The sequence below is a fragment of the Erinaceus europaeus genome, chromosome 8 (genome assembly GCF_950295315.1).
Source record: "Erinaceus europaeus chromosome 8, mEriEur2.1, whole genome shotgun sequence".
Taxonomy (NCBI): Eukaryota; Metazoa; Chordata; class Mammalia; order Eulipotyphla; family Erinaceidae; genus Erinaceus; species Erinaceus europaeus.
Window position 1 is genome coordinate 14522409 of NC_080169.1, and position 72089 is coordinate 14594497.

At 41.4% G+C, this 72089-nt stretch overlaps 1 protein-coding gene across 1 annotated transcript; it reads left to right on the forward strand.

Moving 5' to 3' along the window:
• Positions 1-8042: 8042 nt before the first annotated feature.
• Positions 8043-30483, forward strand: LOC103122018 (smad nuclear-interacting protein 1-like). Its single transcript, XM_007532588.1, is given in 8 exon segments — positions 8043-8092; positions 8411-8562; positions 8603-8985; positions 8987-9037; positions 18796-18975; positions 23009-23113; positions 25200-25331; positions 30436-30483. Coding segments are annotated over 8 exon segments (1101 nt in total).
• Positions 30484-72089: the final 41606 nt, after the last annotated feature.

Consider the following 72089-nt stretch of genomic DNA (forward strand, 5'->3'; position numbering starts at 1 on the left):
AATTTCTCTCTATTTATATCCAATAAATGAATAAATAAAATATAAAAATTACTTTTTTTAAAAAAGGCTCTGGGGTGGGAGTGGAGGAGGGTTCAGGGCCTGGATCATGATGGCAGAGGAAGACTTAGTGGGGGATTGAACTGTTATGTGGAAAACTGGGAAATGTTAAGCATGTACAAACGATTGTAATTTATTGTCAACCATAAACAGCTAATACCTCAATAAATTAAGAAAAGGAATGAAAGAATATAATGATATCTAGGTACATACAAGGAAGAGAGAATGATAATTTCATGATACTTCTAAAGAGTTTTAGCTCATCTGCACTATTCCAGCCTTTAGGTCCATGATTGTTCAACAATTTGTTTGGCTTTGTATGTTAACTCTCTTTTCATCCGCCAGGTTCCAGATATCAGCATGATGCCGACCAGAGTTCCCTGGACTGACGACCCCACCAATGTGTCCTGGAGCTCCGCTTCCCCAGAGACCCACCCTACTAGGGAAAGAGAGAGGCAGACTGGGAGTATGGATCAACCAGACAACTCCCATGTTCAGCAGGGAAGCAATTACAGAAGCCAGACCTTCCACATTCAGCAACCCACAATGACCCTGGGCCCATACTCCCAGAGAGATAGAGAATGGGAAAGCTATCAGGGGAGGGGATGGGATATGGAGATAGGGTTGTGGGAAGTGAGTGGAGCTATATGTACCCTTCTCATCCTACGGTTTTGTTAATGTTTCCTTTCTTAAATAAATAAAAAATACTAAAGAAATCAAATTGCATATTATTATTATTATGAGGCAAACTCAGTTGTGTCCTTTTTACTTGTCTCTCCAAGTCTATTTCTCACCTTTGCACTCTGTGTTGGGGTTGTCAGGCTAAGCTCATTAGGTTCCCTTGAATTTTCCTCCAGTTATATTCAGCTAAGGCAAGTACTGGCAGGATATTAGAAGAGAGAGGAAGGAGGTCAGGCTATCTGTTAACAAGATTCTTTCTCACTTGGACCATTTTCAGGTGTCACTGAGTTCCTCTGCCCAAGCTATAGCTCCTGCTGGGTAACCTTATTCTACAACTTCAATTCTTTTCTTTTCTTTTATTATCTTTATTTGTTCAATAGAGACAGCCAGAAATCAAGAGGGAAGAGGGAGATGGATAGGGAAAGAGACAGAAAGACACCTGCAGCCCTGCTTCACTACTTGTGAAGCTTTCCCTCTGCATGTGGGGTCTGGGGTCTTGGTTTCTTGAACACTGTAACATGTGCACTCAACCAGGTGCACCACCACCTGTCTGCTGAGCTTCAATTCTTGTTGGCTTTCCGCATCAGCTTCTTTCAAAACTTCTTGCTTTCTTGCTATTGTTTGTTGCATCAGAATATCACCCCATGTTGACTTTCCTTAATGCTTCCCTCACCTTTGTTAATAGGCTATTTGCTCTATTGTTTTCAGTTGTTTTTTTTAGCTTGCTATTTATTTCCTATTTCACCTTGATTGACACAGTGATCTATAAGCATAAAATTCCTCTATTGATTAACATTTTTTATTTCCCTGAAAACACATTAAAGCTTTGAGAACCAGATGTCTGGGAGAAAAAAAAAATCCTAGTTTTGTTTATTTGTTTTCTGTCTGTATTTTTGCTACTTTTCCATTTCAGTAGCATGGCTGAAAAGCTCATGTGCCATTTCTTTCCATTTTGAACATCTCTAGATGACTCAGCTCTTTCTGTTTCCTTGGATATAGTGAGAAGGGCTTCCTGACTCACTGCTCATATGTGAGGAAACACTTTCTTTTTCTTAAGTTTTATTAGTGACTTAATATTGATTTACAGAATTATAAGATAAATATAATTTTGCACCATTCCTACCATCAGAGTTCTGTGTCCCCATTCCCTTCATTGGAAACTGCAGTAGTTATCCCAGGGTTGAGGCAACACTTTCTAATAGCTACAGTTGGCAGAAGATAGTTTATCTACTCTTCTCACTTAGGGAATTGCTAGAAATTACCTGGAAAGATATTAAGTCATCTGAGATGTATTTGGGGTCAGTGTTAGAAAAAATCAACAAGTTGAATATTTTCATTTTGGGTTTAATTAAATACCTGCTATCAGGTTTCACTCTAGATGGCTCAGATAGTAACTAATTCTTTACAGAATATCTTTGGGAATCATTTTTTTTTGGGGGGGAGGGCATCACTTTGCTACTCTCATTTCCATGGAGGCACAATGTTGAATGTCCCCTCTGTGCAGATTAATAATAGACATGCCATTCTTCCCAAATGGTCCTCTCTCTCTCTCTCTCTCTCTCTCTTTCTCTCTCAGATGTTTTTTTATTTTTATTTATTTTTTGCCTCCAGGGCTATTGCTAGGGCTCAGTGCCTGCACTACAAATCCACTGCTCCTGGAGGCCATTTATCCCACATTTGTTGCCCTTGTTGTTGTTGTTATTTTTGTTGTTACCATTGCTGAATAGGACAGAGAGAAATTTAAAGAGGAGGGGAGACAGAAAGGGGGAGAGAAAGACACCTGCAGACCTGCTTCACCGCTTGTGAAGCGACCCCAGTGCAGATGGGGAACTGGGAACTTGAACTGGGATACTCACGACAGTCCTTGTGCATTGTGCCATGTGCTCTTAACCTGCTGCACTACCACCAGACCCCCTTTTTTTTTCTCTTTAAGTCTGCATTGAGATTGCTTTTACTAGTGGAGTAGCTCTGGGTGCTACCCTATAAGAAGATTGTCAGTTTCTACCTTGTTATCCTCAAATATGGTCACCATGTAAGGACAAGTTTCTTGAGAACACAGGCTGTGTAAAGCTACATGGAAAAGGCCTGATGGGAAATAACACATGGAAACAGAAAAGCTAGAGAACACATACTGATGAGCCTGTGAGCTGAGAAACCATCTTGGAGGAGGGTCTTCTGACCCCTGCTACCTTATGGGTGAGAAACGAAATGTCCATCCCAGGAACTATAAGCCTTGCAATCCTACAATCATTCAAACTCCTATTAATCACAAATAAAGCATGGCTTAAAAAACAACATTGCCCCTGTATTTTTCTTTTAGTACTTCCCAGTCAGATAGGAAGAAAGATAAGAATTCCTACTGAATTTGGGGTTGGTTCATGAGTTCTTTTCTATCATTCAGGGTGAGATTAGAAATTCTGATATGGGGGCCAGGTTATAGTGCAGTGGGTTAAGCGTACATGGCACAAAGCACAAGGACCAGTGTAAGGAACCTGGTTTGAGCCCCTGGCTCCCCACCAGCAGGGGAGTCATTTCATGGGCAGTGAAGCAGGTCTGCAGGTGTCTATCTTTCTCTCCCCCCTCTGTCTCCCTGTTCTCTCTCAATTTCTTTCTGCCCTATCCAAGAACAACAATGAGAACAATAATAATAATTATGACAACAACAAGGGCAACAAGATGGGAAAAACGGCATCGAGGAGCAGTGGAGTTGTAGTGTAAGCACCAAGCCCCAGTGATAACACTGGGGGAAATATATATAACAGAAACTCTGATTTGTTATAGTTTTAATTTATGACAATCAGAGTTATCACTAGAGCTCAGTGCATGTACAACTCCACTGCTCCTGGTGGCCATTTTTCCCCTTTTGATTGAAAGGAAGAGACAGAGATTAACAGGGAGAGAAAGAGACAGAGACAGAGGAAAGAAGAGACACCTGCAGCCCTGTGCCATCATTTTTGAAACTTATGCCTTGCCTGCAGGTAGGAAATGGAAACTTGAATCCTTATTCTTGCACATGGTCATATATGCAGCCTACTGGGTGAGTGAGCATCTGGCCCTCCAATAGTTCTTCTTACAGGATAGGCCTGCGGGAGATGTCAGGATGTTAAGACTTTAAAAGGCAAGAGTGCATCAAAGAGACATTGGTGCCGGCACTATGGGTCCACTGCTCCTGGGGGTTATTTCTGCTCTCCCCCCATTTTTTATTCCTTTTTCTTCCTTTGATAAGACAGAGAGAAATTGAGAGATGAGGGGAAAATAAAAAGGAAGAAAGAGAAAGATACCTGCTTCACCACTCATGAGGCTTCTTCCACCTAAGATGAGGAATCGGGGCTCAAACTCGGTTCCTCACACATGGTAATATGAGTACTCTACCAGATGTGTCACTGCCTGGCCTCCAGGAGACACATACTCTAAGAAGTTGGGGATGTCTTTACTCCTTTCTTTGTTGGTTAACATTTATGTATCATTTGTACTATGACAGTGTACTAATCATGGAAGATAAATAGAAAGTCTATACCTGGTAATAACTAGAAAATAAAGAGGTACACAGACCTCAAATCCCAGGACTAGGTAACCATCTGATAAGTGTTTTTGTTGAGGTATGGGAGTAAAAGATGCTGTGTTTCCTTAGGAGATATGCATTGATCTGACTCTAGGAGGAGGTATATTTAAGCGATGGAATAGAAATGCATTATACTCAGAAGGAAGGTAGTAAAAAAAAAAAATAGAGTGGGTAAGCTCTGGGAATCCTAGGTTTGATTAGAGTACAAGGAAGAAAAAAACTGACTATGTCCTTCATTTTACAGATAAAAGAGTGTATTTGTAATGGGCAAGAATACCAGCTTTCAGAAAAACCTGCTATTTGTAAAATGTGCCAATTTCTTCTAGGGTAAATAGTCCCACCATAGCAATTCCAAGCTAACAATAGTTCAACAATTGTCCTGTGAAATTTCTGAGTATTAACTGTTGAGTCTTAAATAGATATGAGCAAACAACTGGTCCAAAGGATTTTGGAGTGTAAACCAATTTGTGTTTTATAGTTTCACACTGGGTAACTCTTTAGGAGCCCATTGCAACAATTGGAATGAGAGACGACTCTTGGGATTAAATTTTATAGATACATAATTATTTTGAGAGGAAAGATAACAGGCTTTAGGTTAGATGCAACAAGAAAAGGGGGGGGTCAGAGAGATAAACAAGGAATTTGAAGATGCAATTTGAGGATTAAATCTATAAAAAACATTGTATGCATATTAAGGTTGTTTTTTTTTTAAATCTTTAGGATGTAAAGAGTCACTGAAATATTCTAACAAAGGAACAAGAAGAATGAGTGTTTGGATTTATCCTGAAGACAAATAACATGTTAGAAAAGTTGATTTTTACAAGCTTGACATCTTATTTTATTATAGTTTAGGATAATTGTTTTTACTATTTTAATTAGTTAATTTTTATTTTTAGGATAGTTTTCAATTTAAAAATAAATTTAAGATAGCATCTTATCCCAGATACAAAAAACCTCTTTTCTTTAATACCATGACTTTCATTAAAGTAATTTAACACCTTGACACATTTAGGCAGTAAAGATATTTCATTTTACTATTTGGCATAAAACATAGATGATAGATAGATATAAATATATAGTCAGTCAACTCATGTTTGTGACCTTGGGAAAACTATTGTAGTTCCCACTAGAGGGGGGATAGGGACAGAGAACTCTGGTGGTGAGAATGATGTGGAATTACACCCCCTATTATCTTATAATTTTGCAAATCACTAATAAAACTTTTAAAAAAGAAATGATGAATAAAGTTCAAGACTTATTCCTAATAAAATTAGAGAATGTTGTTTTAGGGACACTGGACTCTGGAAGCTTCCTTACATGGAAAAGCTCTCCCTTCCAGCTCAGTAGGCCAGATTCCAAATCTTATCTCCTCTCTAGGCAAGTTCATGCAGCTATTCTTTCTTCCTAAAGTCTGAGTACTTCTGAGTACTTGATTCTGGACTTACCTGCAATCTCAGTGACTTCAGATTGAGAAAGCCTGCCTGACTCCCTGGAAAGCTGTGGAAACATGATTTTTGAGCCCTAATAATGTGTCTTCCTTGTAATTTCAAGGGTCATTGCTATGAGCCCCAGTTTCATCATGTGTGAAATGGGAGTCACTGGCTTCTTGGTGAAGGACTGGGAAAGAGTCCCCAAAGAAGGCAACAGGAGTTTTGAATTTCAAAGCAGAATCACCACTTAAGAGAAAAGTAGAGGAACAGAGGGAGTAAAGCTGTGTCTGTTGGTTACCATCCATGATGCCATTTCCTTTTCTTCTTTGACTTCATGTTTCCATATATAAACTGAATAACAGCATGTGCACAGTGTGGCATCCTGAAAATAAGGTATTTTTTATGTTTTCACAAAAAATAGAGTTTGTAAGCAGCATTGTGAATGTTGACAAAGCACCCATCCCTTAGGGACTAAACATTTCCTCATGTCTGTCAGGGTTCGACTACTGCAACAAACAAACACCAGAATAACTTTTTCCTAGATTATTGAGAACGTAACAAGACAAAACAAAGATTACTTGGGAACCCACCATGTCAAGGTTAAAAAGCCCTCAGGCTCCCATAGCCTTCAGGGAAGATAAAGAACACAAGAGGGATTAATAGCCACTGTGCTTCACCTCAGGCATTGAGACAACTTTGAAACAACCATTCATTTTGCATAACTGTGTGCTGGGAAATTGTGCCAATGCAGTTACATCTGTCATGTTGCCCCCTCAGGCTACTGCTAGTTCCCGCGAGAGTTGGGACATTCTCGGAGTGCCTGTTCAGCCATGTTGTGCCCTCAGGACATTGTCTATATCCCCGTGATATCTGGAGTGCTCTGGTTACTCCTCCCCCCTCCCATTCTCACGAGAGTTATCATCCTATCCTGGAGTGCTATGGTTACTCCTCCCCCTTCCCATTCTCATGAAAGCTACTCCTATAAAAACCCTTCGTTTTCCGCACCTCGCTCTCTTGCCGGCGTTCCATTCTGGTGTTCAGACGCAGGAAAGGTTACTGCGTGAGGCGGCCATTTTCTCTACCTCCACGTGGCCTAACCTGCTTCTCTAACACCCAACTCTGAGGTGCCAGTGCGAATAAAGATTTGTGTTTCCTCTTCACTCCGGACCCTCTCTCTCTCTTCTCTGCGGCCCGCGCACTACAACATCTGGCTCTACAACAACTGTGAACTCTTTAAGTACTGTACTTAGACACAAGTCAATGTAGGCAAGTGTGATTAGTACTGAGAGAGGGACCTCATAACATACAATATACAATGGTTAAACGAAGAAGAAACATTGGAAAAATGAACAAACAAAAACCCAGATAAAAGCCCACAAAAGGTAGGAGCACATAAGAATGAGGACTTGAGCCAAAAACTAATCGAGGTATTAGTCATAGGAGTGAGGAAAACTTTTGAAAAGTAGTATCACCAGAAATGGAGAAAGAGCAAATGAAGTTTACTTAGGAGGCTTCAAAGTTCTTGCCACCAGAGCTGTTAGAGGATGGCCCCACCCACTGGGAGTTGTGGACTGGTGGGTGGAGTCTCAGCTGAGGGACTTTTCCAGGGAAGCCTCCAACCTGGAAGTCAAGTACAGTGGTGGGACCCATCATTTCCTTCATCTAGAAGGACTAAACAGACTTGTTTTTGCTTGGAGGTGAAAAACAAGTGGAAGTGGGGGAGCCAGCGAAGGCCCCAGGATGGGGACTTGGTGGTGGCAGTGGAGGAGACAGTGGTGGTGTTACGGAAACCTGCCTTGGAATCCTACCAGAAAATTGAAGAGACTGAAGACAGGATTAGATGAAAGAGAAAGGGTTTTATTGTGTAAGCCAGAAAGCCAGATTGTTCTGCAAGCTTTGGGCAGCTGAGTTCAAGTCTGAATTCATTATATAACCCTTCAGCAAAGTGAAAGCAAGTTTACAGAAGCTGGGGTTGCTAGATATTATTTTTTTCTAACTCTCCCCATATATTCAGCACTTAATCTGCTAACTACAGGGAAAGCCCCCTTTGATTCTCAGAAGGCTTCATCTAAGTGTGACAGTTGCTGTGACTTTGTGGTTAGCTAATCCTAGTTTCTTCATGCCTTCTTGCTCCCTTTCTGTTCAGCTTTCCTTATCTCATTTTCTCTTTCTGTTCAACTTAACACATCCATCTTGTTTGACTTTTCCTAACAGTGGTAAAGTAAGAGCACCTCAGTCTAGAAAACATGCCTCCCATTTAGTAATGGAGTAATTCCTCAGGGTGGGGGGCACCCTGTCCCCACCAGGTCCCCATGGGAGCTGAGCCAAAGGAGAGAAACAAGTCATCAGGGAGGAGAAGCAAGTCTCCTTGAAGTAAGAAAAACCAGACTCCTGACTATTGAACTATCAAAGTGAAGCAGGGACATGAGGATCATCCCTGGAGAGGGTGGGAAGAGAGGCAGCATTGAGAACCATCAGTACAGGAACATAGGTGAACCAGAACTAGTGACCGAGATGGGTCCCCAGGCCATGCTCACCAGAGCATACCCTCTTATTAGAGGCCTGGAAATGGATAGGCTCAGGCATGGGACAGAGACTTTCAGAACCTGCAGACTCAGGAAGCAGTGTGGGAATTCTATAATGCCTGGCAAAGGAAGCATGGCCAAAAGAACGACATTAGTGCTGGGCATCGTGAGTCTCAGGAGTTGGCTGCTAGACCTAGAGGCAGTGATAAAGACAAAGAAATGCCAGTTAAAGAAAATCTAAGCTTTGAAATTTCTGGAGCACTTCTGGAGGACACCAACACCTTCCAGGGTATAGTCCTTAAATACAGTGAGCCTTTAAAAAAAATTTCTAAAAATTAAAAATAAAGAAAAAAAATACAATGAGCCTTCAGAAGCATGAGCTCCACCCCCCAAAAAATGGCAGCATATTTACCCTTTTAAAAACCGTGAGGTTCTTCCAATCACGTGCATCCATCGTCAAAGTGCTTACCTTCTGGGTCAACCCTGCTGCATTGCGGATATTCCAATTGATTATCCATCTTGCTCCAAGCAGCATGCAGTGTTTCAGTATCAGTTTGTGGAATATACAGGTACAGATGGAACAATTGGCTGCAGAATGAAGCCCTACATCATTGACTTTAGCTCAGACAATGGGACATTTTACAACAAATGCATTGAACCACAGAGATACTATGGACTGAAGGAAAAGGATGCTCTTAAATTTGGGTTCAGCAACAGAGAGTATGTTCTGTTTTTACGAGTTCTCTGACACCTCTGAAGTAGATAGGAAAGATGAGGAGGAAGTATCTGACAGCTAGCTAGATAGCTACCAATCTACAAAACAGTCCAAATTCTTGAGAGACCTTTTTCTAAGAAGGCATTGGGTTTCACTCAATGTACACCATGATACCCTTTGAAATGCCTTTCTTTCTGCCTTAAGTTTTTCTTCTATTGCTGATGAGCTCCTGTTACAATGTGGAAAAGTTGGGCTGGTGGAGACAGGAGCCTGCCAGCTCTGGGCTGAGACTCCTCTGAGCCCATGTGGAGTGTCAAATCCAGAAAGAGAACCCTACAGGCCTGTCACCTGGGAAATCAACAAGACACCTAGAACTGTGACCCACTGTCTGTGGAAGAAGCCACTCCACTTTCCTGAGCCTGGGCCAGGGCTGCAGACAGGAATCAGACCTTGCAAAGATAAAACCTGAACAATTACAGATGATGTGGGAGGGCTTGGGGAAAGGGAGTTTTCCTCTCTAGACCTGCCTCCTTTGTTTAGCCCAGGCCAAGCTTTGCATACCGTTCCTGACTTGAATCATGAGCCCATACAACCATCAACGGCTGTCCATCAGCACAAGTCTGTGTAAAGAAGTCATGGGACACACATGCCATGGAATGTACTCTTCAGTGAGAGAAAAGATACTATTTCCTTTAGGAGTTATGGATGGGACCCAAGAGAAACCAGTGCAGCAAGTAGGGAGTTGAAAGACAACTGCCAGATGGTGTCACTCACATGTGGAATATAAATAACTAAAACTCAAACTGAGAAGAAAAAAAAGGGGAAACATCCAAATTGTTTCTGGGTCTCCATGAATACTGAATGTTTTCTAAGTGGGCCCCTAGTGGTACAGGACTCTGGTAGTGGGTGGGAAATGAACTACAACCCCATAATCCTATAAACCATAATGAACTCACATTAAATATTTTAGAGAAAAATAGAGATTTGTGATAAAAGAAAATCCCTTTAAATAGTTAATTTAAAAAAAAATTATACTAGGCAGGATTCTTTTTTTTATTATTTATTTATAAAAAGGAAACACTGACAAAACCATAAGATAAGAGGGGTACAACTCCACACAATTCCCACCATCAGATCTCTGTATCACATCCCCTCCCCTGATAGCTTTCCTATTCTTTAACCCTCTGGGAGTATGGGCCCAAGGTCATTGTGGGATGCAGAAGGTGAAAGGTCTGATATCTGTAATTGCTTCCCCACTGAATATGGGCGTTGACAGGTCGGTCCATGATCCATACTCCCAGCCTACTAGGCAGTGTTCTTATGGTGAACTGTTAGAAGTATCTTTATTTATATCTTCTCCCCACTTTTGAATTGGGTCATTTCCTTTTTTGTTGCTACGTTCTGTGAGCTCTTTATGTATTTTGGTTATTAGCCTCTTGTCTGATGAATGGCATGTGAAAATCCTCTCCTATTCTGTGAGGAGTCTCTTTCTTTGGGTAATGGTTTCTTTTGCTCTGCAGACGCTTTTCAATTTTTCTGTTTCCTTGAATAGTGACTCATTGTTTTCAGTATACAAGTATATCACATCTTTGGCTAGGTTAATTCCTAGATATTTTATTGATCTTGCTGCTATAGTGAATGGGAGCGATTTCTGGATATCCCCTTCTACTGACTTAATGTTTTCATAAAGTCATACCACTAATTTTTGTGTGTTAACTTTGCAGGCTGACACTTTACTATATTGCCTAATAATCTCCAGAAGATTTCGGCTGAATTCTTTAGGTTTTTCCATGTATACTATCATATCATCTGAAAATAGTGAGAGTTTGACTTCTTCCCTTCCAATCTGTTTTCCTTTTATTCCTCTTGCATGATATTCACTACAGAAGAGATACAAAAGGCCAACAGACATATGAAAATTTGCTCCAAGTCACTGTTGTCAGAGAAATACAAATAAAGACAATAATGAGATACTGCCTCACCCCTGTTAAGATTGGCATACATCAGAAATGACAGTAACAACAAATGCTGGAGAGGTTGTGTGGACAAAGGAACCCTCCTGCACTACTGGTGGGAATATAAATTGGTCCAACCTCTGTGGAGAGCAGTCTGGAGAACTCTCACAAGGCTAGAAATGGACCTTCCTTATGATCCAGATATTCCTCTCCTAGGGATAGATCCTAAGGAGTCATACACACCAATCCAAAAAGATATGTGTACATCTATGTTCCTAGCAGCACAGTTAATAAGGCCAAAACCTGGGGAAAAAAAACCCACCAAACCAGATGCCCAGCAACAGATGAATGACTGAGAAAGTTGTTTTGTATATGTGAATACTACTCAGCTATTAAGAATAATGAACCCACCTTCTCTGACCCATCTTGGATGGAGCTAGAAGGAATTATATTGAGTGAGATAAGCCAGCAAGAGAAAGATTAGTATGGGATGATCCTACTCATAAACAGAAATTGAGAAAGATGAACAGAAATGGAAACTCAAAGCAGAATCTGACTGAGTTTGGAGTATTGCACCAGAGTGAAAATCTCTGAGTGGAAGGTGAGGGTAGATTTTTCAGCTTCACTGGGGGGGGGGGGGGCTGGAGGTAGGGACACAGTGTTAATATATACTATTAACATATTGTTAATATATACTCCTATTAACTTACAGTCACATAAATCACTGTGCAATCAGTATGAGAGGGGGAAAGTAGAGTGAATGTCTTAAGCTTTTTAATGTATAGACTTTATTATGAGTATATGTTCCTCCAACCTAAGCACTTAAGGTTGCAAATTAGTAAAATGATTGAATTTTAACACTGGGGTTAAATTGTTAATGCATTTCTAATAATGTCTTTTTTTTTCAGAAATATTAAATCACCTATAATCTTAGACTGGGAGATCAGAAACAACCAGTCTTGGTAGTATATAAGATATAGTTATTTGTAAATGGCATTAAATGACATAAATTATGGTAAGGTCTTATGTGATACAGTAAATAAATCCTAACCATGGGATTTTCAAAATAAATTAAAGTCCCAAATAACTTGGGAGTAATAATTATCTTTTGCCTTCTTAAACTCTAAGACAACAAGGGACCTCCCTCATTCTCTATAAAACCCACATTAATCCCAGTCCTGGAATATCTGGGGTTTTACTCTTTTTCCTTCATGTTTCTCTTGATCCATAACATATGATACCAATCTGCTGATCTCAACCAAATCAAGGCAATCAGTCTCACCTCTACATGTTTCACTTTGGACTGTATCCAGAGACATCAGGTCTGGGATGTCAAACTTACAGCTCCAATATTTGGGAGAGAACATTCCTAGCTCATGGACTCCTCAATTCCATATGGGGTGGTGCACTTCCTAACAAAATTACAGAACCTAGATATGAACCAGGGCCCATGAGCTAGAGCCCAGGAGATAGTGTTTGTTAGCCTTTTGGATCTCTTCTATAGTGAATGTTCTGTTCATATCCTCTGCCCATTTTTTGGATGGGGTCACTTGCTTTTTTGTTGCTAAGTTTGATGAGCTCTTTGTATATTTTGATTAGTCTCCCGTCTGATGTATGGCATGTGGGAAGATCTTTTCCCATTCTGTGAGAGGTATCTTTGTTTGTGTGATAGTTTCTTTGGCTGTGCAGAAGCTTTTCAATTTGATGTAGTCCCATTGATTTGTTTTTGTTTTAGTCTTCCTTGAAATCGAGTTTGAATCATCAAAGATGTCCTTGAGGTTTAGGTAAGAAAGTGTTCCACCAATGTTTTCCTCTAAGTGTTTGATAATTTCTGGTCTACCATCCAGGTCCTTGATCCATTTATGCAGGGCTGCCTTCACAGGAGAGAGACCAAGAACTCATGGTGGCATGGTAATACAATTCTTTATTCATGTGGGAGCTCCAGAGTCAGGTGTGAGCACAGTGGGTTAAACTGCGTGGCACCAAACCACAATGGCCGCCTCCTGCTCTGCATGCCAGCCCTTCTCCAGGGTGGGACATGGGGGAGAAAAGAGAATAGGAGGAGAGAGCAAAACCAGGAACAGAAGTGGGCTTTATAGGGTACAACCAGAATTGGCAAATTGGAATGGAGATGGCTCTGGAAAGGGGGTGGAAGGTAGAAAGCTTCCATAGCAACTGTTGCTAGGGTTTTAACTGGAGGGATTAATGTACCCTGCAGGCAGGGTGGGTCTTGAGGTAGAAAGAAGATAGATCAAGCAAAACAATGATTATGTAAATAGGCCATAATATCAGCAATGAAGGATGGACCAGGGCCCAACACATTTAGAGTTGACTTTTGTTTCTGGTGAGATAAAGTGGTTCAGTTTCATTTTTCTACATGTTTCAACCCAGTTTTCCTGGCACCATTTATTAAAGAGAGTATCCTTTTTCTATTTAATACTTTGGGCCCCCTTATCAAAGATTAAATGTCCATAGATGTGGGGGTTTAGTTCTGGGCTTTAAATTCTGTTCCACTGCTCTGTGTGTCTATTTTTGTTTCAGTACCAGGCTGTTTTGATGATGATGGCCTTATAATATAGTTCGAGATCTGGGAGTGTGATGCCTCCATTATGTTTCTTTTCCCCAAGATTGTTTTGGCAATTTTAGGTGTTTTCTGGTTCCAGATAAATGATTGTAATTTTTGTCCTGTTCTCTTAAAGAAGCCTGGTGGAACTTTGATGGTATCACATTAAATTTGTATGTGGAACTGGGGAGAATATTAATTTTGATGATATTAATTATTCAAATCCATGAGCATGAGATGTGTTTCCATTTCTTGGTATAGTCTGCAGTGAGTCAGTATACACAGCAAGCAAGTAGAAAGACCCAAAAAGAGACTATAAATTTCATAAAGAAATAGTGTCTACTTAGACTTAGATACCCTCCTCAACTACTTCTTATTATACTGCCCTCAGTCACTCCAAAGCCAACCTTATCAAAGCAAGGACTGCAAAAGCTGAATAAGGGCAAGAGACTGGCATACATTAACAATGACTCTTTAGTCACTATCAGGCCACCCCATCAGCTGGGGCCCTTCGAGGAGTCCTGAGATTCCCAAACAGACATGATGGGCATAGATCTCAAATAAATCCCTCTCTCCATTGTTACTGGTCATCTCTATCAGGAACAACACAATAGACCCCTTTGTGTGCCCCCATAGGACTTTTCCCTCAATGTAGATCAACAACGGTAGAGAATGTTCCATCCTCCAAAGGGAAGATGGACAACATACTTTATGTTCCACTTGAGGAAGATGGGTTCTGATATTGGGTCAGCTTGGAATGTTCCTACTCATGACCACAGAATTTGAGCTCAGATCTACAGGGATGCAGAGGTCTCTTAGGCTCCTAAGCTGAATATGGGCCCCAGATCAGATCAAATTGATGGGATTTAGTCAACAATGTTGACGCATCTTTCTCATATTTGGGAGCTACTCTCTTCCCTGAACCAGCATTCTGGTCCTTTATGCAGCCATAACATCATCTCCCTAGACAATAAATTGGTTCCATCTGCATATCAGATGTCAGGCTCAGGAAAAAAAAAAAAAAAAAAAACAAAACTAGTGTAGTCACGAGTTCTTTGGAATATAACTAAATAGGACTACTAACTATCTACAAAACAGAGACACCCCCCCTCCCCCAAACTCTTCATCTGACCTATTCCAGCCTTTGGGTTCGTGATTAGTCAACAACTTTTTTGGCTCAGTATGTTAACTCTTTTTTCAGCCACCAGGTTCCAGATGCTAACATGATGCCAACCGGACTTCCCTGGGCAGATGACCCCACCAATGTGTCCTGGAGCTCTGCTTCCCCAAAGCCCAACCCACTAGGGAAAGAGAGAGACAGGTTAGGAGTATGTATCCACTTGCCAATGCCCATGTTCAGAGGGGATGCAACTACAGAAGTCAGACCTTCTACCTTCTGCAACCCATAATGACCCTCTTGTGGACTTTTATAGGACCTTGCCCTCAATGTGGAAAAACAGTGGTAGAAACTGTCCCACTCTCTGAAGTGGGGCTGGGTCAACATATTCTGCCACTAGAGGAAGATTAAAATGAGTGCAGCCTAGAATGTTCTCCTAAGCCCATGGAATATGAGCTCAGACAGACAGGGATGATGAGGTTATACAGGCTCCTGTGCTAAATATGAATAGACATGGGCCCTAGGTCAGATTGATGGGGTTTATAGTTAGCAGTATTTATATACTTTTCCTATATTATGGAACTACTCTCTGCTATGATCCAGCTTTTTGGTCCTATTACCAACTCTGACAACATTTTCCCAGACAATACTTTTAGACCACCTGCATGTTATCTGTGGGGCTCAGTCAAAAATTAGTAAAGTTTTGGGTCCCTTAGAATATATCTAAAATAGACTTTCTAGCTTTTTCCAACATAAAGATCTCAAATCTCATCTGCTATACTCTTATCTTTAGGTTCCTGATTACTGAGCAATTTGTTCTGCTTTAATACTTTTCAGCCACCAAGCTGCAGATGCTACCATGATGCCAACCTGACTTCCCTGGGCAGATGACCTCACAAGTGTGTCCTGGAACCCCACTTCACTGGAGGAAAAGTATAAACCCCATCCGGGAAATATATAAATAGGCTGAAGGTATGGATCCGCCTGCCAATGACAATGTCCAGTGGACAAGCAATTACAAAAGCAAGACCTTCCACCTTCTGCACCCCATCAATATCTTTGGTCCATACTCCTAGAGGGATAAAGACTAGGGACCCTTTTAGTGGAGGGGAGAGTGTATGAAATTCTGGTGGTGGGAGCTGTTTGGAACTGTATCTCTCTATCCCACAATCTTGTAAATCACTATTAAATCACTAATAAAAACAATAAAAGACAAATGAAAGTAGTTTTATTATATCAAAAACAGAGCCAAATACTTCTTACCAGTTTGTCTACTTAACATTTTAATGGAGATCCTACTTAACACAGCAGCATTGAAAATGAGAAGCATAAAGAAAAAGGGAAAACTTTCCTTAATTCTAAGTAAGTGAAGGTTTTCTACGTGGAGTCTAAACAGAATATACAGAAAAAGAGAACTAATCAATGAGATGGTGGACCAAGGTCACTGAACCAAGGTTGCTGGATACAACATGAACCCATTTAAATCAATGACAGAGCTATGCTCTAATAATAACTACTTAGCAACTGTAATGGCAAAAAGGACTTAGTAATTTGATTAGTTACCTTGGGAAAAACTAAGAAAGTATACAAGGTCATCACAGAAAACATTCTGATATATTATTAGAGGGCATAACAGAGGGCATAATAAATGTTGATGGACATTACATATGAAACTATGTAGAGTAGATTAAGTATATTATTCTGGTCATGCCTGATTTAATCTAGAAAAATTCCATAAAATCAGATGACCTACTCCAAATAGCTACTCTTTTCCCTCTTGGGACCTGCTTATTCTAAAATATACAGGAAAGAGAAAAGGGCCAAAAATATTAGATGTTCAATCTTATTACAAATATAGGTTGGGATGCATTGGATCGACCTTCTCGTGGTGCATCCCGTGAGTACCCATTCATTGGGGAAACTGACGATCCTTCCTAGCCGACTGAATCCACATGGATCCCAGTCACTTTCAAAGCCAGCAACAAGCAGCTCCTGACAGCTTTCAACCTGACCTGTTGACTGGCTACGGAAGAAGGGCAAACGCTAGAAGAAGAAGAAGAAGAACAAATATAGGTTGTGTCCAGCTGGTGGTGCACTTGGTTGAACACACATGTTACAGTGTGCAAGGACCCAGGTTCAAGTCCCCCAATCCCCACCAGTTGAGGGAAAGCTTTACAAGTGGTAAAGAGAGGCTGCAGGTGTCTCTCTGTCCCTTTCTCTTTCTATTACCCCTTTCCCTCTCAATTTCTGGCTGTCTCTATCCAATAAATAAACAAAGATAATAAAAACAATTTAAAAATGATTCATTTATTTAAAAAAGGGGGGACAGGCAGTGGAGCATCTGGTGTGCTAGGACAGAGTTTCAGGCTCCTGGCCCCTACCTGTAGAGGGAAAGCTTTGTGAGTGTTGAAACAGGGCAGCAGATGTCTCTTTGTCTCCCTCTCTATCTCACACTCCCCTCTTGATTTCTGTCTGTATCTATGCAATAAACAAAGATAATAACAATATATTTTTTAAAATAAAAAATTGGACAGTGAGGACCATGTTATTAGCACAGGTTTAAGAAAACAGACTAATATGAATGTTCAACAATTCAAGAGATAATATGGGGAAGTACTTAGAAGAGTATCTTGACACATGGGGGACAGACTATTAGTTTATAATCTACTACAGTTCAGCTCTCTGTTTATGTATATATCTGTCCACCCTCATTGCCTTTTTTTTTTTTTTTTTTGTCACCAGGGTCACTGCTGGTGCAGGCACTACAAATCACTGCTCCTGGCAGCCATTTTTATTTTTCATCAGATAGGACAGAGAGGAATTGATAGGGGAGGGGGTGTTAGACAGGGAGAGAGAAAGGCACCTGCAGACCTGCTTCATCGCTTGTGATCCTCCTCACAGGTGGGGTGTAGGGGCTGAAACCCAGGTCCTTTCACTTGGTATGTATGCTCTCAGCTGGATGTGACATTGCCCAGTCTAATACACACTTTTAGAATAACTGGTATTCCTACCTACAAGTCTCTCTTGCTTTTGTCCTCAGCCTGACCCCTGGGAGCTCCCAGGTTTGCTGTACCTGGACTTTCGCACTTGATGCAGTTTTTCTGAGGGAAGTTTCCCATCACATTCCCTCCTAAACTGTCCATACCCCATACTGTCTAACACTGGTACAGTATTTTACTTAGCTAGTGACTTTCTTCGTGAAAACTCACCTCATCTTGTTCCTGGACAGCTCCCCTCACTTGCCCAACCCTCTCCTGTTCTGTTAACTCCTGCCCATTTTCCTCTCCATTCTTTACTATAGAATTCTCTCTGCCCTGTTGTCCGGAAGGTGGAGCAGTGGATAAAGCATTAGGCTCTCAAGCATGAGGTCCCAAGTTCAATCTCCAGCAGCACATGTACCAGATTGATGTCTGGTCTTTTCTCTCTCTCCTCCTATCTTTCTCATAAATAAATAAATTCTTAAAAAAAAATTCTGTCCACCTGAAATCAATGCTCTTAAATTCTCAGTGACCGCAAGATTCCTTCTGCAGTCCTTCTCCCTTCTGAAATGCTCTATTTTGGTATTTTGAGTTAAGTATCTCTCTGGGAAGCCGACAGCTCTTCTGGGACCACTTCTGAGAATACACCATTAACTCTCAGATCCCTAATAACTCCATCTCATTCTGCACAGTGGGTCCCAGGCCTTTTTGTTTCTTTGGGGGTTGGGGAGAACCTTGTTTCTCTGCTTACCTGTCCTTCCATTCTCCTGTCTAGTTTCTATACCCTCACCATGTGTACAACTTATTAACATAGCCTCTTGATAACATTGAAAATGTCTGTAAAAATAATAAAAATAATAAGCCTACTGAGGTTTATGAGTAGAAATGTGTTATCATACATTGTACTAAGCACTGCACTTGACTTCTCTCCCTTGCTATAGTCCCTCCCTCTAAGTTGAATGCTATCATCTCCCATTTCTTCAGATATAAATAATAAACTTCTATAACTTGTTGCATGACTACAAAGAGGTGGAGCCTTTACTATGACACCCTCTTCTCAGTAGTCCTATTGTCTGTACCCCTACATTGTTAAGAAACTTTCCTAAAGCCCATCATGGCCTCACTTCCTGGACTTTAAACATTTCAGGAGTTCCCCATCACCTACAAGGTAACACCCAACTCCTTTGTGTAACATACATTCCTTTCCTTTAGATCCGGATCCCACCCATCTCTCCTCATAATTCTTTATCAATCCCCCTGAATTTCCTGCATTCAGCAAATCCTACCCGGGAAATGTCAGTCTTCTACCTCACTTCTATAGGCCCCAGCAGTACCCGAAAAGCTCTTTGCTGCCCCCTACTGATCCTTAGAACTATTTCTGGAGACAAGAAGGTAAAACTTGATCAATGTTAGCCTTGGGACTTGCTGTTTTCCTTGGATTTTATTCAACAGTACCCGTTGTGGTTATTGTGTTATGCTACTCGGATTTCCCTGTGACACTAAAAGATTTCTGTCACCAGCTGTTGGGAAGCCTGTTTGGATAATGCTGTTTCGCTCTAGACTTTGTTTTCTGAAAAGTCAGTAGTCCTGGGCTCATTTCTCTCATCTTTGGGGCCACTTCATACTCTATGGTTGTTCACCCAGTGGAGTGAGTATCTGGCCCCCTTCTTACCCCCCCAAAAACAAACAAATAAACAAGGAAGTTCTGCAGGGTTATCCCAGCTTCAGCTTCTGGAAGATTCACTTCTGAAAGATTAAGTTCCCAGAGCCCCCCCCAAATAAGCATCCTACCTGTTAAGTGTAAGTACTTTTTTTTCATCTCAAAGCTTACTTCTGAGAAACTAGGACAAGGAAAACAGCAAGTGTTCATTCTTCCCAGACTTGAATCTGATGTGCTAGAACATTCAGGATGATCAAAATCAGATGAGCCCTTCATCCAGGAAAGTTGGTGAAAGAAAGCATAATCAGAAGACAGCATTAGACGGATGTCAGCTAGAACTTAGGTCCCAATGGCAATTTTGCCACCCCTAGTACTTCCCTGCCAATGCTCTCTCCTTATTTGACCATCTCTCCCCAAGGAGATTCCTCATGTCTTGTCTGAGAGGATGGCAATAAACTTTGCATAAGACAATGCTTACTAATCAAGTATGTTTAAAAGCCTAGCAAGGTGTCTCCCACAGTGGGCATTCAGTGAGAGCCGGCCTCATGTCCTTCCAAGGGCTAGAGAGACACTGCTGAATACAGAGTAGGGGATCTGTGCTACAGAACAGACCACAACAAAGCCCTCTTGTCCCACAAGATCTGGATTCAGACTGCTTGAAATTCCTTTCTTTGACTTAAGGCATTAGCTTTCACCCTTGTTAATACATATATACCTTCTGGGGAAGCTCAATTGTCACTCAAAAATTTCCCAAAATATTAGAGTCTTCACACTACAGCCAGAGCTGGATTTATGAGATTCTCTCTTTCTCCAGGGCTGGTTTTGAAAGGAACTAAGATCTGACTGTGCTAAATATTTGGGGAGAGGGGAGGGATGGGAGTCCTGAACTTTCAAGGGATCTTGTAAGATGTGAAAGGGAAGGAGACAAGACAATTACTTATAATCAAGATTCTATACGTATATATTGGTCATGAGCCCCAGAAGCATTTGGAAGCTACTTCTTGGAGCTCTTCCCCACCTGCCACTTCTTTGCAACTCCCAACCAAGTCAGTCCTAAGGATTCTGCCCTTGAGATTACATTCTGTGAAAGTAACTTCTGCACCCTGGCATCATCACCACCTTGTAATGAAAAGGAAGTTGGCAAAAGTGATGTGACAGCAACCTCCAGCTGCTATGTGACACTACCCCCTAGCTCTCATTTTCAGGCCTGAGATTACATCTCTACACTTGCTTCCCTCAGCAGGACAGGTAACTAATCAGCCTGCTGACATGCCCAGCCCCCAGGGACTCTCCCCTTCCCCATGCTTTCTGCCTTTGGCAATAAAATGAAGATTCAGGGAGGGGTGTGGTTTTCTGCAGTGATCAGGCCAGTTCATTTGCTATACTCCCAAGGAGTAAGAAGGATATTTCGGTGCTTGATTCCTGGCAAACTGAAGCTGCAATGGACAACCCAGAGGGGAGCCTTGTATGTCCCTGTAATATTTAAGTATCTGCCCCAGATTGCATCCAATAAAATTATCTTGGCATGATTAGTCGACAACTTTTTCTGCCTTATATCTTAACTCTTTTTCAGCAACCAGGTTCCAAATGCTATCATGATGCCAACCTGACTTCCCTGGGCAGACGACCCCACCAAGGTGTCTTGGAGCCCCATCTCCCCAGATCCCTACCCCACTGGGGAAAGAGAGAGACAGGCTGGGAGTATTGATTGACCTGTTAACACCCATGTTCAGAGGGGAAGAAATTACAGAAGTCAGACATTCCACCTTCTGCACCTCACAATGGTCCTGAGTCCATAATCCCAGAGGGATAAAGAATAGGAAAGCTATCAGGGGAGTGGGATGGGATACGGAGTTCTGGTGGTGGGAATTGTGTGGAATTGTACCCCTCTTATCCTATGATCTTGTCAATACTTCCATTTTATAAACAAATAAATATTAAAAAAGAAGCCATAAAAGGAAAAAAAAATTGATCTTGGCATTGCTTTTATAATAGTCACCATGGTTATCACCTTTCATGACAAATTCACCACTCCCAATGGCTTTTTTTTTCTTCTTCTTACTAGAGGTAGAGAGAAATAAAGAGGGCACAGTGAGGTAAAGCAATAGAAAGACACCTGCAGCACTGCTTCACTGCTTGTGAAACTCCCCCTGCAGGTGGGCGACCCAAAACTTGAACCTGGATCTTTACATTTGGTTATGTGTTTGCCCAATAGCATGTATCACTGCCTGGCCTCCAATCTGGGCATCCTTGGTCTGGGTCCTTTGTCTCTTCAATCTCTAGAAGCAAGAGTATCTCTAGCACAAGTATACCTACCCTGTACCTTTAACATTTACCCTTGGTGGTTCTTTAGAAATAAATTAATTTCGGAGTTGGGCTGTAGCGCAGTGGGTTAAGCGCAGGTGGCGCAAAGCACAAGGACCGGCATAAGGATCCCGGTTGGAACCCAGGCTCCCCACCAGCAGGGGAGTCGCTTCACAGGCCGTGAAGCAGGTCTGCAGGTGTCTATCTTTCTCTCCTCCTCTCTGTCTTCCCCTCCTCTCTCCATTTCTCTCTGTCCTATCCAACAACGACAACAACAATAATAATAACTACAACAATAAAACAACAAGGGCAACAAAAAATAAGAAGAAATAAATGAATTCATCAAAATGAGAGCAAGCAGAGGTGGTCAACCCAAAGCTACTATATATATATATAGAGAGAGTCAACCATTACTGCTGCCTTTGGTTGGCAGAGGAACAAGATGCTTTAGAGTGGAACATTTTGAACATTCCACCTTTGTTCTGATTGACCCAGAGAAGTAGGAGTTTAACTAACTGGGAGTGGTTTAGGAGCATAGCTATACTGTTGGTTTAGGAACATAGCTGTCTTTCTCTGGTCAGTTCTGAGTTGGAAGAGGTACAAAAGTGAAGAAATCGCAAGAGTCATCTTGCAGGCATTGGTTCTTTGAGGATGACCGTTTCAGAGGCCATGGCTTCCTTCTCAGAGCGATAGCTGGAGAGGTTTGCAGATCAGAGCTGGTTGATTATAGACTGGTTAGGCATTGCCCTTCATACACTCAATTTCCTAGTTCCCAACCTTTGTGATCTACTGGAATAACTTGGAATCTAAGAAAAATTCATTCCTGGGTTGATTGATACCTATGTGACAATACAGAGAGGCAGCTTTCATTGTCTGGGATACTTCTATGCCCAGGGAATTTAGAATGTTCTCTTAGTCAAGGGTGGGGAACATTGGACCAATAGTCCAGATATGAGGCCTGTAAAATCATTTGCCAAAGCAACCACAGGAGGGACTTGAGATTCAGTAAATCTAGGAACTTTTTCAACAGCTAACTAGGCATGTTTAGGACTGCAGATGAATGATAGTTAGGGGGAGAAAAACTAGGTTAAAGATAGAGAGTTGCAGATCAATAGAGTATAAAAGCCACTGACATAAATCGAACTCGGCTGTATATCCAGATCAGATCAATATCCTGAAACTGTGATCTGTAGCCCTCTTACTTTTTTAAGTTTTAATTTTAATTCATTTATTTTGCTTTCAGGGTTATTGCTGGGGCTTTATGATGGCACTAAAAATCCACTGCTCCTGATGGCCATTTCCCCCCATATTTATTGGTTAGGAAAGAGAAATTGAGAGAGGAAGGGAAATATAGATAAGGGAAAGAAAGAAAGATAGACACCTGCAGACCTGCATCACCACTTGTAAAGTGTCCCCCAACCCCAGTACCTGTTTGTGAAAGCTTTCTCTTGACTTCATCAGCAATTTTCATCAAGACCTTCGAAAGTAGTCCATGATTCCAAAATGAGAGATAAGAACTCAAAACCTGAGAGTCTTCAAGTAGTCAGCATTAGAGGATCTGATAGAGTCAGGATAATTTGTGCACCAGACAGAAAATTTTAGTTTGACCCCCAAAGAAGCTATTTCTAAGTGCATAAGAGCTAGAGGGCACATGGAAACTCCAATTTCTCTGTCTCTAAATCCTTTCTAATGGAGCTTAGGTGAGTGACACCAAGGTTCTCTCTTTTCACCCTTTTCTTTTCTTTATCTCCCTTCAATCATCCATTATAAGAGGTAGAATTCAAGTCACCTTTAAGAGAGTCTGGAAGATTGTTCACCTAGCAGAGTGCATGTTTTGCTGCCTGTGAGGACCTGAATGTTAGTTCCTTGCTACCATATGGGAGCACCATTCATATACATCATCAGATAAACCCCATGAATGGTAAAACAATTCTCTCTTTCTCTCCAAAATTAGAAAGGAATAAATGCCCTCCAGGAGCAATAGACTCAAGTAGACATAAGAAGCTGACAGGCAATGAATAAATGAGTGAATGAGTGAGTGATAAGTGATACATAATTGCCTCTAAGAAACAACTCAGAAGAAAATCCTTGTCATCACTGAGAATGTCTGGTTCAGGAAGATGGAAACTTTTTCTTTCCACCCCCTGGCAGCTGATCTCTGACACATGCCCCTTCCTTATGCACTGGGCAGGAGATTGGATTCTATTCCATCATCTTTGTTCTTCACCTCGAGTGGCTTGGCACAGGCATTTTCAGGGGAAATGAAACAGCTTCTGAAGTAGCACTTTATTCCAGCTCCATTTTTAATATTGGTGTGCACGTCTGAGGAAGCATTTACACCTGCTGGGTCAGGCTGCTTTTGTGTCTTGTCCGATACTGACTTTCTTCACAGTGTTGTATGAGTTCTTAGAATTTTAGAGTCCAAAGTCTCCTGGAATCAGCAAGTAAGACCCTCTTCAGAATCTACCATCCTCTACTCTAAGTTCAAAAAGTTAGGTATGTGTCTCCTAAGTTTTCTTCTGGATCTTTGGTGCTATCTATTCTGGCCACATCATTTTCAAAATGAAACAAAACAAGAGAGGGTGAGCACTTAGCCCAAAGTCATATAGTGACTTAGTATCCAAGGCTGGTGTATTAATGACAATTTTTATGTCTACAAAGAAAGGTACCAAGAATTTTTTTTTTACTGCTTGTGACCTCATTTGTGTGATTCCATTTTAGTCCTCTCATCTTTCCATGTTGATGGCACTGCAAGAAAAGTACAAATGGGCTCCAAATGTTGGCAAAAATGGAACCATTCATGCAACTAAACTAGTGGAAAAAGTTTTATTCATTTGAGCTTGCCTTTTTTTTTTATTGATTTGAAAATGATCGACAAGACCATAGGATAAGAGGGGTACAATTCCACACAATCCCCACCACCAGAGTTCTGTATCCCATCCCATCCCTTGAAAGTTTTCCTATTCTTTATCCCACTGGGAGTATGGACCCAGGATCATTATGAGGTGCAGAAGATGAGAGGTTTGGCTTCTGTAATTGCTTCTCCACTGGACATGGGTATTGACAGGTCAATCCATACCCCCAGCCTGTCTCACTGATTCCCTAGTGGGGCAGGACTCTGGAAAGGTGGGGTTCTAGGACATGTTGGTGAAGTTGTCTGCCCAGAAAAGTCACATTGGTGTCATGGTAGCATCTGCAACTTGATGTCTGAAAAGCATTAAGATATAAAGCAGAACAAACTGTTTAATAATGAGGAACCTAAAGGCAAGAAAAAGCAGATGATATTTGGGGTCTTCATTTTGGATAAAGCTAGTATGTATATTTTAGGTTTATTCCAAGGGGCCCATGACCTTACTCAATTTTGCCTGAGCCTCACAACTAACATGCAGGTGGACCAAAGATATTGTCTGAGGAGATAGTATAAAGTTGGAAACAGGACTAGAAAGCTGGATCAGGGTAGAGAGTAGCTCCCAAATATGGGAAAATTATATAAGTATCTTTAACTGTAAACCCCTTCAGTTTGATCTGGAGTCCATATTCAGCACAAGAGTCTGTAAAACTTCTGTATCCCTGTAGGTCTGAACTTGCATTCTGTAGTCACAGCTAGAGGTAACTTCTTCCCACTCACCTATCTCTAACTCTGTTATTAAAGGGAAATCCCTTCAATACCCAAGTGAAAGCCTTTCTCAACATCAGTTGTCAAAGTATACTCATCCCCACTAAGTGCAGTGATGTGAACTACCCACACTCAGTACTTTCTTTTCCAGAAAATCACATTGATCCGGTGAGTCTGACAGAATCTATCATACAGGTTCCCTGTTTATGGCTCTACTTTCTCCACAAAACAACTTCCAGATATGCTCTTCAACATTCAGAACCACCCATATAATTCCCCACAAGACAATCAGGAATAGATGCGAGTACAAGCAACCATCACAGGAACAGGATCAATACTAGGATTGTCATCTCTACATTTTAGATGAGTTGACAGGACCAGAGAGAAGGGAAAACTGTACAATCTCACATGGAGAGGCTGTCTATGTCCCTACCTGCCTTCAAGAACAGGAAGCCAACATCTGTTCAACTTCTGCTTTGGACCAGGCTATGCTTTATGGTGGTTTCAGAGTTGGGGGTCAGTTTACACACAACCTCCTTAGTTGCTGTTCAACATCTCATCCTGATACTATTTTGTCTCAGTAACTGGGAGTTATTTCAAGCAGTGCCTGCTGTGGGCCAGGAAGTGATATAGTGGACAAATAAACTCACTGGCAAGCTTGAGGTTCCCAGTTCAATCCTTATCGTGACATATACCAGAATATTGCTCTGGCCCACTCTATCTTCCTTTCTCTACTGTTAATAAATGCATCAATAAATATTTTTTCAAAGAAACTTTTTGAGTGGGAAAAAAAATGAAACTTTTAAGTGCCTGCCTAAGTAGCTGAGGAGCTGGTGACTGGCAGAAGTGCAGCATTTGCATGTGTGAGGGCCTTGATTTGATCCCCAATATTGTACATGCCAGGATTATGCTATGGTTTTACACACACACACACACACACACACACACACACACACACACACACCTTAATAAGTACCTTTTTTTTTAAAAATTTTTTATTTAAGAAAGGATTAGTGAACAAAAGCATAAGGTAGGAGGGGTACAACTCCACACAATTCCCAACACCCAATCCCCATAACCCACCCCCTCCCATGGTAGCTTTCCCACTCTCTATCCCTCTGGGAGCATGGACCCAGGGTCGTTGAGGGTTGCAGAAGGTAGAAGGTCTGGCTTCTGTAATTGCTTCCCCGCTGAACAAGGGCGTTGACTGGTCGGTCTATACCCCCAGTCTGCCTCTCTCTTTCCCTAGTAGGGTGTGACTCTGGGGAAGCTGAGCTCCAGGACACATTGGTGGGGTCTTCAATCCAGGGAAGCCTAGCCAGCATCCTGGTGGCATCTGGAACCTGGTGATTGAAAAGAGAGTTAACATATGAAGCCAAACAATTTGTTGAGCAATCATGGATCCCAAGCTTGGAATAGTGGAGAGGAAGTGTTAGGGAGGTACTCACTGCAAACTCTAGTGTAGTCCTGCTTTCAGGTATATATTTTATAGTTTATGGATACGTGTGCACATAAGCTCTCTCTCACAGAAACTGGTGTATATCTAGGTTATGGGACTTTGTTAGAAAGTGAACTACCTGAGATGAAATTAGAGTGTACTATTAAAGGAAAGGTCTCACCCGAGTAATGAAGCTGAAGGGTTGTCATTCCACACGTGAAGTCTCTGGATACATTCTGAGGTAAAGCATGTTGAGGTAGCAATCGTTGCTTTGGTTAGGTTGTAATCGGCAGATGCAATGTTATTTGGTTTGGATTGGGAGATGCATACGGGAAAGTGGGCCCTATCCAAGGGTTCCAGGACTGGGGGAAGTAGGGGCTCTATAGTGAAGATGTGAGGTTCCTGCTGTCTTAGGGTTCAAAAAGACAATCAATAGTTAATGTTATCATCACATTATTTGTTAATTGGGTTAACTTTGAAAAGTCCCTTTGTTATGGTTTGCTGTACAGTACCCAATATCTTGTATATAGCTGTGCTATTGGAAGCTTCTAAACTACTTGGTCTAGGCTTTTGAGAGAGTCCGCATATCAAATACGTAGCCTATATATTAAAAAGATTCAGTTTGTCTTTTGAGAAACTTTGAGACATACAATTGATTTCCCCCTCTCATATTAATTAGCTACTGATTTATATGTCTACATTTTGCTAGGAGTGTACATAAACACCATTCCCACCACCAAAGGACTGTGACCCATCCCTCCCGCCCACTCCCACCCCCCACTGGCCCAGGAAGCTACATGCCTACCCCTCACCACTGGGTTTTTACTTTGGTGCCCTACTTACAATTTGATCAGGTCCTGCTTTTAGTTTCCCTTTCAGATCTTCTTAGTCAGCTTCTGTTGATGAGTGGGATCATCCCATACTCATCTTTATCTTTCTGACTTAGTTCACTTAACATAATTCCTTCTAGCTCTGTCCAAGATGGGTCAGAGAAGGTGGGTTCATTGTTCTTGATAGCTGCATAGTATTCCATTGTGTATATATACCACAGCTTTCTCAGCCACTCATCTGGTGTTGGGCACCTGGGTTGCTTCCAGGTTTTAGCTATTATGAATTGTGCTGCTATGAACATAGGAGTACACACCTCTTTTTGATTGGGTGTTATGGAGTCCTTGGGGTATAACCCCAGGAGAGGAATTATTGGGTCATATGGAAGGTCCATGTCTAGCCTTCTGAGAGTTTTCCAGACTGCTCTCCACAGAGGCTGTACCAATTTACATTCCCACCAGCAATGTAAAAGGGTTCCTCTGTCACCACAGCCTCTCCAGCATTTGTTGCTGCTGTCCTTTTTGATGTATGCCATTCTTACAGGAGTGAGGTGGTATCTTAGTGTTGTCTTGATTTGCATTTCTCTGACAATCAGTGACCTAGAGCAGTTTTTCATATGTTTGTTAGCCTTTTGGATCTCCTCTGTGGTGAATGTTTTGTTCATTTCCTCTGCCCATTTTTGGATGGGGTCATTTGCTTTTTTGCGGCTAAGTTTGCTGAGCTCTTTATATATTTTGGTGATTAGTTTCTTGTCTGATGTCTGGCATGTGAAGATCTTCTCCCATTCTGTGAGGGGTCTCTCTGTTTGTTTAATAGTTTCTTTGGATGTGCAGAAGCTTTTCAATTTGATGTAGTCCCATTGGTTTGTTTCTGCTTTGGTCTTCCTTGCAATTGGGTTTGATTCATCAAAGATGTCCTTGAGGTGTAGGTGGGAAAGTGTTTTACCAATGTTTTCCTCTAAGTATTTGATTGTTTCTGGTCTGACATCTAGGTCTTTGATCCATTTGGAGTTGATTTTTGTTTCTGGTGAGATAAAGTGGTTCAATTTCATTCTTCTGCATGTTTCAACCCAGTTTTCCCAGCACCATTTATTGAAGAGAGCCTCCTTTTTCCATTTAATCCTTTGGGCCCCCTTATCAAAGATTAGATGCCCATAGGTGTTGGGATTTACTTCTGGGCTTTCAATTCTGTTCCACTGGTCTGTATGCCTATTTTTGTTCCAGTACCATGCTGTTTTGATGATGATGGCTTTATAATATAGTTTAAGGTCTGGGAGTGTGATGCCTCCATTTCTGTTTCTTTTCCTTAAGATGGTTTTGGCAATTCTAGGTGTTTTCAGGTTCCAGGTAAATGATTGTAGTGTTTGTTCTATTCTCTTAAAGAAGCCTGGTGGAACTTTGATGGGTATTGCATTAAATTTGTATATGGCTCTGGGGAGAATATTCATTTTGATGATATTTATTCTTCCAATCCATGATCATGGGATATCTTTCCATTTCTTGGTATCAGTTTCTATCTCAATAAGTACCTTTTAAATATATATATTTTTAAAGAAACTTCCATCTGATTAAACATCCAATGAAAGCAAGAGCAGAGATATATTTCCTGAAGGAAAGCATATGAGGATCAAGGGAACAGGGCAAGAGCTGAGCATGAGGAGGGTATCCTATTGCCATGGGGGATGTTGCAGTGGCCTGACAGAGGAGGAGTGGGCAGAGCAGTAGAGAAGGAGTGTAGGGTAGAGAGGCAATTGGCAGAAGCATGTGTGTGAACAGGGTGGGCTTTGCTTCTAGAGGAAAGAAAAACCACTGGAGGGGCTGTAAGCTGTGGTTCTATGATACAAAGGGGTTGCTCTGGTTGTAGGACTAAGAACACCCTATAATGATCCTGCGTTCATTCTCCCAGAGGCATAAAGAATAGGGAAACTTCCAATGGAGGGTATGGTATAAGGAACTCTGGTGGTGAGAATTGTATGGAATTGTACCCCGTTTAATCCTACAGTCTTGTTAATCACTATTAAATCAGTAAGTTTTAGAAAGGAATGTTCTGCTGGGGTCAGTTTTGACTTGAGCTGGAAGGGCAGCTGCGAAATTATCAATGAATAGATAAACCCTGAAATTTCCATGGACAACCAGGAGAGTCAGGAGGAATGTAGACCTTCTGGTGTCTGTTAGCTATGATTTGAGTCATGCTTTCCTTCTTTGTCTCACAGACTGGGTGTTTGTAACACCTGTTCTTGAAGGTCTCTCTGGAAGGGAAAGAGAAGCAGGTGATGGTGGGACCCAAACCTTCTTCTCAGTGCTGCCACTTACAAGTGACCTACAACTTTTCTCTCAGACTATTAGAATATATGGGAACATGTGCAACTCTTCCAGTGGCCAGGAAAGAGCAGACACTAGAACCCAGGCAACTCTAGCATGACAGTGCTATGAAGGAGTATGGAATGCCGGCCATAGTAAGTCTTTTTCTCCTTCTTGCTCCTTGGACATCTCCTGACATCTGACCTCTCTCCACCATCTACTCTGTGCAGATCAGCTCACTATCCACTCTCCTATCTCTCAAGTATCTGGGCGGTCTCTTCTACCTGGCACCGCCAGGAGAACCTGTTTAGGCTGCTGCAAACAGGTTGGCTGCACTCTTTCAAAAATGAAATCAGCAACTCTTAAAACTTGCACAGCAGTTTCCAGTTCAGCACCCACCTATTTATTTAATCATCACAGCTAGCCTTTAAAGAAGGCTGGGATGACGTTACCCCCTTCTGTTCACAGCGTGGTCTCTGTGCTCACTCTACACAACACACTTAATGCATTTGCTGGTGGGATATTTCCAAGAAGGAATCAGAAGGTGAGAATATTGTAGTGATTGATCCACGGACCTGTAGCATTAGATGAAATGTCGAGACAGGAATACAAATGTTTAAAAAAAAAAAAAAAAAACCCAAACTCTGCAGTGCTAAGTGCCAGACAAGCTTCTAAGCCTTGGAAATATTTGCTGTTTATTCCTTAGGCGATCAATGAGGTGAATTTGAAGAACATCTTTCCTGTTGGGAGATGAAAAAGGCACAGAGAGGGCACTCAGGTGCCAAAGGTCACAGAGCAAGGGAGTGAGTAGCAGAACTCAGATCTGACTCAGGGTTCCTGCTCTAGACTATGCCTGGGCTGTGGTCACTATAGTCCATGGCAATCAGTGGGCACCAGAGGCTCGGCTTGGCCACGCCCTGGAACTGCTTCTCATAACAGCTGTTCTCCCCCTGTGCAAATCAACAGTGTGGGCAGCACTGGTGGGGTAGGGTAGTTCATGCACCTTTTCCAGGAACACAGAGTGGGCTAGTGCGTTCTGGTCCTGGAGGGTGCAGTCCTGTCTTCTACCATCTACTTAGAGATTTGCTTAGACATAGTCTCACCTCTGAGGGCCACATACTCCTTCTCACCTCCACACCCACTCCACCCCACCTGAAGGGCTATATCTGCGGCCCTTTCCCAAGCCTGCACCTCACAGGAATGTCTTCCTGTCCCTGAAGTCCTGGACCCAACAGCTCCTCCACTACCTACAATAAACTTGTTTATATAATGCAACACGAAACAACCAGAGTAGTAGCTTACAGGGAATGCCACCGTGGGTGATGAATAGAGCTCTTCCCCACCCCAAGTTGTTTTTCAGTTGAATCCTAAGCCTCCATGTTCAGAACGTACCAGTATAACTGAGAAAATTAACTTTCATGGATGAAGCCCTCCTCCCCACCCCCAGTCTGCATCATATTATGATGATGACAAGAGGGTGATGATGGGGAGCTCTAGAGTGGGGTTGGGGGAGTACAGCTGCTTAAACAAATGCAGGCTGTTCTATTTCTTTCCACTTAGCTGCCTCACCACCACCCAGTTTCTCCCTAGGGCTTGGTGCCTGCATGACTTTGCTATTTCTAGCAGTCAATTATCCCCCTTTCTTTTCTTTTGGATAGAGGGTAAAAAAAAAACAGAGATAGAGATAGAGACAGAGAGTGAAGAGACACCTATAGTATTGGTTCACTGCTCATAAAGTTTCCCCACCCCTGCAGGTGGAGACCAGGAACTTGAATCCCGTTCATCACACATGGTAACATCTACAGGATGCACTGTCATTTATCCCTTCTTTTATAAACTTGATTTTTATAATGAAAGAGATACCAGAAGTCCACTCAACTCTGGCAAGTGTAATGGCAAGCTCTGCTGGCTCCCCAAACTCTATAACTTTGATTCTTATGATGGCAGGATTGTTTCTGCTTTCCCAGTAGTTTGAGTGGGGAAAAGGCAGAGGAGAAAGGATTGCTCCTGTTGCAATGTTATCCATTTTGTTAAAGAAAGTTCTGTTATAATCATGCTAGGTGAGTAAAGTCAGAAACAAATGGATGAGTATGGGGTTATCTCACTCACAGACAGAGGTTGAAATATAAGACCAGAAGAGAAAACACAAAGCAGAACTTGGACTGGAGTTGGTGTATTGCACCAAAGTAAAAGCCTATGTGGTGGTTGGAGGGGAAGAGTTCAGGTCCTGGAACATGATGGCAGAGGAGGACGTAGTGGGGGTTGTACTGTTATGTGGAAAACTGAGAAACGTTATGTATGTACAAACTATTGTATTTACTGTCGACTGTAAAACATTAATTTCCCAATTAAAAAAAAAAGACTCTGGAGTGGGAGGGAGGATTCAAGTCCTGGAAGATGATAGCAGAGGAGGACCTAGGTGTGTGTGTTTTTTTTTTTTTTGGGGGGGGGACGGGGTCAGATTGTTATGTGGAAAACTGATGTTACACATGTACCAACTACTTTCTTGTATTTTCTTGTTGATTATAAAGCATTAAGGGGGACAAAAGTTTTGTTACAGTAAAGACTTCCAAGTTCATCGAGCAGAAGTAAATCACATGCCCATGCCTGATACAAGCCTGGAAAAGTAACTTCAGCTATATTCACACCCTTCCCAAATAACAAAGGGCTTCTGCATATAGGTAGGAGTGGGTGAACGACTATTAAGTAGACAAATTACAGGTTCTGCAGCTTAAGTTAAGGGCACTTGTTAAAGATGCAAACCACATGTTCATATACCAAGTTCTCAGCTGGGAGTTAGTTCTTGTGCCCATCTAACAGGTTCATCTCCCTTGAATTGAATTCAAGTGTTTGCTTGGCAGGGCTTTGGAATTATTTAGCATAGTTGTCAGTCTATTGCCAGAACTTTCTTCTCTGCCAATGAATACCTTTGGTTTTGCCAGTTAATAGACCACTTTCATTTGTTTATATTATGTGGAGTCTCCCAGACTTGAAGTGATGAGGTGAGCTATTCAACCTACTCTTTAAGAAATGCCTAGTTCTTTCCAATACTCAGCCACCAAGTTCCAGATGCTACCATGACACCAACCTGACTTCCAGGGCAGATGACCTGACCAATGTGTCCTGGAACTTCACCTCTCCAGAGCCCTGCCCCACTAGGGAAAGATAGAAACAAGTTGGTATGGATCCACCTGTCAATACCCATGTCCAGCAGAGAAGCAATCATAGAAGCCAGATTTTCCACCTTCTGCACCCCATCAAGATCTTTGGTCCATACTCCCAGAAGGAATGAAAAGTAGGGAAACTTTCAATGTAGGGAATGGGATACAGAACCCTGGTGGTGGGAACTATATGGAATTTTACCCCTTCTTATCCCACAACATTGTCAATCATTTTTAAATCACTAAAAAAAAAAAAAAAAAAAAAAGGAAAAAGAAAAGAAATGGCTAGTTCTTCAGGTATGTTGGTTCTTTATCCTTAAGATGCATAGCCAATCATACCCTGGAAGTGTGTGCCCAGTCATAAAGATGATTTCTCAATAAGTAGGCACTATTCCTATACCTCTGCATTTATACCCAAACCCAATGTGTACCTACCACTGGAAGGATCTCTTCCCTAATCTCTATTATCCTTTATGGGAGATGAAAAGAGACAATCAGCAGAGAAAGACCCCTCGGGGTCCTGTCCAGCCTGTCATCACATATCCCTGGTTGTCTTACTCTTTTCTGTCATGACTATCTTCCTTCTTAGACCAGGGTTCATTACGGCAACTGGAAGACCATGGTCACATTCTTTCACCTTGCTGGACACCAGCTCCTTCCTCTGGGAAATGGAAACCATAGTAACCTTGTTCATCCTCCTCCTCTTGCAGAATTAATCCTTGAGGGTTAAGTGAGATCGTGTTGATAACATTAAGTATCAAATGAAGTAGAAAGAGAAGATAGATTTCTAGTTTCTAGGCTTTGGATCTACTCTGTGGTTCCCAATTCTCTAGTGATTCATGGCTGAGCTCTAAGAAGTGTTTGAAGCTATGGGTAGAAAGATGTGTGGAATTATGCTTGGATCCTCCATCCTAAGCACAGATTTAGAGAAAAAAATTATGCATAAGTCTCATGTGAAAATATACTTTTGATGTAATAAATGGGGACTAAACTTTTTGGAGTGAAATATAAAACATGCTTGCAATTTTTTCAAATATTAACAGTGTATTCTATTTAGAAATAGTGTGTTTATTGGGTGGTCATCTTAGTGTCACTTATCTAGACAAAAGGAGTGTGTGGTCACTTTCTCCTGCTGTGCTTAGGAGGCATTGTGGGCCAGGGGCACATGAGAAAGGAGGGTGTGAGAGCACTGTGATTCCTTCCAACTCTTCCCTTTCAGGATTCTCCAGGATGTCTTTCCCATCTGTCTCTGATTGCTCCCAACTCAGCCTCATGTCTCTCACCCCAGCAAAAGGCAGCCTCCTATGAACATGACAGAGTGAGAGGAGATAAAAATAGAGACAGGCGAAGGGAGTTGAGGTGTTGAAATTTTGTACCAATTTAAGGTTGCCATAAAGACCTGTCTTGGGAGAGAAATAGTGTTCTTTTTTTCTTGGCATAGAAATGGTGCCGTGCAGTCCTACAACCCTTAATGTCCAGACAATACACATGAATCTGTGAGAATTCCCATATGCTCTTGGGATACCCAGTATTTCTGGGCCACAGTGGACGGCATATGGTCTTTTGAGCATCTGTTGTGTTCAGTGCTGGGATATTGCTATTCATTGTATCATACTCATCACACAATTCCTAAATAAGCAGTGCTGCATATCCTGGGTGTGTGAAGAGAAAGAGGATATTGGAAATGCAATAAATCTCTCCAGGTCATGTCCTCACAGGTGTGTATTGCTTTAGGCAGTAAGTGGTCATGCGAGATAGGCTGGGATTAAAGCATATGGTGGTCTGAACCCAGAGCCCACCCATTTCCCTATTGTACTGGGGGTCCGGTGTTTCATACCATCTGTGCTAATTACCAGAGAAGGTGTTCAGCATATGCATGGTCTTCATTCAGCATTTGTGTGTGTGTGTGTTTTTAAATCATTTAGAGAAATTTGGATGTCCCTGTCAATTTCTTGTATTTTCTTTGTTCTGTGTTTTTGCTTACTTCCCTCTAGACCTTCAATATCTTTTCTCTCCAGTATCTGAAGTCCTCTCCTTCCTTCTTTCCATATTCTTCCTAATTACTTCCTTCATTACAAAACTTTACCAGTTTCCCTGCTCATTATTTTTTAAAATCTTTTTTAAAAATTATTTTATTATCTTTATTTACTGGATAGAGAAAGCCAGAAATCAAGAGGAAAGGGGAAGATAGGGAGAGAGACAGAGAGACATCTGCAGCACTGCCTCACCACTTGCTAAGCTTTCCCCTTGCAGGTCTGGACTGCAGACTCAAACCCAGGTTCTTGTGCATTGTAATGTGCACTCTGTCCCTTTTCTTATATCTCTCTCTTCTTCTTACCTTTTCTTGGCTATGTAGGACTGGAACCTTCAAGTGAGAGGGATATTATGGGCTGAATGATATCTCACCAAATTAATATGCCTGAGCCTAACCTCCAATGTGATGGTATTTGAAGGACCTTTAAGGAGTTAATCAAGGTTTTGTGGCATCATAAAGGAGAAATCCAATAGGATTGATGATTTTTTAAAAAGAGGAAAAGAAACTAGACATGTCTATACACAGACAAAAGACTTTTTAGGACCAATGGAAAGATGAGCATCTTCAAGACAAGAAGACAGATCACAGAAAACACCAAGTATACTGATTTCTGGTTCTTGGACTTTCAGCCTCCAAAATGTGAGAAGTATATATCTATTATTTAAGCTACCCAGTCTATGATAATTTTTCTATGGCAACCCCACTAGACTAATACAGAGGACAAATTGATCTTTTTCCTGAGTTCATGGAATACTATCTTCAATCATTTCCACTGCCACTGTGTACAAGAATTCTCTCTTTTTTTATGGATTGATAATTCATTTATAATTCACACCTCATTCTCTTCCCCACCACAATAAAGGTGTTTCATTTATATCCTTTAAGAGGTCATTAATATACCAAACTCTATCTTTTTAAAAATATTAATCAGAAGTAGGATCAGATTGCCGTCAAGGTAGCATCTACAACTCGGTGGCTGAAAAATTATTAAGATATAAAGCAGAACAAAATGATTAATTATCAGGAACCTAAAGATAAGTGTGGGGAAAGGCCCACTGTCTGGGATATCCAGGCCATTATCTCTATGAGAGTCTGAGAGGGTTGACACTGAGTCCCCTCTCAGAGGAGGGGTGGTATACAGGTCCTCACTCAACCTCATGACCTCATGATGGATGGATTTTTTTCAGACTGGGAACTTCCTTGCACATGCTTCTTCATTCCCTTTGAACAAAAGCCATAAATTACAGTAACTGAAACCCACTGCAAATATCCTGGTCTTGCTTAACTGCCCCCTTCCCCCTTTCCCTGAGGTGCTCATAATTTACCTTTAGAGATAAGCCTACCTATGCATGGTGAGCACATGACTAGACCTTATATGGTAACTTCCCAGTAAGGATCAAATACCTGATAGGTCATGATTTGACACTGCATTGTGTGTGTGGCTTAATGATTACCTTAACCTTATCCTGAATTACAGTAGCAACTGAAGTAAGTATTGAAGTAGTTTAATCGCTACCAGTTAGCTAAACAATTTCTCCAGTCCGTGAAAAAATAGTAACCAAATCCCAGTGAAGAAAGAGAAAAGAAAGAGAGGATAGCAAGAATAGACAGTTATGCAAATCTACTATCCACCGTATATTCTAGGGGTAACAAGAGGGGAAAGGGAACTAGAGCAGAGATACACACATAGAGAGTCCACTCTGAGTCAGATTTCGTTTCCAGAAGATGTGATCAGAGCTCACAGCTGCTAGCAGCTTCTTAGTCAGCCATCTTCCTGCTCTTTTAGGTTTTTTTAATACCATGGGAAATGTAGTCTTTTAACACTGAAAAAAGTGTCCATGCTCCTTGGACCAACAACCTCTTTCACTGTCCCTAAAGTAGGCACCTTCAGTTCCTGAGAGGCAGAGCTTGTCACAGAGGGTCTTTGCAGGAGATCTTAATGACCTTCGGAGAGTCCAGGAGCCTTCAGAGAGTCTTGTATCCGAAAGGACTTGGTTTCAGAAAAACAGGCCTTTCTTTATGTGAGCAACTTGCAACTGGCCCGGCCCCTGGGCGGCTCCCACTTCGCGCTCACAGTCCCGGGACTTCTGGACAGCGGCCGCAAAGCCGCAAAGCCCTTAACCTTTTCCTAACCCTTGAGTATATCTACCTGCTTGTATCCCCAAGTAAATGAGATGTCTCTCTGAAGCTTCTCCCAGGGTGGTCGTGGTTTTTGCTCTGTGCACTCGTCCTCATCAGCAGGGTCCTCAGGACCCCTGGGGTGGCCCATCTTCCCCCCCCTTCCAAGGTCACTAGCCAATGCACAGAGGAGAACCAGCCCCCACAGATAAGACTATAACAAATAAGATTTGGGGGTCTCCATTTGGAAAAAAGCTAGTAGGTCTATTTTAGGTATATTCCAAAAGGCTCATGACTACTAATTTTTGCTTGAGCCCATCATACCAACATGGCTTCCCTAGGCAGATGATCTCACCAATGTACCTTGGAACCTCACCTGTCCAGAGCCCTGCCCCACTAGGGAAAGATAGAGATAGGTTGGGAGTATGGACTGACCTGTCAATGCCCAGAAGCAATTACAGAAGTAAAACCTTCCACCTTCTGTACCTCATAGTGATTGATCATGGGTTCATACTCCCAGAGGAATAAAGAATAGGAAAGCTTCCAATGGAGGGGATGGGATATGGAACTCTGGTGGTGAGACTTGTGTGGAATTGTATCCCTCTTTTACTATGGGCTTGTTAGTCATTATTATATCATTAAAAAAATAAAAAAGAAGTAGGATCAGAAGCAATTTACATCTCCATGGGACATATAGAAGTACACATTTAGACTCATGCCCTAAAGTCATGTTGATCATACATTTCTTGTCAATTTATAGTCTAAAGGGATCTGGATCATTTAGTAATGCTTGATTTTAGAATATATGTTGATTACATCAGTCCAAATGGTCTAGGTGGATGAGAGGGTATAGGTTTGATGGAGACCTTAGTAAATGTACTCAACCTAGAGAAAGTTAAGTCCATAAAAATAAAAAATGGGAGATCTGATATATTCTTTAAAGTTGAGGTGCACTATAAGCCCTAAACAGAAGAGTTTTCACTCTTGGGAATATTCACCCTCAGGAAAAACTTTTGTTACATGGATTTTTTTCTGCACATTTTTAATGGCATCCCTAGCCTCCACCTGTTATATACCAGTATCCTCCCCTCCCCAAGTTGTAACAATGAATGGTACCTCCATACAACTGTCAAATGCTCTCTGAGAATAGAATCACCAGTGTTGAGAACCATTTTCCCAACTCAGCTTCTGGAATGTGGCTTGTGACCCAGTAGGCAGATTTAAGCGTCAATGGGAGAAGAGGATGTGCACCATTGCCCATTATCCCCAATCTCATGGCTCTAGGCTGTTTGTCGCCAGGCCCTGGTTACTAAAGGGGAATGCTTTCATGGGCTGCATACCAAGAACTACATGCTCAGACTACAGTTACTGAAGGGCCAGCCTCACATCCTCACAGACTATGTGGTTCCCCCAGGCCCACACTCAGAATGCCCTGCACATGGTCAACTATTCTGATGTTGCTGTTTTTTGTTGTTCTTATGGTTGTAGTTGTGGTTTTTTCACAAAGAAACTCATTTTATTTTGCACTGATCCCCATAAGTGGTGTAGCTGATTGGTTTTTTTTCAGGATCCCCATGCCAATAACGTATCTCTGCCTCTCACTCCCTCTTTATCTCCCTCTCTCTTCTCTCTCTTTCTCTCTCTCATCTCTATAAGTGTCTTTGTTTTGGTTTAAGAATGTGGGAGGATGGGGGTCTGCTGGTGGCACACCAGGTTAATTGTACACATTACTATGTACAAGGATCCAGGTTCAAGCCCCTAGGCCTCACACACACACAGAGAGAGAGAGAGAGAGGGAGGGAGAGGGAGAGGGGGAGAGAGAGAGAGAGAGAGGGAAAGGGAGAGGGAGAGGGAGAGGGAGAGGGAGAGGGAGAGGGAGAGGGAGAGGGAGAGGGAGAGGGAGAGGGAGAGGGAGAGGGAGAGGGAGAGGGAGAGGGAGAGAAAGAACCAGACATCACTAGACATCACTTTGGTACTTTTGCTGCTGGGGATTTAACTCAGTACCTCATGCTTTAGAGTCCAATGCTTTATCCACTTCACTATCTCATGGGACCACTTCCTCTCTATCTCTTCTTTGCCTCTTGATTTCAGTCTGTCTCTATCCAGAAAATAAATATAAATAAAATATTTAAAATAATGTGGAAGGAAATCTCACCTTTTTCTTTGATAGGCTGTATTGCACCAAGATCTTTGATAGAGAAGGAAATGAGAGACTGTGGATGTATAGAATCCATATCATGGTAGAAAAATTGACTGAAAGGGGGGAGTGAGTAGTCTATAAAGTCTTACAGCAGAGCAAGGATAGGGTTTATTATTATCAAACTTTGCAGTGAGGTGAATTTCTAATTTATTCTTTCAGAGAAATAAGCAAAAACTTTAAATGTATGGCCATGAAGCACCTATTATGTGTCACCCACAGACATAGATGTGGAGAGATTTTTCCAAGAATAAAGTGTGTGAGACATTATCTCAGGAAACTTACAGACTTCGTGGGAGAGAGACACACTCACTTAACAGTAAGAACAATATAATATGCCCTGGGTAGGGCCAGAAAATAGCTCTTTTGGATGGTGTGCCTATTTAGTTAACATAAGACACAGGTTTGAGCCTGACCTCTATTTCAGTGGAAAAAACTTCAGTGCTATGGCTTTTTCCCTCCCTCTCTCTGGCTCTGTCTCTATCACTCTCTTCTTATCTGAAAAAGTTGGCTTAGAGCCTTGAAGCCACTACAACAACAGAGATATAGCTCATTCATAAATAAGACCTTAAAAAATCAAATCAATTGGGTTTACAGTCAACAATATTTATACACCTTTCCCATATTTGGGAGTTACTCTCTTCTCTGATCCAGCTTTCTGGCCCTTTTTCCAGCTATGACATCATCTACCCAGACAATAACTTGGATCCACCTGCATATCAGATGTCAGGCTCAGGAAAAGAAAAGGAAAAAAGACTAGTATAGTCATGGACCCATTGGAATACAACTAAATATGCCTACTAACTATCTTCAAAACAGAGACCCCCCCAAATCTTCAGCTGCAATATTCTAGCCTTTAGGTTCCTGATTAGTCAACAATTTGTTTGGCTTTCTATCTTGATTCTTTTTCTGCCACCAGTTCCAGATGCTACCATGATGCCATCCAGACTTCCCTGGGCAGAGAACCCCACCAATGTGTCCTGGAGCCCAGCCTCCCCAGAGCCCCTCCCCACTAGGGAAAAAGAGACAGGCTGGGAGTATGGATCAACCTGCCAACGCCCATGTTCAGCAGGGAAACAATTACAGAAGCTGGACCTTCTACCTTCTGCACCCCATAATGTCCTTTGGTCCATACTCCCAGAGGGTTAAAGAATAGGAAAGCTATCAAGGGAGGGGATAGGATACGGAGTTCTGGTGGTGGAAATTTTGTGGAGTTGTACCCCTCTTATCCTATGTTTTTTTGTCAGCGCTTCCTTTTTATAAATAAAATAAAATAAAGTCTGTAAGTACCTGGTTTAGGATGAATGTGTGTTCAAGAAAGAGCCACATGCATAGCGCATGAGTATGAAGAGACAGCCCTGTATAAATGACCATTTATAAGCTAAATTCTAAATTAATTTTTTGAATGTATACAGTGCTGGGAACAAGCCCAGGGATTCTCAGATGTGCATACTGCTGAGTCATCTTCCCAGACAAATTTTCATTCCATGCATGTTTGAGAGACCAAACACCACTCTCCCATTCAGGAAATCTCACTCATTCCCATCCTTGGTGTTGTCTAAGGTGCTCTAATGGGGTACGGGGGATCATGCCCCACAACAATATGCTCTATAACTAGGTCACCTCTAGAATTTGTTTTTTTTTTTTTTTTTGGCCTCCAGGGTTATTGCTGGGGCTCAGTGCCTACACTATGAATCCACTGCTCCTGGAGGCTATTTTTCCCTTTTGTTGCCCCTGTTGTTTATTGTTGTTTTTGTTATTGTTGTTATTGTTATTGCTGTCATTGTTGTTGGAAAGGACAGAGAAATCGAGAGAGGATGGAAAGACAGAGAGGAAGAGAGAAAGATAGACACCTGAAGACCTGTTTCACCAGCTGTGAGGTGACTCCCCTGCAGATGGGGAGCCCAGGGCTCGAACCAGGATCCTTATGCCGGTCCTTATGCTTTGTGCCATGTGCGCTTAAGCCACTGCGCTACCGCTCGACTCCCTCCAGGGTGTCATTGCTCCAGGTCAATCTGTCACTAGAGGAAGACTGGTCCTAAATGAGTGTAGCCTAGAATGTTCCTAGCTATGACCATGGATTGTGGGCTCAGACTGACAGGCAGTCAGAAGTCACACAAGCTCCTGTGTTAAATAGGAACACATATGGACCTTAGGTCAGAGCGATGGGATAAACAATCAGTGGTATTTATATACCTTCCTCATGTTTGGGAGCTACTTTCTGTCCTATTCTAGCTTTTGAGCCCTATTCTTTATTATTATTATTTAAGAAAGGAGACATTAACAAAACCATAGAATAAGAGGGGTACAATTCCGCACAATTCCCATAACCCAATCTCCATATCCCACCCCCTCCCCTGATAGCCTTCCCATTCTCTATCTCTCTGGGAGTATGGATTCAGGGTCATTGTGGGTTGCAGAGGGTGGAAGGTCTGGCTTCTGTAATTGTTTCCTCGCTGAACATGGGTATTGACTGGTTGATCCATACTCCCGGTCTGCCTCTCTCTTTCCCTAGTAGGGTGTGGCTCTGAGGAAGTGGAGCTCCAGGACACATTGATGGGGTCGTCGGTCCAGGGAAGTCTGGTCAGCATCTTGCTGGCATCTGGAACCTGGTGGCTGAAAAGAGAGTTAACATACAAAGCCAAACAAATTGTTGAACAATCATGGACCTAAAGACTGGAATAGTGCAGGTGAAGTATTGGGGAGTATTCCCAGCATTTGAGGCCTATTCTTACTCTGATACCATCTTCCCAGACAATACTTTTAGTCTACCTGCATATTAGCTATCAAGCTTAGGCAACAACTACTTAAATCATGGGCCTCTTGGAACATACCTAAATATACTTTCTAGCTTCTTCCTACTCAAAGACCCCCAATTTCATCTGCTCAATTCCTACCTTTAGGTTCCTGTTTATTCAGCAATTTATCCTGCTTTATATCTTACAGCCGTCTTTCAGCCACCAAGTAGCAGATGCTACTATGATTCCATCCTGACTTCCCTGGGAAGATGACTTCACCACTATGTTCCAGAACATCAGCTCACTGGAGCCCTACCCAACTAGGGAATGACAGAAACAGGCTGGGGGTATGGATTGATCTGCCACCATCCATCTTCAGTGGAGAAGCAATTACAACAGCCACACCTCCCATCTTCTGCACCTCATAAAGATCTTTGGGCCATACTCCCACAGGGATAAAGAATAGGGAAGCTTCCACTGGAGAGGAGGGGATACAGAACACTGGTGGTGGGAACTGTATGGAATTGTGCCCCTGTTATATTATAATCATGCTAATCATTATTAAATCAATATTAATTTTTTAAAAAAGAGAGAGAGAGATGGAGAGAGATGGAAGGAGATCACGTCACAAAAACTTCCTTCAGTGCTGTGGGAAGCAGTGCTCAAACCTGAGTCAGTTGTCTGACAAATAAGGCACAATATTGTCTGGGGAAATGAAAGTCATGGGCCTCTTGGAATATATGTAAAATAGACCTACTAGCTTTTCCAAAACAGAGACCCCAATTCTTTATTTGCAATATGTTTTCCTTTAGGTTCAAGATTAGTCAACAATTTCTTTGGCTTTCTATCTTAATTCTTTTCTAGTTTCCAGGTTCCAGATGCAACCATTATGCCAACTGGACTTCTGTAGACAGATGACCACACTATATGTCCTGTAGCCCCACCTCCCCAAAGCTCCACCCCTTTAGGGAATGAGGGAGACAGGCTGGGAGTATGGATCAACCTGCCAATGTCCATGTTCAGTGGGGAAGCAATTATAGAAGCCAGACTTTCCACCTTCTGCACCCCACAATGATCCTGTTTCCATAAAACCAGAGGGATAAAGAATAGGAAAGCTATCATGGGATGGGATGGGATATGAAGTTCTGGTGGTGGGAACTGTATGGAGTTGTACCCCTCTTATCCTATAGTCTTGTCAATATTTCCATTTCATTAATAAAAAGTAAAAAAAATAAGGCACAATATCCAAGTGAGCTATCCCATAAATGTTTTTCTTTTCTTTTTTTTTTAATGTTTTTCAAATCTCCTTTTACTAAACTTTCTTTAAAAAAAAAAACACTTTTTCATTTATTTATTTTGAATAGAGACAGAAAAGGACTGAGAGGGAAGGGGGATATGAGAAAGAGAGAGGCCTACAATACTGCTTCACCACTTGTGAAATTTCCTCCCTGTAGGTAGGGGGCTTGAATCAGGGTCCTTGTGCATTGTGATGTGTGCACTCCAGCCAGGTGAGCCACTACTTGCTCCCTTAAACTGAACTTTCCATACCATCTGTTGGCTTTCCCTCCCTCCTACAGCTCACACTGGCTATTTTTTTTTTTTTAGATGTTGATGTTGTCCCGTTTTTGCTTGGACTATGGACCCTAGGGGATTTGTAGGAAGAAAAGTAAAATGAAGCCAGCACTCTGTCCCACAGGACATCTGCTGTCTCAGGACACCAGCTGTTCTGGGATCAACCTTGGGCATCTGTCCCTGAGAGGCACTGTGTTTGGTCTGACCTCAGGAAAATAGCTTTCAGCTTCTTGGGAAAGTTTGGTTGTTCTGTATTCAAAGTCTCAGCCTGGAAGCAGTTAGAGGTTTGGCAGTAGAAAGGGACGCCTTCCAGGCGATTTGGCTGTTGTGGCCTCATTTAATTAACTGGCCGTCTGTGCAGACTTGATATGCAAGCATAGGAATGGAGGCTATTTGTGGAACTTATGAGAAGAAAATGAATCAGCAATGCAGCTTGGTGGGTGCTTTCTCCACCTTTATTGTGGAAGGACCATGCCTGTCCGTACCTGATATTTCCAGGTGTGGGTGCTTCTCTCCTCCCTACTCCCATCTTCTTTCAAGAGACTTCATGCTGTAGTAGAAAGATCCGAGGGACAGGAGTGTGGAACAAGGCTTTGTCTCTCATGAAACAACTGAATATTAATCAGCCTTCTCAGCTGTTTGCTTCAGTTCCCTCAGTTGTACCAGGAAGCAGTTACATTTAATGATCTATAAGGATCCTTTAACACTTATTTTTCTTTGGCCAGGTTTTTACTGGGGCTTCCTGCCTTTCTCAATGAAAAAAAAAATTTTTTTTTTTCCAAAAATAAGGAGAGAAGAAGAAGGAGAGATATGGCCGTGCTACTCCATCATTTGTGAAACTTCTTTGAATGATGCTCCCATCATTTTCCCATCACTGTGAAACTTCTTTGAATGATGCTCCCATGTTGTGACTGGTGCTTGAACCCAGATCCTCACACATGATAAAATGCACAGTTAACCAAGTGAACTATCTCCAGACCTCTGGACTTATACCTTACCAGTGGAGATACATGACATTATCTTTCATTGCAGAGAGTACTCCACGGAGTATATAGCCCATAATTTCTTTATCCAGTTATCTGTCAATGGGCATTTAGGCTGCTTTTTAAAGATCATTTTATTGGAGGAAGTATTTCCAGACAGTTGTCACACGCTTATAGTTTCCTGTCTGTACATATGTGACAAAAAAGAGGCATGCAAGCATTCTTATTATACTTTTAGTATGATATGTACTCTGAATGAAGCAGATGAATGAGAAATGGAGCTGGTGAATGTATATCTGACTTCACCTCTTCATTCCTCTTTTCCTTCTTCAAAGGGAAGTCAAGGACATGGAGCCAGTGGTTCTTACAGTGGTCAGTTTATTGGACAGAAAACAGCATAGAAAGAGATGGAACACAGATCTCAAAGGACACATAGCTGTTAGTCTTTACATTTTCAAAATATTTGGAAATTACATACAGCTCTAAACAACTCAGGGTCAAAGAAGGAAATTGTAAAAGAAAATTGTCAATATTTTGTACATTGCTCATAAGGAAAACATTTTTTTTAATATTTTTATTTTTTAATTTTTAAAAATATTTTATTTTATTTATTTACTCCCTTTTATTGCCCTTGTTGTTTTATTGTTGTAGTTATTGTTGTTGTTGTTGTTGGATAGGACAGAGAGAAACGGAGAGAGAGGAGGGGAAGACAGAGAGGGGGAGAGAAAGATAGACACCTGCAGACCTGCTTCACCACCTGTGAAGCGACTCCTCTGCAGGTGGGGAGCCAGGGTTTGAACCGGGATCCTTATGCCGGTCCTTGTGCTTTGCGCCACCTGCGCTTAACCCGCTGCGCTACAGCCCGACTCCCAAGGAAAACATTTTAATGGGAGCAAAGAAAAGCCATTTAATTGATGAATTATGCATCAAGAAGTTTAAAGAAAGGATAATATAACTTTCTTTGGCTCTGATGAAATATAAGAAATATCTAAACATAAGGCTAAAAAGTAGTGACAAGGAAACAAACCCAGAATAGAGCAACATCCATTTTATAGAAATGGCAACAGTTTAGAGACATCAAAAATGAGAAGGTAAAAATAAACCTTATGCATAGAAATTAAAGAGATAACATTCTATTACAAATGTATTATGCCAATAAAATAAAATAGAAAATATGCTAAAAATAAACAAGACTCAAATGTCTCCACAATTGGACTTTACCTAAGAATGTGAAAATAAATATTTAATTCCCATTTTATACAAATTCTTCCATGGAATAAAACTCACTTTCCAACTGTTTTGTGAGGATATAAATATAACATCATACTCAAACCAGATCAGGACAATACAAGAAAGAAAAATTCAGGCCAAGCTACTCATGAATACAGATCCAGAAATCCTAAATAAGATATTAAAAACACTAAGTCTTACTGAGCAAGTGAAACAGAAGAAAGTTAGATCCTTTGTCCAAGAGCTTTTGAACTGTAGATAGTCAAACCAAGTCTGAACACTAGATTTAGTGACCTTAGCCTCTACTTTAATAACTTTTTTCTCTAGAGGGAGAATTCTGTATGATGGTGATCAATAGGATGGCACTGAGATTTCTGTTAGGTGTACCCTCTGCCAATCAAGAAAAATAAGGTATAATCTTCACACATAAATAAGACTTTGCTGCTATGGTGGGGGTCCACCAGCCTATGTAAAGATAAGATTGAAGGTCACCCACTCATCTTGGTTTCCCAAGACTATTTATTTTTAGAGTCAATCTCCACATTTTGTGGACAAATCAGGACCATTAACCACTGTAGCCAGGAATAACTAAGCACTCTTGCTGCCTATAGCTCTCCTAGCAAAGGTGATGGAATCAAGTAGAATAATCTGTTGGGTCACTGACAGTTGGAAATAGATTAAGAATTTATGATTGGAAGTTAACAGGTATAAACTTCACAAATTGCCAGTCCACTGAACATCTTCCTGCTATAAGAACTGAGAAAGACCTTAGTAGCCTTACGAAACAATAACCCCTCTAGATTGGGCTTATTACACCCATTTTGTATAGAAAAAGAGATAAATAAAAGGACAAGATGCTAGTAACAGATAGAAACAGGCTGGGGGTGTATATCAACCTGCCAATATCCATGTCCAGTGGAGAAGCAACTACAGAAGCCAGAACTCCCACCTTCTGTACCCGAAAAAGAATTTTGGTCCATACTCCTAGAGGCATAAATGATAGGGGAAGATGACAACAGGGCTCTGAACCCCAATTCTACCAGAGCCCCAAGTGTCTTTCACCAAGAATCTTATTTTTATTTTATTTATATAACTGTCTCCAGGGTAATCACTAGGACTCAGTGCCAGCGCTATGAATCCACTGCTCCTGGCAGCCATTTTTTGTATTTTATTGGATAGGACAGAGCAAAATTGAGAGGGAAGAAGGAGATAAAGAGGGAGAGAGAAACCCACCTACAGACCTGCTTCACTGCTTGTGAAGTGCCCCTCCACTTGAACCTAGATCCTTGAATATTGTACTATGTGCACTTAACTGGGTGCACCACTGCCCAGTTCCTGGACTCTTGCTTTTTATACTATTACTGAAAGGGAGGCAAATCTGTAGAAATTCAGGCACTGTTTCTCTTATGTTAAAGAGAAAATTAAAAAAAGGAAGGATGTTCAGAAGTAGTGATAGGTGTGGGTGTGACTTTAAAAGGAAGTGAAGGCAGGATGGTAGAAAAAAATGGGCAAGGGACTTCTGGGAATCATGGCAATGGACATGAAATAACTGGGGCCAAATCATTTCTCCTTCCAAAACAACAAATAAACACAAGAGACCCAACTGAAGTCATAATCTATAGCTGAAAGATCTAAAGTCTCACGTGGGTGCTCCTGTGTGGTTGGGGAAAAAGGGAACAGGTTGAAGAACAGCAAAGTCAAATTAGAGCTCTGGATGACACAGCGCTGAGTTGCTCCATTTTGGCAATTTCACTTTAAACACAGCAAGCAGTGAAGGCTGTTTGGAGGGCTGGAGAAAAAGAAAAAGGGGCTAAAACCTCTCAATCTTACACTCAAGGGTTTTTTAGCCTTCTGAATTTAAGGCAAGGTCACAATAAAACAAAGCACTTGTGACCACAAGACAGCCCAAAGCAACCCCCACCCTGACTCCATCCCACCTGCCACAGATCATACAAACAAGAGAAGCCTAAAGATCACAATAGCACCACCTGATGGCCATCAATAACCAGCACAGAGTAGCAGCAGCTGCACCTCTCTACTTTCCCTGGCCAACTACAAATAACAAAGAAGATCACCTAATAAAACAACAAGACTCCATAACTGTGAACTTTTTAAGTGCTTTATTAGACACAAGTCAATCCAGGCAAGTGTGATTAGTGAGTTGAATAGTACTGAGAGAGGGACCTCAAAATACAACATATGCAATGGTTAAACCAAGAAGAAACATTGGAGAAATGAACCCCTATAAAAAGCCCCAAACTCCCCCCTGACAAAGGTAGAAGCACATAAGAATGAGGACAAGATTTAAACACTAATTCACTAATTGAAGTATTAGTCACAGGAGTGAGAAAAGAGTTTGAAAGTAATATAGGAAATGGAGAAACAGCAAATGAGACTCCAAAAGAAAATATTAACTATCTTGAGTTCGGTGGTGGCTCACTGCTTAATCTGGTGTGCCACCACCCAACTCCCCTCAGTTAGTTTTATATTGGAACCCTGTGTTGTGTAAATATAAATCATTTTCTTTCCAAGGTTTGGTCTTATATTAGAACTATAAAAGAGCAGTAGGAATATTCTATATCTATAGAGAGCTGAAAGCTGAAACAGCTTAGCTAAGAGAACAATTAAATGAACAAGCTAATACAGTACCAGAGTAACAAAAGCTAATACAGTAACAGGGTAACAAAATAGCTGAGCTATAGAAAACAGCAGAGGGGAGAGAGAATAGAATAACTGAGACATAAAACAGAATTAGCAAGATTGAGGATGAATTAGAGAAAACTAAGAAAGAAGTAAGAAATCTCAAAAAGAGGTTAAGAGATACTGAAAACAATAACAGAAACATATGGGATGACTTCAAAAGAAGTAATATATGCATTACTAGCTTGCCAGAGGAAGAAAGAGAGGGAGGGGAAGAAAACATTCTTTAGGACATAGTAGCTGAGAACTTCCCTACTCTAGACAACATAAAAGACATAAAGGTTCAAGAAGCTCAGAGGGTCTCAAACAGACTTAAAGACACCAAGACACATCATAATTATAATGAAAAGAAATAGGGATAAAGAAAGGATTCTGAAGGCTGCAAGAGAAAAACAAAGGATCACCTACAGAGGAAAACTCATAAGATTAGCAGCAGACTTCTCCACACAAATGCTAAAGGGCAGAAGAGAATGGAAAGATATATATCAAGTGCTCAATGACAAAGGCTTTCAACCAAGACTACTGTATCCTTCTAGACTGTCATTCAAACTATATGGAGGCATAAAAACCTTCTCTGACAAACAACAGTTGAAAGAATCAACTATCACCAAACCTGCCCTACAAGAAGCTCTGAAAGGTCTCAAAAACAATCACAGCATCATAATCATGCCAGATATCAGAACACTCTGAAATTTTAGAATAATGGCATTAAAATATCTTGAACCTAGACAACATAAAAGACATAAAGATTCTCCACCTGCAGGGGAGAAGCTTCATGAGTAGTGAAGCAAGGCTGTAGGTGTCTGTCTTTCTCTCTCCCTCTCTATCTCCTCCTCATCTCTCAATTTCTCTTTATCTTATTCAATAAAATGGAAAAAATGGCCACCAGGAGCAGTGGATTGGTAACATCAGCACCAAGCCTCAGGGATAATATCTTGGTGGCAAATAAAGAAGGAGGAGGAGGAGGAGGAGGAGGAGGAGGAGGAGGAGGAGGAGGAGAAGGAGAAGGAGAAGGAGAAGGAGAAGGAGAAGGAGAAGGAGAAGAAGAAGAAGAAGAAGAAGAAGAAGAAGAAGAAGAAGAAGAAGAAAAGAAAAGGAAAGAAACAAAAAGAAAAGAAGAGACCTTCTGCCCACATGCATATTAGCTGCCAGGCTCAGGTAAAAATTAGTAAAGTCATGGGTCCCTTGGAATACACCTAAAATACACTTCCTAGCTTTTTCCAAAATGGAGACCCTAAATCTCATCTGCAATATTTTCACTTTTAGGTTCCTGATTAGTAAACAATTTGTTCTGCTTTATATCTTAATTCTTTTTCAGCCACCAAGTTGCAGATGCTACCATGACGCCAATGTAACTTCACTGGACAGACAACCTCAACAATACGTTCTAGATCCCCACCTCCCCAAAGCCCTGCCCTACTAGAAAAAGACAGAAAGAGGCTGTAAGAATGGATTGACCTACTAATGACCATGTTCAGTGGAGAAACAATTACAAAAGCCAGACCTTCTACCTTTTGTACCCCATAATGATTCTGGGTCCATGCTCCGAGAGGGATAAAGCTAGAAAAATCTTTCAATGGAGGGGATGGGATGCAGGACTCTTGGTGTTGGTAATTGTGTGGAATTGTACACTTCTTTTCCTAGGGTCTTGTCAATCATTACTAAATAAAAAAAATTAAATGAAATAAAATGAAGTACAGGGGATATTATTTCAATTATGACTGGATCCAGGAGCAGAATGATATCTCTTGGACAAGAATTCTGTAAGTCCTGATTCCTCCTGTGTCTGTTACATTCAGATGAGACTTCCCATATGGTAGCAAGATCACATTCCACCTGCTCAATGACCCCAGAGAAAAGAAATGCCTTTGAGGAGCAGGTCCAGTAAGTCACATGACCACAGAACTCCCACCTAACCCTCCAAAAAGAAAACATGTGGATGTCCCCTCCAACTGGAACCATGGACTCAATCTTTTACTTACCTTTTATTTTTGATATTTCAGAATCTTTGAATATCCATTGCCTACACCCATGCCTGGGGCTTTTAAAGGGCACCTGTTAAATTCTGAATGGATGAACAAAGGTATGACACTACTACATGAATTTTCTTTTCTGGAAGGAGCAAAAAGAAATTCCACTGACTTAGCCCAAATTAGGTAGAGTAGGTTAATTTTTTGGGGGGGAGAGGGGGGCACTAACTGCATCCATTCTGAGGTACTGATTCTTCTAGTTTCATAACATTCTCTTACACAACTTGGCAAATTATTGTTCATTTTTAAAATTATTATCTATTTGATAAGATTTTGGTTATCCTGATAGCATTTCAGATATCCAATGAAAGCTTGAATTTGGGTTGATATGCTTCATTAGAGCTGTTGTTCTTTTTTAAAATGATATCTGAGGTCTCTAAAGAAATACTCAAAGTCAACCACAGTTACATCTAGGGTATGGATAGCTATTACTCTAAATAAACAGAGAGTCTTTGTTAGGTCAGTTGTAATGGATCAAGTCAAGTGAGCAGAGTTAGATTTAAAGATGAAGTGGTCTACAAGATCACATATCAGAAATGTTAAGGTAAGGCTTCAACATGCCCCTGTGGGCCCAAAGATTCTTGATAAATAGGTTGAGACATTCCCTTAACATATCCCTGTACTAGAAACAGGTCCAGGCTAGTTACAAATATGAAAACGAAATGGAAGTATCTTTATCTCTTTATCCTTACTTGAAATTCTTTACTTCCAGGTAGGCAGAACTATATACTTATTTCATTCATGACAATTCCATGTTTTTTCAAAGCCTTTTCTTTATATGAGAATGGATAATAATTTGTTTTAAAAGACCCAATATATAAATGTATTTTCAGAAGTTTCCCAGATAATTAACCCTCGACAGTGACCTGATTCAGCTGAAATAATTTCATTTTCTTATTGTTCTTTAAGGAAATAAACTCATAGAATACGCCATCATTTATCTAATCATTTGCATAACATTTGTAAGTGGCAATTAAAGCCAAGTTCTATACTAAGTGCAGCATAGTAAAGGATTCCAGAATGTGAGAGAAGAAAAGAAGCTAAAGGTTCAGATTCCAGGGTCCTCAAGTTCTGTTTGGCTTTCTGGTAGATAATCTCTTTGATTCTTTGGAGACATGTGGAGATACATTAGTAGTGATGCTTATGGCAACTGGACCCTAAAACACTTAGACTCTCTACTACTTCCTATTAAATCCCTACATAGTGGGTGATCATCATAAAAAGTGGATCTAACCAGATCCCTAGAGATAGAGTATATGTTCACCTGTATCCATAAATTAGGGCAAAATATATACCTGAAAACAAAAGTACACAATAGTCTGCAGTGAGTCAGTATAAATTTCATAATGAAGTAGTGTCTACTTAGACTTAGATACCATCCTCACCTACTTCCTGTTACAGTTTTCCCACTCATTACGAAGCTAACCTTATCAAAGCAAGGACTTCAAAAGCTGAATAAGGGCAAGAGAATGGCATACTCTTTAGTCACTATCAGGCCATTCCATCAGCTGGGGCCCTAGTCGGGAAGTCCTGAGATTCCCAAACAGACATGTTGGGCCTAGACCTCAAATAAATCCCTCTCTCCATTGTTACCAGTCATCTCTATCAGGAACAACAAAACAGACCCCTTTGTGGGCCCCCATAGGACCTTGCCCTCAATTTGGATCAACAATAGTAGAGAATGTTCCATCCTTGGAAGGGAGGATGGACAACATACTCTATGTTCCATTTGAGAAAGATAGGTCCTGAAATTGGGGCAGTGTGGAACATTACTACTCATGACCACAGAATGTGAGCTAAGATCTAGAGGGATGCAGAAGTCATATAGGCTTCTAAGCTGAATATGGGCCCCAGATCACATCAAATCGATGGGGTTTACAGTCAACAATATTTATACCCCTTTTCCATATTTGGGAGCTACTCTCTTCCCTGATCCTGCTTTCTGGTCCCTTTTCCAGCCATCACATCATCTCTCCAGACAATAACTTTGATCCACCTTCATATCAGATTTCAGGCTCAGGAAAAAAAAAAACTAGTATAGTCATGGGCCCTTTGGAATATAACTAAAATAGGACTACTAACTATTTACAAAATGGAGACCCCCTCCTCAACTCTTCATCAGCACTATTCCAGCCTTTAGGTTCATGATTAGTCAAAAACTTGTTTGACTTTTTTATTTATTATTTATTTAAGAAAGGAGACATTAACAAAACCATAGAACTTTTTATGTTAACTTTCTTTTCAGCCACCAGGTTCCAGATGCTAGCATGATGTCAACTGGACTTCCCTGGGCAGGCAACCCCACCAATGTGTTCTGGAGCTCTGATTCCCCAGAGCCCTGCCCCACTAGGGAAAGAGAGGGGCAGGCTGTAAGTATGGACTGACCAGTCAACACCCATGTTCAGTGGGGAAGCAATTACAGAAGATAGACCTTCCACCTTCTGCATCCCACAATGACCTTGGCTCCATACTCCCAGAGGGTTAAAGAATAGGAAGGCTATCAGGGGATGGGATGGGATATGGAGTTCTGGTGGTAGAAATTGTGTGGAGTTGTACCCCTCTTATCCCATGGATTTGTCAATGCTTCCTTTTTATAAATAAATTAGAATAATAAAAAAGTGGATCTAGATAATTCAAATCATTTTTCCAGATCTGCCAGAACACAGTGTGTCATCTGGCAGGCATTAATTGCATTTAGGGATATCTAACTAGTTCCAAATTCTTCAATTTTTTAACAAGTTGGCTTTTTTTTTCTTTTAAGTGATAAGGACTCTTCTAAGAGTTGGTGGCAACATCTCTGTGTTCACTGAACTCAACACAATGTCTACCATCCAGGAACATTCTGAAAATTGCATTTTTTCTGCCCCCTTTCTCTTATCTTTGTAGTATTACTGCTTTTGTTGGTCTGGTGAGCACTCTCCTGTCCATGAAGGTGAGGAGTGAACCTTAATAGGTCCCTGCTGCTGGAATCAGATGTTGGAAACTGGGATAATTATCTTTAGAACCAAAGACACCTGGATTCCATTTACCAGGATTTATTTATATTAATAGATCTTAAATTCACTACTCTAGGTCTAATTTTCCTTATCTGCAATATGGTAGCTACTTAGTCCACAGGATATATAATTAAAGTTTGTACTGAACAAGACTGTTAAATAATCTACAAGTGATTTCCATTTTCAAATAAATTTAAACTTCCATTACTTTGCTTAAAACTATAAAACTTCTCAGAGCTTCACTGAGTCTATAGGACATTATCATTCTAACAGGAGTCTATAGCACGTCACATACACCAAAGGTATCTGAACATTTTATAAAGGGATATCTTGAGGGAATAATGTTCCTGGAACATACTTTGGAAAACAAAACAAAGTATTAAGAGAAGTATTTCCAGAATTTGGTAGGTACTGAAAATACTACCTGCAGTTAGTAATGTTTTATTTAATATAATTTTACTATTTCATTAATATTTGTCATTTGAAATAATACAGGGTCCATAGATCTGAACAAACCCAAATGACAATTTAAAACTTACAACTTTCCAAATAGAATTTCAAGCTGTGTTTAGTCAGGACTATATTCTGTGAATCTTTCTATCTTTGAAACATACCAATTGAAAGCAAACAAATCCCCTCTCTCCTCACTAATTAGGATGATGGACTGTAGAGTAAGGTTCATGCCATGTCACAGTGGTGACAATGCCATTGTTTTTAATTAATCATAGAGGGATTTGAGTGATACAAGGAAAGCATAGTCAATTCCCCATGTACATACAAACTTACTCATGCTCCCCAAAAGTACCAGATCTGGAAGGACTGGTGACCTAATGATGCAAACAGCACTTAGCATTTGTAATTGGCTCTCTTCATGGGAAGAAATGAGGAAATACAGAGAGGAAATGGCCAATTCACAGAACTTAATAATACCTTTTTTTCCCCCAAAGATTCCTTGGGGGCTATTCTCTATTTCTTGGACACTTCCAGTCCCAAGAGTCATTCAGCATTGCATACTTTTCCATAATTTACTTGCACATTCTAGAGTCTCTTCAATGTTACTGAACTTTGTCTGCTCAACATGCCTACAAACACACAAATATTAGACATGAACCAGAATAGAAAATGGGGTTGCTTGGAGTTTGGAGTATGGCACCAAAGTAAGAAAGCAGAAGTATACTAGAGTTTGCAGTGAGTACCTCCCTAATACTTCCTCTCCACTTTTCCAAGCTTTGGGTCCATGATTGCTCAACAATTTGTTTGGCTTTGTATGTTAACTCTCTTTTCAGTCACCAGGTTCCAGGTGTCATCAGGATGCCGACCAGACTTCCCTGGATTGAAGACACCACCAATGTGTCCTGGGGCTCAGCTTCCCCAGAGACCCACCCTACTAGGGAAAGAGAGAGGCAGACTGGGAGTATGGACCGACCAGTCAACGCCCATGTTCAGCGAGGAAGCAATTACAGAAGCCAGACCTTCTACCTTCTGCAACCCACAATGACCCTGGGTCCATGCTCCCAGAGGGATAGAGAATGGGAAAGCTATCGGGGGAGGGGGTGGGATATGGAGATTGGGCGGTGGAAATTGTGTGGAGTTGTACCCCTCCTACCCTATGGTTTTGTTAATTAATCCTTTCTTTAATAAAAAAAAAAAAAAGGAAAAAAAAAAAAAAAAGAAAATGGGGTTGACTCCCTCCCTCCTGACTGCCAGAACCCTATGGGCAAAAATAAAACTTAGTTGATAAACTAAGAAAGTTGTTATATATTTACACAATAAAATGCTACTCAGCTGTAAGAAATAATAAAATTCACTCCTTTGTTTTATCTTGAATGGAAATTGAAGGTGTCTTCAGATAAGCCAGAAGGAGAAGGAGAAGTACTGGATGATCTCACTTAAGAAATAAGGAGCAGAGGTTAGAGGTTACACAGGCTCCTAAGACAAATATGGGCCCCTGATGGAGTTAAGAATATTTATTCACAGTTAAGAATATTTATTTACACAATATTTATACCCCTTCCCCATATTAGGGAGCTACTCTCTTCCCTGATCCCACTTTCTGGTCCTTTTCCAGCCATCACATCATCTCCCCAGACAATAACTTGGATCCACTTGCATATCAGATTTCAGGCTCAGGGAAAAAAAAAAAACTAATACAGCCACAGGCCCTTTGGAATATAATTAAAATATGCCTACCACCTATCTACAAAACGGAGGAATCCCACAACTCTTTATCTGCACTATTCCAGCCTTTAGGTCCATGATTGTTCAACAATTTGTTTGGCTTTGTATGCTAACTCTCTTTTCAGCCATCAGGTTCCAGATGCTAGCATGATGTTGACCAGACTTCCCTGGGCAGACAACCCCACCAATATGTCCTGGAGCTCTGATTCCCCAGAGCCCTTCCCCACTAGGGAAAGAGAGAGGTAGGCTAGGAGTACAGATCAACTTGTCAACGCCCATGTTCAGTGGGGAAGCAATTACAGAAGCTAGACCTTCAACCTTCTGCACCCCATAATGACCCTGGGCCTATATTCCCAGAGGGTTAAAGAATAGGAAAGCTATCAGGGGATGGGATGGGATACGGAGTTCTGGTGGTGGGAATTGTGTGGAGCTGTACTCCTCTTAGCCTATGGTTTTGTCAATGTTTCCTTTTTATAAATAAAAAAAATATTTATATACTTTTCCCCTATTTGGGAGCTAGTCTCTTCCCTGATTCAGCTTTCTAGTCCTATTTCCAACTATGACACCATCTCCCCAGACAATACCTTTAGCCCGCCTGCATATTAGCTGTTAGGCTCAGGTAAAACTTAGTCAAGTCATAGGCCCCTTGTAATATACCTAAAATTTTTCCAAAATGGAGACCCCAAATCTCATCTGCTTTACTCTTACCTTTAGGTTCCTGATTATTAAAAAATTTGTTCTGCTTTATATCTTAATGTTTTTCAGTCTCCAAGTTGCTGATGCTACTGTGACACCAGTATCCTTTCCTGAACAGACAACCTCAACAATGTGTACTAGAACCTCACCTCCCCACAGCCCTGCCCCACTAGGCACAGATAGAAAAAGGCTGTGGGTATGGATTGACCTGCCAATGCCCATGTCCAGCAAAGAAGCAATTTCAGAAACCAGACCTTCCACCTTTTTTTATTTTTTTAAGTTCTTGAAAAAATATTACCCTTATTTATTTGATAGAAATAGTCAGAAATTGAGAGGGGAGGGGAAGATAGAGAGAAAGAGAGATAGAGAGACCTGAAGTACTGCTTCATCACTTGCAAAAATTTCCCTCTGCTTGTAAAACATTAATCCCCCAACAAATAAATAAATAAAAATTGCCCCTTCAGGTAGGGACAAGGGCTTGAACCTGGATCTTTGTGTTTTATGACATGTGCACTCAACCAAGTGTTTGCACACTGCAGAGGGTCTGGCACACAGTGTGTATTCATAAACATGGTGTGGATTAATGAATGATGAATTAGTCATGAGTTAAAAGCCAGAGGTTAGTAACATCTACCCAAATTATAGCAGTTTTAGTTCTCTAAAAATCTCTCCATTTCCATTTCAAGCACTATGCCCTTGCATCTTTCAGGACCCAAATCGAATATCCTCTCTTCTAATACCACTCTATTTCTGAGAAGCAAAAGTGGTCTTACTTTTTCTATGTCCCCTCTGCTGCAGAGAAAAGCCAAAACTACCTTGTCTTTTCTCCCTGACTGAGGACTGTTGAGTCTGCAGTGGAGACAAAGTCAAGCCAAGGGAGTGGAAGATAGGGGAGAGGCAGGGTCAGATCAGAGTGGACAAGACCAGAGGTATATCAGCAAGTTCCTCCAAGCAGCTGGGGCGAGTGGTGAACCAAAGTGGTGAAGGCTGAGTGCAAAGCTGGGGGAGGAGTCCCGTGGAAGCAAGAAACCTTCTCACTGTAAGTGCCATGTTGTGCCCACATGTGGTGACACAGTATACTGGCGACATGGATGGAAGTTCTGGCACAGTACTGATGTCAGCCTTGGTGACAGAGCAGAGCAATAATCTGCACAGGTGCATGGTGGACTGTGGGTGGATCCAGTCTGTGTTGGTGTATAAAGCATTGTAAGTGGGCTGAACAGACTTAAAAGTACAGCCATCTAGCAGTCCAGTCTCTTTGGCTGCTGCTTCTTCTCCTGGTCAGAAGCATCTTGGCAGAGATGCTCCAGGTATCCGCCATGGCTACTTCTCTTGGGAACTGAACATGTGTGACTCTACTAGCCAGTAAACTTTTCGACCTCTCTACAGCCATGAGCTTCCTATACCTCAGCTGATAATTCTTTATCTTATGGGACTAAACTTTTTGTAACTATGCTCTGACTTTATGAACCTAGCATACTCTTAACCCTTGATAATAATTGCTTATTTTGCCTTTTACCCATTTCACCCTAATAAAACCTTGTATTGTTTAAACCCATTCCCAGCTCCCCACTGTGAATCCTTTTATGAGCCTCAGTTCCCCAAAAACTCCATTTTAAGTTAAAGTTATAAAACCCATGAACTAAATAAATAAATAAATAAATAAATAAATAAATAAAACCCATGAACTTTTGTGAGGTTTGTGTGGAGTGCTATGTGGGGAAGCCTATTATAAACTCTATGGGTCAGTGGATATGGCCTTTTTTACTTGGGGTTCTGGTGAGTTAGCATCAAGACCGTAAATCTAAGTGGTGACCTGTGCACCTCCTGGGGTGATGGTCTCCCCACCCTTCTAAGCATCCTGGGTCCAGAACCTCCATCTCTGCAGTCTTTTCCCAACAGTCTACTGCTCCTTCTTGCTACCTTTTGATTTCCTACCTACCCCCTTTTCACCCTCTCTTTCCTCCCCATCCATCTCCAGGTAATGACTGCAAAAACCTTTGGACCATATGGAGGTAGATAACATAATGGTTATGCAAACAGACTATTGTGCCTGAGGCTCCAAAATCCCAGGTTCAATCCCTGGCACTACCATAAGCCAGAGCCTATCAGTGCTCTGATAAAACCAACCAACCAAACAAACAAAAAACCACCTTTGGAGGAAGTCTGGCTTCATCTTTCCTCAGATGTGGGTGCCATGTACTGTTAGAGGAGATGAAGACCTCTTAGGAGGCACAGAGTCTGCCAAAACCACCAGGCTCATGCAACCATACCTCCTTCTCACCAGGTATATACTTGCTTATTGCCAGCTCCAGGCACCAGATTCACTTCTGGAATGTAAGTGTTCTCTTTTTGCCCTTTGGACAACAACTACACTTCAGTACATGGTAAACTGACCTCTGAATTCCCAAGATAGTAGCCCAATCCTTTAATTTTTTTATTATTATCTTCATTTATTTATTGGATAGAGATAGCCAGAAATTGAGAGGGAAGGGGATGATAGCAAGGGAGAGAGACAGGGAGACAGCTGCAGCACAGAGCTTCACCACTTACAAAACTTTTCCCCTGTAAGTAGGAACTGGAGGCTTGAACCCTGGATTCTTGCACACTGTAACATGATCACTTAACCAGATGACCCCCTCGATCCTCCATCTCTTGTCCTCCCACAGTCTCTGGTGTCCATACTTGTGACTGTGGGTATCTCTCCTACACTCACTTTCCTGGAGGGGACTTTTGTACCACAGGGCCTGGTCTAGGGAATCAGGAGCAGTTTATCAAACTAAGAATATGTGAGCCAGTTAATAAATGACAAATATCTGGGGTGGAGGTGGGGGGAGGCATTTCTCTTAAAAATACACAGAAAACACATCCATTCTCTCTACATCTCCTGCCAAAGTGCTGCCTGCCAACGGTTAAGCCCACTGAAGGGGATGAAGATCCTCTTATTGTGCAGACAGAAGAAAAAGAGGTAAAACATATTGTCTTTCACGCTCTGTTCTTTTATGAGCTAGCTATTGAGAATAACCTTAGGACACACTGTAGATGCCAATTAGCAGCTCAGGGCCCAGGAACTGAAGGGTGGATTGTGCCCTTCCATTCTGAGAAAACAAACACTTAATAAATCCCCAATTAGCAAGAAGGAAAATTGATTGAACCTTTTCTCTCCACACCCCCTTCTTCCACTTTTGTTTAGAACTCTCTGTTAACAGGCCATGTGGCTGCCATTCAAGAGGAAATACAATTGAATTTAAAGTCATTTTAAGCTTGTCATGATTAATGTCATGCTAGGTAAGTCATAAAAAAAGGACATTAAAATACCACACAGATAATTCTACATAAGCTGGCAAATGTTCTCTTCTAATATGTGCATATCATGTAGATCCCTCTCTTTTCCAGTTGAGTCACCATAAAATATGGTATTTATCTTTCACATCACATGTGGAGACTGGGGAATCAGAGATCAAGGGACCAGCAGATTTGATGCCTGATAAGCTCTGTCTTCTGGGTATGCTACATTCTCCTGTGACTGTAACTCATTGCTAGTCCTGAAGAGATCTCACTCTCACCATTTTCTTATAATGCTATAATCATCCGGAAGGCATTAATTCCCTCATGGGGGCCCCATCGACATCCAGATATTATCATATTGAAAACTAGTATGTCAGTATCTGAATTTTGGAGGGGTGCCCTTTTATATTCTTTTTATAATACAGGTGTGAAAACATTTCTATTTGGATGGTAATAACCTCTCTATAAACATATCTAGTGCTCCATATTAATATACCCATGTAGGGCATACAATACCTTGTCTCTATAGAACATAGCATGTGGAAAAGTATACATAAACTAAGTATAATGGTCAAAACTTGAACAAGCTGCATAGCCACCCACTACTTGACCACAAACTGTGAGTGTAGAGCCTCTGGCACTTTTGAGTACAGGGGTGAGTATGGAGGGACAGCACTTTTCCTGATTTACATGAGATGTAATTAGAGGATTATGCCAGCAGGTTCTCCTCTATCTCTTCCTCCTCCTCCTTCCTCCTTTTCCTTCTCCCCCATCTCAATGAAATCTAAGAGTAGCTCCAGTAGGGTGATAGGTGTTCCATGAACTTGTCCTGTATCACATGGATTATCAGTGATTTGAACACTATTAACACTATTTAAAAAAAATTATTTATAAAAGGGAAACACTGACAAAAAACATAGGATAAGAGGGTACAACTCCACACAATTCCCACCACGAGAACTCTGTATCCCATTCCCTCCCCTGATAGCTTTCCTATTCTTTAAACCTCTTGGAGTATGGACCCAAGATCATTGTGGGATGCAGAAGGTGGAAGGTCTGACTTCTGTAATTGCTTCCCCGCTGAACATGGGCTTTGACAGGTCAATCCATTCTCCCAGCCTGTCTCTCTCTCTTTCCCTAGTGGGGCGGGGTTCTGGAGAATTGGAGCTCCAGGACACATTGGTGGGGTTGTCTGTCCAGGGAAGCCTGGTTGACATCATGCTAGCATCTGGTACCTGGTGAACCTAAATGCTGGAATAGTGCAGATAAAGATGTGAGGGGTCTCCGTTTTGTTAATTTTAGCTCTATTCCAAAGGGCCCATGCCTATACTAGTTGTTTTTTTTTTTTCCTGAGCCTGAAATCTGATATGTAGGTGGATCCAAGTTATTATCTGGGGAGAAAATGTCATTGCTAGAAAAAAGGCTAGACAGCTGGACCAGGGAAGAGTGTAGCTCCCTAATATGGAAAAGGTGTATAAATATTATTGACTGTAAACCCCATTGATTTGATGTGATCTGGGGCCCATATTTAGCTTAGGAGTCTATGTAACCTCTTCATCCCTGTAGATCTGAGAGTCAAATATATGCCAGGAGAATAAATGGAGAATGTCACTGGGAAAGGAAGAGGGTCCCAGTTCTTGGAAAAAGGTATTAACTTTATTCATGATGTGTAATTGTTCTGTTTTTCTTTTTAATTGGGGGGGGATTAAATGTTTACAATCTACAGTAAAATACAATAATTGGTACAAGTATAACATTTCTTAGTTTTTCACATCATCTCTAACCCTCACATAAATCACCTCCACCATCATGTTCCAGGACCTGAACACCACCACCACCACCCCCACTCCAGAGTCCTTTACTTTGTTGAAATACACCGAACCCAGTCCAAGTTCTGCTTTGTGTTTCCCTTTTGTGTTACTTTTCAACTTCTGTCTATGAGTGGGATCACCCCATATTCATCCTTCTCTTTCTGGCTTATCTCACTTAACATGATATTTGTTCTGTTTTATTTCTCTTCAATGAAATAGGTTGATCAGCTTACAAAGTCTGGTCCTGAGGCTGGGTGGCACACTTGCTTGAGCACACATGTTACAATGGGCAAGAACCTGGGTTGAAGCTCCCGGCCCCCACCTGCAGGGGAAAAGCTTCACAAGTGGTGAAGCAGTGCTGCAGACGTCTTTCTGTCTTTCTACTTCTCTCTCTTCACCTTCCTCTCAATTTCTTGCTGACTATCCAATAAAAAAATTAAGATAATCTTTTTTAAAAGTCTGGTCCTAACAATAGGAGAGAGGGAGCGAAGAGAGCTAAGTATCACTACTAGACCTGTTAAAAATCAGAGTTAAATAAAAGCTTAAGACAATAATAAAAGCAGCTGATGAGGGCCATGTACATGCTTTACACATACTATGATTCTAATCATTACTACAGTCCTGTGAGATGAGGTATTGTAGCTATGAAAAGTTTGGGATTAGTACTGGGGTTTGGATACTAGTGTCAATTTCTGGTTTAATGACATCACCAGCTGCATTCTGAGTATTCTAGGGTCTAGGGTATCAGGCCTGCATCACCTGGGGCTTCTGTAGAGATGGATGTGCATAGTATTGAAACTTACAGCATCACTGCCAAGTTTCACCTACAAGAACATGTTGCAGTGTTTGGATAAAGGGAAAGAAGATTCATCACAAGCTCTCTATTCTCTTTCCTGTTCACCTGTCTGTACATGGGAAGGGCAAGGAGGAAACTTTGAGGACATCAAAGGCAGGCAGACATTTGTGGGTAGGCAGAACATTCTTTTCACCTTTATTTTTTTTAATTTTATTTATAAAAAGGAAACACTGACAAAAAAATAGGATAAGAGGGGTGCAACTCCAGACAATTCCCACACCAGCTCTCCATATCCCATCTCTCCCCCCGCCCCCATAGCTTTCCTGTTCTTTAACCCTCTGGGAGTATGAACCCAGAATCATTATGGGATGCAGAAGGTGGAAGGTCTGGCTTCTGTAATTGCTTCCTCACTGAACATGTACATTGACAGGTAGATCCATACTCCCAGCCTGTCTCTGTCTTCCTCTAGTGGAATGAGGCTCTGAGAAAGTGGAGCTCCAGGACATATTGGTGGGGTTGTCTGCCCAAGGGAGTCCAGTTGGTATCATGGTAGCATCTGGAACCTGTTTGTTGAAAAAAGAGTTAACATATAAAGCCAAACAAATTGTTGACTAATCATGAACCTAAAGACTGGAATGGTTCAGTAGCAATCATCTCTTTTCATCTTTCTTCCTTTCTATCTCTTCTAGTACTCATTTGCCTTCCTTTCTTCCTCCATTTAACCTTCTCATTGGTTCCTTAAAAGAAGGGGTTTAAATCATAGGGAAGTAGGAAGCAGAAGAAAGGGCCTTCCAAGGGTATGAAACATCCAAGAAATCAAGATCACCTATTACAGGACTTCCTGAAAGTATACTGCCAGGCTCCCAGGCTGGTGGCTCTGTGCCTGCATGTCCTGGGGCACAGGAAGATGACAAGGCTGGAGGGAGGATGGATTTGAATAATGTCTCATCTAAATGCAGGCAGGATTGCTGTGGGATAATTATCAACCCACAGGCTATGGTACACAGAAGTGGTGGGCAGCAGGGAGACTGCATGGGGTGTGAACAGCCTGCTAGTAACCTGGGGTTTCTGAGTGACTCGTCTGGAGCCGCTGCTTGAAAGTCAGATTTAAAACTCTTGGGGAAGCATTTCAGCTTCTGGGCCAACTCTGCCAATCAGTAGAGGAAGCATGATGACCTTCAGGTGGCTCAGATGTGATGGGCATGAGAGCTGGAGCTTTAGAGTCAAGTATTCACAGAGGTGACCCAATGTAGGAGCAAAACAAACACCACACGAGGGTCTGGACCACTCTAAATTCTTCTCCACAAGCACAGATGTCGACTATTTTAAGAGAAAAATAACCAGCCTATGGAGTGTTTACTATTCAGCTGTGCTGTTATAGCACTTGGGATGGGTCATTTAATCCAAGAGTCACAGCTCAGTGATGTTGGTTCTACTATGATCTTATTTTAACAAGACATTAAATGTTTATAGTTTAGACAGTGTTGGTATGCTTCTAATTCTGCTTTTAAAAACCCCTTCTGTTTCATTTGGTTTAATCCCCCCTTCTTAACACTGTATTCTATTTACATAACCACTGTTAACAAGCACCACCCTCCCTTCAGGGCATTGGTGGTTCAGTGGTAGAATTCTTGCCTGCTCTGCCCCCTCTCCTTGTCACACCCTGATATTCACCAGTCACTTTTCTCTCCACCCTCTCTACGTCACATCCTGTTCCCACCCTACTTGGCTAGTATATATATGGACAAGATTGTTTTTAGTTTAGTTTTAATTTAGCTTGGCTTAAATCATGCTGCATTCAGCATGAATAAAGAGATACTGCATACAACCCAGCCATGAGTCTAGACTTTCATCCCTAAGACACTGAGGTCTCAGGTTCAATAACAAGTACAACCATAAATCAGAGCTGAGTGGTGTTCTGGTTCTCTCTCTCGTTCTGAAATAAAATAAATAAATAAATATTTTAAAAGAAAGTAGCTAGACTTCTGTACCCCATAAACAAACACATGAAAAATTGCTCCAAGTCACTGATTATCAGAGAAATGCAAATAAAGACAACACTGAGATACCACCTCACCCCTGTGAGAATGGCATACATCAAAAAGGACAGCAGCAACATCAAAAAGGACAGCAGCAACAAATGCTGGAGAGGCTGTGGGGACAGAGGAACTCTTCTGCACTGCTGGTGGGAATGTAAATTGATCCAGTCTCTGTGGAGAGCAGTCTGGAGAACTCTCACAAGGCTAGACACAAGGCTAGACATGGACCTTCCATATGACCCAGTAATCCCTCTCCTGGGGACATACCCCAAGGACTCCATAACACCCAACCAAAAAGATTTGTGTTCACCTATGTTCATAGCAGTGGAATTCCTAACAGCTAAAACCTGGAAGCAACCCAGGTACCCAACAACAGACGAGTGGCTGAGAAAGCTGAGGTATACACAATGGAATACTATGCGGCTATGAAGAACCCACCTTCTCTGACCCATTTTGGACAGAGCTAGAAGGAATTATGTTAAGTGAGCTAAGTCAGAAAGATAAAGATGAGTATGGGATAATCCCACTCATCAACAGAATTTGAGAAAGAAGAACAGAAAGGGAAACTAAAAGCAGGATTTGACTAAATCTGGAGTAGAGCACCAAAGTAAAAACCCTGGGTTGAGGGTGAGGGTGGATATTTGGCTTCCTGGGGTGGCAAGGGAGGGTTGGGTGGGATGCGACACAGTCTTTTGGTGGTGGGGGAATGGTGTTTATGTACACTCCTATTAATTTGTAGTCATATAAATCACTACTTAACTAATATGAAAGGGGAAAATTGATTGTATCTCTCAAACTTTTTAAAGCACAGACAGTCTTTTTAATACATAGGCTGAGTCTTTGATATGTTGACTCTCTCAAAAACCTAGACCAGGGAGAACAGAAGCAACTGGTGGCACAGCTATATACAAATAATATCAAAGGACATTAATTATGGTGATGTTGGGTATGATACAGCAAATTCTAACAAAAGAATTTTTCAAAGTTAACCCAATTACCAAATAATGTGATGATAACAATAACTTATCTGTTGTCTTCTTGAACCCTAAGACAGCAGGAACCTCACATTTCCTCTATAGAGCCTATAGTTCCCCCAGTCCTGGAACCTTTGGGTGGAGCCCACTTTCCTGCATGCTTCTCTCAATTCTTACCAAATAATATTGCAATGCAATGAGTGCCACCCCAGCATGCTTCACTTCAGACTGTGTCCAGAGAATTCAGGTGGGGAATGTCAACCCTTCAGCTTCATTACTCGGGTAAGACTTTTCCTTTCATAGTATTCTCTAATTCCATTCCAGGCGGTTCACTTCCTAGCAAAGTCCCAAAACCTAGGTATAGACCATGTTCCCTGAGATAGAGCATATGTTGACACGTATCCATAAACTAGGGCAAAATATATACCTGAAAGCAAAAGTACATAGTAGTCTGCAGTGAATCAGTATCAAGTTCCTAATGAAATAGTATCTAATTAGACTTAGATACCCTTCTCACACTTCTTATTACAGTTCTCTCACTCACTCCAAAGCTAACCTTACCAAAGCAAGGACTGCAAAAGCTGAATAAGGGCAAGAGACTGGCATATTTTAATGATGACTCTTTAGTATCTATCAGGCCACCCCATCAGCTGGGGCCATATATGGGAAGTCCTGAGATTCCCAAACAGACATGATGGACCTAGACTTCAAATAAATCCCTCTCTCCATTGTTACTTGTCATCTCTAACAGAAACAACAAAATAGACCCCTTTGTGAGCCCCTCATAGAACCTTGCCCTCAACTTGGATCAACAATGATAGAGAATGTTGCATCCTCTGAAGGGAGGCTGGACAACATACTCTAGGCTACAGCTGAGGAAGATGGGAGTTGTATGGAGTTGTACCCCTCTTATCCTATGGTTTTGTTAATGTCTCCTTTTTATAAATAAATAAAAATAAATTAAAAGAATTTTGGTTCAGTGGGTTGCGCAGTAGCACAGTGGGTTAAGAGCACATGGCATGAAGCGCAAAGACAGGTGCAAGGATCCTGGTTTGAGCCCCCGGGTCCCCACCTGCAGGGGGCTTGATTCACAGGCGGTGAAGCAGGTCTGCAGGTGTCTATCTTTCTCTCCCCATCTCTGTCTTCCCCTCCTCTCTTGATTTCTCTCTGTCCTATCCAACAACAATGACATCAGTAAAAATGATAATAATAAACACAACAATGATAAAACAACAAGGGCAACAAAAGGGGAAAAAATAGCCTCCAGGAGCAGTGGACTCGTGGTACAGGCACTGAGCCCCAGCAATAACCCAGGAGGCAAAAAAGAAAGAAAAGAATTTTTGTCTATACTTTATCCCAAAGGAATAAAGACTAGAGAAGCTTCCAATGGAGGAAGGGGATGGAACATGAAACTCTGGTGGCGGGAACTGTATGCAATCATATCCCTGTTGTCTTCCAATCTTGTTAATCATTATTAAATCAATTGTTGTAGAGCCAGATGTTGTAGTGTGCGGGCCACAGAGAAGAGAGAGAGAGGGTCTGGAGCGAAGAGGAAACACAAATATTTATTCGCGCTGGCACCTCAGAGTTGGGTGTTAGAGAAGCAGGTTGGGCCACATGGAGGTAGAGAAAATGGCCGCCTCACACAGTAACCTTTCCTGCGTCTGAACACCAGAGTGGAGCACCGGCAAGAGAGCGAGGTGTGGAAAACGAAGGGTTTTTATAGGAGCAGCTTTCTCGAGAATGGGAAGGGGGAGGAGTAACCAGAGCACTCCAGGATAGGATAATAACTCTCGTGAGAATGGGAAGGGGGAGGAGTAACCAGAGCACTCCAGATAGCGGGGATATAGACAATGTCCTGAGGGCACAACATGGCTGAACAGGCACTCTGAGAATGTCCCAACTCTCACGGGGAACTAGCAGTAGCCTGAGGGGACAACATGGCAGATGTGACTGCATTGGCACAATTTCCCAGCAATCAATAATAAAAAAAAATCTAAATAAGAAACTGGCTAGAACAGTGAAATGTCAGAGGAGATCACCATAAAATGTCACCTTCTGTGGAAATGTATCTGGTTAAAATTAATAAGGGGTAGGAGGGCTGGGTGGTAGCATACCCAGTTGAGCACATGTGTTACTATGAGCAAGGACCCAGAATCCAGCCTTTTTTCTCTCTTCTCTTTCTCTCCTTCCCTTTTTAGTTTCTCTCTGTCCTAATTAAAAAAAAAAAAAAAGGAAAGAAAGAAAAAAGAACGAAAGAAAAGGAAAAGGAAAAAACGGCAGCAGGAAGCAGTGGCGTATTAGTGCCAATACTGAGCCCCAGACATAACCTGGGTGGAAATTTAAAAATTAGTGAAATTTTGTTTTAAAGAGAGACCTTAAAACCATTAAATTCATAGATGAAAACTTAAGTGATAAGTGACTCGCTGTTGGTCTTTTTTGGTGATTCAATTCCAATGGCAAGAGAGGTAAAAACAAAATTAAATAAATAAGGATACATCAAGTCAACATGCTTCTGCACAGTAAAAAAAAAAAAATTATCAAAACCAAGAAGTAGACTGCTGAGTGAAGGAAGGTATTTGAAAATCACGCATTTAGGGAGTTGGGCGGTAGCGCAGTGGGTTAATCATGCATGGCACAAAGTGCAAGGACCAGCATAAGGATCCCAGTTCTAGCTCCCGGCTCCCCACCTGCAAGGGAGTCGATTCACAAGTGGTGAAGCAGGTCTGCAGGTGTCTATCTTCCCCCTGTCTGTCTTCCCCTCCTCTCTCCGTTTCTCTCTGTCCTATCCAACAAAGACAACATCAATAACAACAATAATAATAATAACTACAACAATAAAACAAGGGCAACAAAAGTAAATTAATAAAAATAATTAAAATATTAAAATAAAAATCATTGTATTAAAAATAATTTTAAAATTCTGTCTCTACCCAATAATAAAAAATACTTTAAAAAAAGAAAATCACACATCTAATATGAGATTGATAGACAAAATATATAAATGGATTCCTGCAACCACACGTCAACCAATTAAAAATGGGCAGAGCATCAACAGGTGCCCAAGTATAGAAGTGATGGGATATATACTCCATGGAGTACTGCTACTTCATAATTAAAAAGGATGATGTCATGTCGGATATCAGAGTAGATGGAAATGGATGTGATTATGCTTCATGAAATAAGAAAAGACGAGGCTGTTTCAGTCATATATGGAATACAAAAAATTGAAACCTATGAACTTGCAAAGAAAAAAAAACAATCCATGTTTGAGGCTTTTAGAGAACTATGGTGGTTACCTTTGAGGGTAAAGGGAGGTCACAGAACTTTGACCCCACCCTTTACCCTGTTTGGTGTGATCCTATACTCCTGTTATCTTGTAAATCACTACTAAATCATTAAGAAAAAATGAACAGAAGAGCCAGGTGGCAGTGCGCCTGGTTAAGCACTCACATGAAAATGTACAAGGATCCAGGTTCAAGCCCCTGATCCCCACCTGCAGGGGGAAAGCTTCACAAGTGGTAAAGCAGGACAGCAGATGTCTCTCTGTCTCTCTCTCCACTGCTCCTCTCAAACTCTCTGTTTCTATTCAACAATAAATAAATACATTTTTAAATAAAATACCTAAAAAATCTTTAAGAAATGAACAGAGAGTGTAGCTAGATATTTCACAACCAACACAAGGCTACTCATCATTTTTCGTAAGAGAAATGCAAATCAAAACAACAATGAAATATCACCTCACACCAGTTAAAATTACTTACTTCACTAAGCATAATCCAGGTTATTGTCTGGGGAGATTGTGTCATAGTTGGAAAAAGGACTAGAAAGCTGGATCAGGGATGAGAGTAGCTCCCAAATATAGAGAAATTATATAAATATTGCTAACTGTAAATTCCATCAGTTTGATCTGTGCCCATATTCAGCACGGGAGCCTATGTAACCTCCGCATCCCTGTAGGTCTGAGCTCACATTCTGTGGTCATGAGTAGGAACATTCCAAGCTGCCCCGATATCAGGACCCATCTTCCTCAGGTGTAGTATAGAGTATGTCGTCCAACCTCCCTTCAGAGAATGGAACATTCTCTACCATTATTGATCTGCATTGAGGGCAAGGTCCTATAAGGGCCCACAAAGGGGTCCATTATGTTGTTCCTGACATAAACAGAAGCTGAGAAAGAAGAACAGAAAGGGAAATCAAAAGCCGAGTCTGAATCGCTTTGGAGTAGCGCACCAAAGTAAAAATCCCTGGGTGGAGGGTAAGGGTAGATACCCTCCTCACCTATCTCCTATTATACATCCCCCCAATCACTCCAAAGCTAACCCTGTCAGACAAAGTAAGGACCACAAAAACTGAATAAGGGCAAGAGACTGGCACACTTTAATGATGACTCTTTAGTCACTACCAGGCCACCCCATCACCTGGGGCCCTAGCCAGGTTTCCGTGGGGTTCCCACACAGAAATGATGGGCCTAGACCTCTAACAGATCCCTCTCGCTGCTGTTTCCACTCTTTGGTGATTGTGAATAATGCAGCTATGAACACAGGGGTGCATATGTCCCTTCAAATTAGTATTTGCATGTCCTTTGGATAAATGCCCAAGAATGGCATTGCTGGATCATAAGGTAATTTCATTTTTATTTGTTTAAAGGCTCTCCATACAGTCTTACAAAGCTGCTATACCAGTTTGCATTACCACCAGCAGGGTAGCAGGGCCCCTTTGTCGCCATAACCTCACCAACACCTGCTATTTTCTGTTTTGTTGATGTAGGTTACTCTCACATGTGTGAAATGGAATCTCAGTGTAGTTTTAATTTGCATTTTTCTCATCATAAGTGAAATAGAGAATTTCTTCATATGTCTGTGGGCCATTTAAGTCTCTTCTTTAAAAAACTCTCCATCTCTCGCTAATGCCTCCTGGAACCTTACCTCTCCAGAGGGAAAGATAGAAACAGACTGGGGTATGGATCAACTCGCCAAGGCCCATGTCCATTGGAGGAGCAATTACAGAAGACAGAATTCTCACCTTCTGCACCCTGAAAAGAATTCTGGTCCTTACTCCTAGAGGGGGAGACAACCAGGAATGCCGATAGTGGTGATGACATCACTATCTAACAGAGAAGTCATGATGCAGCAGGACCCCTGATACACACTAGACTGTACATACTTTATCTATCTGAATCATTACATCCCATAACTGAGCATGACGTTTATCTCAATTTTCCTAATGGGGAAATTGAAGCCCAGACAGGTTAAGAAATCTTTCCCGAAGTCTTAAACTGTGCTAATCTTTTCAGAGGTTAATGGAAGTGGGAGTGTCCCTTGCTATGTGCAAAAGAAGGGTCATCCTGAGGAGTATATAGCAGATGTGCCCTTCAGAGAGAAGGGGAAGAATGAGGTAGAACTGGCAGAGGTAGCTACTCCTCAGTAAGTCATACAGCTACCCCACAGGAAATGGTCTTCTAGGGAGAGAAGTGGGTGCTCACCCCTGCTGCATACAGAATGTAAAAACTAAAGCTGATGGGGGGGGGGCATAGTGTGGAGATTAGAGACTGTGCTTATTTTCTGGAATGTGATAATGTTTGAGTGTCTTCAACCATGTTTTTTGCAAGAAGCAAGATTGAGGTTAATCTGCTACCAGGTAAAAGCAGTCATTTGCATGTTCTGTCTGGGAAGTTGCAAGATTTGCAAAATCAAATCTGATTAAGATACACAAACATTCCTAAGGAAACAGTGATTATGCATCACAATGAAAGGATAAACAGGGCCAGAATAGCAAATTCGTCAATTGTGCTTCACAGCTGGGAGCATCAGTCCCTCTTTGATAGCAAGCTTATTGTCTGTGTATATGAATCCCCCAAATTCTGCCTCCCCTCCCCAGTGGCCTGACAGAGGGAGAAAAAAAGGACTTTTATTTTTAGCTCCCTGAAGTGCAGAGGAGCCCCAGTCCTCCTCTGAATTTTGACTTAGCAAAAGTTCTTGTCTAGTTACTGCATTTACTGCTCCAGGGTCTCCCCAGAGGAGCCAGGTTTACTTCAGATGAATTCACTCTCTTCAAAAGAGAAGCAATGATATCAACTAAGGAGGGAAATATCAACAGCTGTCAAAGCATTCATGCTTTGAATTAGATTAACAACATCAGAATTTTCACATAGGAAGTAGAGTTGTCCTGTTATCCCTTATCCCTTACCATGATATCATTCCAAAATTGATCCAACAGTGAAGAGGTATAAAAAAAATAAATAAAAAAGAAAGAAAAGGAAAGAAAAGAAAAAGAAAAAATAGAATAGCACTAAGACATTCCAAAAGTATTCTGTGCCATTCCATAAGTTGTTCCATAGTGCAGAAGCCCTCATCACAGTGGTCTACAGTTCAGATAAGGGAGAGAATTTTGTATGCTGGAAAAACCCTGGAGATATAGCGTAGAATTAGAACCCACATAGTCAACGACTGCCACCTCTCCAGATTCAAAGGAGGTCTCGAAACTTTACATCAGGCTCAACCTGACACTGTTGACTGGCTACGGAAGAAGGGCAAACCTACGGAAGAAGAGCAAACGCTAGAAGAAGGAGGAGGAGGAGGAGGAGGAGGAGGAGGAGGAGATTAGAACTCATTGAAGGAATATAATAATTTATGTGTGGGGAGGAGGCACTTTTCACATGTGTGTGTCATGCATGTGGGTTCTGTTTCACTTCTTGTTTTCTAGACCTTGGTTTTCTTATCAGAGGTTGGATTGTTTTTGAGTGTAAGTTATAAAGTCCACTGGTAAAGTGGTTAGCGGTCTCTAGCTGTTTCACAGACTCAATGTCAAATGACAGA